This window comes from Drosophila innubila, chromosome X, assembly GCF_004354385.1.
Source record: "Drosophila innubila isolate TH190305 chromosome X, UK_Dinn_1.0, whole genome shotgun sequence".
NCBI classification, from domain to species: Eukaryota; Metazoa; Arthropoda; class Insecta; order Diptera; family Drosophilidae; genus Drosophila; species Drosophila innubila.
In genome coordinates this window covers 36,113,266-36,185,354 of record NC_047626.1, presented here as the reverse complement: position 1 = coordinate 36,185,354, position 72,089 = coordinate 36,113,266, and the positions used below count along the sequence as shown (strand labels likewise).

General features: G+C 35.4%; 1 protein-coding gene and 1 long non-coding RNA gene across 2 annotated transcripts; both read left to right on the top strand.

Moving 5' to 3' along the window:
• The first annotated feature begins 35,820 nt into the window (after positions 1 to 35,820).
• On the top strand, positions 35,821 to 36,182 carry LOC117793757. Its single transcript, XR_004618309.1, has 2 exons — positions 35,821 to 36,026; positions 36,096 to 36,182. It is a non-coding gene; the product is annotated as an uncharacterized LOC117793757 (long non-coding RNA).
• Positions 36,183 to 38,627: 2,445 nt separating this feature from the next.
• LOC117788706 (nose resistant to fluoxetine protein 6) lies at positions 38,628 to 71,300 on the top strand. The gene is made up of 6 exons (XM_034627551.1): positions 38,628 to 39,048; positions 62,718 to 63,120; positions 64,459 to 64,532; positions 64,608 to 65,137; positions 70,322 to 70,978; positions 71,042 to 71,300. Exons 1-6 carry the CDS (start codon positions 38,736 to 38,738, stop codon positions 71,282 to 71,284), a joined length of 2,220 nt encoding a protein of 739 aa, XP_034483442.1. The 5' UTR covers positions 38,628 to 38,735; the 3' UTR covers positions 71,285 to 71,300.
• The last annotated feature ends 789 nt before the right edge of the window (positions 71,301 to 72,089 follow it).

Genomic DNA, 72,089 nt, shown 5'->3' with positions numbered 1-72,089 from the left:
CTGCTTCAGGTTTAAATCAAGTAGAAACTTCTTCAGTTAAAAAAAAAATTCTGAATAGCTTAAAATCATATCAAACCTTTCTGGCTTACAAATTATTGTATGAGATAAATTAGGCAAAAACGAAAATTGTGTCTTTTGTTGGTTTTATTGTCGATATAACATCTCAGCAAAGTACAACAACACTTGCAAAAATGCAGGGAACATGGCATGGTACATCTGATTCAAGAGATGCCAGTCCCTATCATCAGTACTACTTGGGTTGTCTCGACTAGCGATTCAAGCCGAATCCTTGCCTAGTCAGAACCAGTTGAGAATTTGAAGCATTCCAATAAGGTAAAACAATATTAAAAGTATTGCATGTTGTAAGGAGCTTATGTTGCTTTAAGACCTTTGGCACGTTACTACTGCTGTTCTACTTGTCCGATCTTGTTGCGATTTAGTAGGATAATAGATAATAAAACGTACTATCATAAAAATTGAGAGTGTGGTGGTTTTTCGCGATTTGTGGGGGCGGAAGGGGGTATGGCTTAAATTTGAAACAAACTGGATTAGCGTGGGGCTTATAGAAATCTGTGTGCCAAATTTGGTTACTCTATCTCTTATAGTAAACATCGTAAAAAAAACATCGATGATCGAAATATTTTTGGAAACATCGATGTATCGATATTACATCGATGTTGGTTCCAGCACTACGCAGTATTGTGGTATGTTATCAACGGACATAGGCCAGCAAAAGACGCAGATGACTGGGATGTGTGCAACGACAAAACATTAGGCATGATCACATTGAGTGTGAGGCCGTCACGCCAAGCGGACCTGTGAGAAATGTGTCGCTATACAATTAATTGCTTGGACTGCGGATATTACTCTCAAGTTTGCCAAAACTGTATGAGAATTTTGTCATCGCCTCGGAAACTCGTGATAGTCTGCCAACTCTTGAGCAGTTAAAGATCAAGCTGCTGACTGAGCACGCAGAGTTGCGGATGATAATTCTGTGCAAAATGAGCAGCAAGCATTCCAGGCAAGAACTGGTCAGGGAAAACAGATGCAGACCCGCATGAAGAAGGACAAGAAAGATCTAGAATGCTTCAATTGCGGTCACCGCGGGCATTTCAAGAGAGACTTCAAGAACAAAAGCAAAGAAGAGACGCCGAAGGGTCAGCAACAACGTTCGTTTACGGTTCTAGCTGCGTTGTACGCAGAAGACTTAGATTATTCGAACTGGTGTGTGGATTCAGGAGCTACTACGCATATGTGTTGCATGCGCAGCATGTTTGTGAATTATGCTTTACATGAGGAAGATGTTATGTTGGCTGACAGCAACGTTATAAAGGCAATCGGTAGAAGTGACGTTAAGCTTCAAACGGAGTTTGGCGGTTTGACATTAGAGAACGTGCAGCATGTTCCAGATATGAAGGAAACTTTATATCAGTTGCTCGCTATTGACCGTGGGTGCACAGTGATGTTCGATCGGAAAGCTGCAGTTGCAGCAAACGCAATTTGTGCTATGGTGCAGTACAAACAAAATGCAGGCGTATGGCACAACAGGTATGGAAAAGAACAGAATGGTATGCGGCTTGGAGCATGTGAATTTTCTGAGAAGACATCGTGTTTGACCTGTATGAAAATCGGGCTATGTATCAGCTGGAGCTCGTGCATACCGATGTATGTGAACCGTTCAAAAAGCGATCTCTTGGCGGCTCATCATATTTTCAGACGTTTATCGACGATATGTCAAAACGCATGTTTACATATTTTATCAAGTCAAAAGTCAACTTGTTTGATAAATTTGTGGAGTTCAAAAGCATGGCGGAAAGACAGACTGGTCGCGAGTATGTCAACAGGCAATTAGGACTGAGACATTGTAACCAATATGATAGAATATGCATTTAAGTTAACCAAATATTTTTTAATTTTTTTCCATTATTAGTTTTTGCAATAGTAAGTACGGGGTCTCCGACAGTCGAGTATGCTCTACTGTAGCACCGGCCAACTAGTTTTTAGCTAAACCGGATTGAACATTGTTATTATATAAATGTTATGATAAAATTCTATGTAAATTTAATGTTTTATAAATTTACTATGTAAATTTATTGTTTTAATAAATTTATCTGTTAACTTTTTTTGATTCAATTATATTATTTAATTAAATCGTGGGCTTCAATTATGTTACTATATGAATTAAGTGTTAGTTAATTTATTTACATCAACATTTTGCATTTAATCTCTGTTAAGGTTTTACATATGCTTAACATACACAAATATGCATGGACGCATGATTATATATATGAATGTTCAGCTAGAAACTTCTTTTGTTTTGGCGCGTGCTTACATTTGTATGTATGTGTGGCTGCTTTTGGATATTAAGTACGGGGTCTCCGACAGTCGAGTATGCTCGACTGTAGCACCGGCCGACTAGTTTTAAAATCAATTTGACAAAACAAAGACATACATTTATTTAATTAACATACAGCAGTGTTTGGTCAGCTGGCGAGTTCAGTACCTAAGTAAGTAGTGCAGAGGATAGTGTGTTAGACCCAGGAGCAGAGAGGCGCGTGTTCATTTCCCACAACAGGCAGGATTTTTATTTAATTTTTTATTTATTTTTATTTCATTAACATATTTTAAAATTTTAGGATATTTTACTATTTGGTCAAAATCGGGTTACTACATCATATAGCTGCAATAGGAACAATCGGGCTCAGATTCAACTTTGTTTTTCAAGTTATTTCAACCAAACAACCACAACACAGGTTGTTTATTTTTTTACCATATTTAACACCCTGACCAACTTTTTTCAAAATCGGATGACTATATCATATAGCCGTCATAGGTTCAATCAAGCTCAAATTAACCTTTAGTATGAAAAACTTTTTTGGTTCTTAAGACATGTCAACCAAAATCACAGATTGTGTTTTTGAGACTGTCTGTTACACCCTGAACAAATTTGGTGTACATCGGGTAACTATATCATATAGCTGACATTGGAACAATTGGATGGAAATTAACTCTTAGTATGCAAATTATTTTGTTTTTTGAGCTATCTCAACCAAACTCAACATATGTATTTTTTTACTAAATGTTACATCCTGCTCAAATTTGGTCTAAATCGGATGAATATATAATATAGCTGCCATATGAATGTCGGTTTCAAATTAACCTTTAATATGAAAAACTTTTTTAATTTTTGCAATTTCTTAACAAAATTCACAGATTCGCTTGTGCACGCCATATGTCGAAGCCTTCTGCCAAATCTAGCCGCGTGCTAACAATTATTCGTTTCTTTTACAAAGAATGTTATCTATCTATCTATATATATAAATCTCTTTGTCCAACTGACTCACTGACTGACTTAGCATTGTACAGGCCGACAAACGGTTTGACGTACGACCTTGAAACTTGGCCACAATATTCTTAAGATAATTTCATCGGGAGACAAGGCTGCGTTTTTCAAAATTCGAAGTGCAAGTGCCTTAAATTAAAGTTCAAAGCTCCCATGTATTTTCTGTTTGCATGAGTTAACACCCTGCATGTCAAAGTCTCATCACAACAACAACATTACGAGTACATAGGCAACCTGGTCAAAACAACAACATGGCCGCTGAAGTGGAATAATAATATAAAGCTGTCAAACAATAACAACAATATGACAACAAACATTAGCGGCCAAACCAAAACAACAACTTAAGCAAGTACCAAATCACGAGGGCACAGGGTGCGAAAATTAAGTCTAAGTATGAAAAAGTTTCTTGTTTTATTAAATATCTTAACCAAACTGATAGATTATGCATTAAACTTAGACTTGTACATCCTGACTGAAGTTCGTTTAAATCGGTCCACTATCTCATATAGCTGTCTTAGTTTCAAAAAGTTTTTTGTTTTTTGAGATATTATAACCAAACTGATAGAATATGCATTTATGTTGGTTTTCTACATTCTGACCAGATTTGGTTCAAATCGGTTCAGGGTATCCCACTGTCGAGCGTGCTCGACTTTAGCCGCACCTCACCGTGAGCTAAGCGAGCAGGTTGCGGAGGCCCCTTTGCCTCTTTATTATTAAAGAAAACAATTTTTTATAAAATGAAAGAAATTCAACAAATAAATTTAAATATTTGATTATCTGTCTGCATTAATGATAGTTATAATTTAATGTCAAAAAAGGCAATTCCAAAAATTTCTGAAGTCCCAAAAAAAAAAAGCTCTACACGAGGTAAAAGTCTAGTGACGAAAGCATATTCCTTTGCCTGTTTCTCAATTTGGCTCCTCGTCGCGTGCTTTAGTTTGCCACCCAACGGGTACTAGGTGACAATCCAGGAGGAACCACGTGGAGGTAGTGTGTCGACTTGAGAATAGCAGGGACAAGGATCATGCTGGCCTTACCCAAGTTGAGTGCAATAATTTATTGCAGTTATTTTATACCAACCCTCATGTAGCAACTGCTTATCGTTGTAAAAAAATTGTATATAGCTCAACATTTAAACCAACCTCTCTGGTCTTCAAAAAATTGTCTTGAAACCAATGACGAAAAAATTATGCAATTAAATGTTGTTTCAACTTCCTCAGGTTAACAACGGTATTTGGTTACAACTGCTTTAATTTAGCAACTGCTTCAGGTTTAAATCAAGTAGAAACTTCTTCAGTTAAAAAAAAAATTCTGAATAGCTTAAAATCATATCAAACCTTTCTGGCTTACAAATTATTGTATGAGATAAATTAGGCAAAAACGAAAATTGTGTCTTTTGTTGGTTTTATTGTCGATATAACATCTCAGCAAAGTACAACAACACTTGCAAAAATGCAGGGAACATGGCATGGTACATCTGATTCAAGAGATGCCAGTCCCTATCATCAGTACTACTTGGGTTGTCTCGACTAGCGATTCAAGCCGAATCCTTGCCTAGTCAGAACCAGTTGAGAATTTGAAGCATTCCAATAAGGTAAAACAATATTAAAAGTATTGCATGTTGTAAGGAGCTTATGTTGCTTTAAGACCTTTGGCACGTTACTACTGCTGTTCTACTTGTCCGATCTTGTTGCGATTTAGTAGGATAATAGATAATAAAACGTACTATCATAAAAATTGAGAGTGTGGTGGTTTTTCGCGATTTGTGGCGGCGGAAGGGGGTATGGCTTAAATTTAAAACAAACTGGATTAGCGTGGGGCTTATAGAAATCTGTGTGCCAAATTTGGTTACTCTATCTCTTATAGTAAACATCGTAAAAAAAACATCGATGATCGAAATATTTTTGGAAACATCGATGTATCGATATTACATCGATGTTGGTTCCAGCACTACGCAGTATTGTGGTATGTTATCAACGGACATAGGCCAGCAAAAGACGCAGATGACTGGGATGTGTGCAACGACAAAACATTAGGCATGATCACATTGAGTGTGAGGCCGTCACGCCAAGCGGACCTGTGAGAAATGTGTCGCTATACAATTAATTGCTTGGACTGCGGATATTACTCTCAAGTTTGCCAAAACTGTATGAGAATTTTGTCATCGCCTCGGAAACTCGTGATAGTCTGCCAACTCTTGAGCAGTTAAAGATCAAGCTGCTGACTGAGCACGCAGAGTTGCGGATGATAATTCTGTGCAAAATGAGCAGCAAGCATTCCAGGCAAGAACTGGTCAGGGAAAACAGATGCAGACCCGCATGAAGAAGGACAAGAAAGATCTAGAATGCTTTAATTGCGGTCACCGCGGGCATTTCAAGAGAGACTTCAAGAACAAAAGCAAAGAAGAGACGCCGAAGGGTCAGCAACAACGTTCGTTTACGGTTCTAGCTGCGTTGTACGCAGAAGACTTAGATTATTCGAACTGGTGTGTGGATTCAGGAGCTACTACGCATATGTGTTGCATGCGCAGCATGTTTGTGAATTATGCTTTACATGAGGAAGATGTTATGTTGGCTGACAGCAACGTTATAAAGGCAATCGGTAGAAGTGACGTTAAGCTTCAAACGGAGTTTGGCGGTTTGACATTAGAGAACGTGCAGCATGTTCCAGATATGAAGGGGAAACTTTATATCAGTTGCTCAAGCTATTGACCGTGGGTGCACAGTGATGTTCGATCGGAAAGCTGCAGTTGCAGCAAACGCAATTTGTGCTATGGTGCAGTACAAACAAAATGCAGGCGTATGGCACAACAGGTATGGAAAAGAACAGAATGGTATGCGGCTTGGAGCATGTGAATTTTTCTGAGAAGACATCATGTTTGACCTGTATGAAAATCGGGCTATGTATCAGCTGGAGCTCGTGCATACCGATGTATGTGGACCGTTCAAAAAGCGATCTCTTGGCGGCTCATCATATTTTCAGACGTTTATCGACGATATGTCAAAACGCATGTTTACATATTTTATCAAGTCAAAAGTCAACTTGTTTGATAAATTTGTGGAGTTCAAAAGCATGGCGGAAAGACAGACTGGTCGCGAGTATGTCAACAGGCAATTAGGACTGAGACATTGTAACCAATATGATAGAATATGCATTTAAGTTAACCAAATATTTTTTAATTTTTTTCCATTATTAGTTTTTGCAATAGTAAGTACGGGGTCTCCGACAGTCGAGTATGCTCTACTGTAGCACCGGCCAACTAGTTTTTAGCTAAACCGGATTGAACATTGTTATTATATAAATGTTATGATAAAATTCTATGTAAATTTAATGTTTTATAAATTTACTATGTAAATTTATTGTTTTAATAAATTTATCTGTTAACTTTTTTTTTGATTCAATTATATTATTTAATTAAATCGTGGGCTTCAATTATGTTACTATATGAATTAAGTGTTAGTTAATTTATTTACATCAACATTTTGCATTTAATCTCTGTTAAGGTTTTACATATGCTTAACATACACAAATATGCATGGACGCATGATTATATATATGAATGTTCAGCTAGAAACTTCTTTTGTTTTGGCGCGTGCTTACATTTGTATGTATGTGTGGCTGCTTTTGGATATTAAGTACGGGGTCTCCGACAGTCGAGTATGCTCGACTGTAGCACCGGCCGACTAGTTTTAAAATCAATTTGACAAAACAAAGACATACATTTATTTAATTAACATACAGCAGTGTTTGGTCAGCTGGCGAGTTCAGTACCTAAGTAAGTAGTGCAGAGGATAGGATAGATAGCAAGTACCAAATCACGAGGGCACAGGGTGCGAAAATTAAGTCTAAGTATGAAAAAGTTTCTTGTTTTATTAAATATCTTAACCAAACTGATAGATTATGCATTAAACTTAGACTTGTACATCCTGACTGAAGTTCGTTTAAATCGGTCCACTATCTCATATAGCTGTCTTAGTTTCAAAAAGTTTTTTGTTTTTTGAGATATTTTAACCAAACTGATAGAATATGCATTTATGTTGGTTTTCTACATTCTGACCAGATTTGGTTCAAATCGGTTCAGGGTATCCCACTGTCGAGCGTGCTCGACTTTAGCCGCACCTCACCGTGAGCTAAGCGAGCAGGTTGCGGAGGCCCCTTTGCCTCTTTATTATTAAAGAAAACAATTTTTTATAAAATGAAAGAAATTCAACAAATAAATTTAAATATTTGATTATCTGTCTGCATTAATGATAGTTATAATTTAATGTCAAAAAAGGCAATTCCAAAAATTTCTGAAGTCCCAAAAAAAAAAGCTCTACACGAGGTAAAAGTCTAGTGACGAAAGCATATTCCTTTGCCTGTTTCTCAATTTGGCTCCTCGTCGCGTGCTTTAGTTTGCCACCCAACGGGTACTAGGTGACAATCCAGGAGGAACCACGTGGAGGTAGTGTGTCGACTTGAGAATAGCAGGGACAAGGATCATGCTGGCCTTACCCAAGTTGAGTGCAATAATTTATTGCAGTTATTTTATACCAACCCTCATGTAGCAACTGCTTATCGTTGTAAAAAAATTGTATATAGCTCAACATTTAAACCAACCTCTCTGGTCTTCAAAAAATTGTCTTGAAACCAATGACGAAAAAATTATGCAATTAAATGTTGTTTCAACTTCCTCAGGTTAACAACGGTATTTGGTTACAACTGCTTTAATTTAGCAACTGCTTCAGGTTTAAATCAAGTAGAAACTTCTTCAGTTAAAAAAAAAATTCTGAATAGCTTAAAATCATATCAAACCTTTCTGGCTTACAAATTATTGTATGAGATAAATTAGGCAAAAACGAAAATTGTGTCTTTTGTTGGTTTTATTGTCGATATAACATCTCAGCAAAGTACAACAACACTTGCAAAAATGCAGGGAACATGGCATGGTACATCTGATTCAAGAGATGCCAGTCCCTATCATCAGTACTACTTGGGTTGTCTCGACTAGCGATTCAAGCCGAATCCTTGCCTAGTCAGAACCAGTTGAGAATTTGAAGCATTCCAATAAGGTAAAACAATATTAAAAGTATTGCATGTTGTAAGGAGCTTATGTTGCTTTAAGACCTTTGGCACGTTACTACTGCTGTTCTACTTGTCCGATCTTGTTGCGATTTAGTAGGATAATAGATAATAAAACGTACTATCATAAAAATTGAGAGTGTGGTGGTTTTTCGCGATTTGTGGCGGCGGAAGGGGGTATGGCTTAAATTTAAAACAAACTGGATTAGCGTGGGGCTTATAGAAATCTGTGTGCCAAATTTGGTTACTCTATCTCTTATAGTAAACATCGTAAAAAAAACATCGATGATCGAAATATTTTTGGAAACATCGATGTATCGATATTACATCGATGTTGGTTCCAGCACTACGCAGTATTGTGGTATGTTATCAACGGACATAGGCCAGCAAAAGACGCAGATGACTGGGATGTGTGCAACGACAAAACATTAGGCATGATCACATTGAGTGTGAGGCCGTCACGCCAAGCGGACCTGTGAGAAATGTGTCGCTATACAATTAATTGCTTGGACTGCGGATATTACTCTCAAGTTTGCCAAAACTGTATGAGAATTTTGTCATCGCCTCGGAAACTCGTGATAGTCTGCCAACTCTTGAGCAGTTAAAGATCAAGCTGCTGACTGAGCACGCAGAGTTGCGGATGATAATTCTGTGCAAAATGAGCAGCAAGCATTCCAGGCAAGAACTGGTCAGGGAAAACAGATGCAGACCCGCATGAAGAAGGACAAGAAAGATCTAGAATGCTTTAATTGCGGTCACCGCGGGCATTTCAAGAGAGACTTCAAGAACAAAAGCAAAGAAGAGACGCCGAAGGGTCAGCAACAACGTTCGTTTACGGTTCTAGCTGCGTTGTACGCAGAAGACTTAGATTATTCGAACTGGTGTGTGGATTCAGGAGCTACTACGCATATGTGTTGCATGCGCAGCATGTTTGTGAATTATGCTTTACATGAGGAAGATGTTATGTTGGCTGACAGCAACGTTATAAAGGCAATCGGTAGAAGTGACGTTAAGCTTCAAACGGAGTTTGGCGGTTTGACATTAGAGAACGTGCAGCATGTTCCAGATATGAAGGGAAACTTTATATCAGTTGCTCAAGCTATTGACCGTGGGTGCACAGTGATGTTCGATCGGAAAGCTGCAGTTGCAGCAAACGCAATTTGTGCTATGGTGCAGTACAAACAAAATGCAGGCGTATGGCACAACAGGTATGGAAAAGAACAGAATGGTATGCGGCTTGGAGCATGTGAATTTTCTGAGAAGACATCGTGTTTGACCTGTATGAAAATCGGGCTATGTATCAGCTGGAGCTCGTGCATACCGATGTATGTGGACCGTTCAAAAAGCGATCTCTTGGCGGCTCATCATATTTTCAGACGTTTATCGACGATATGTCAAAACGCATGTTTACATATTTTATCAAGTCAAAAGTCAACTTGTTTGATAAATTTGTGGAGTTCAAAAGCATGGCGAAAAGACAGACTGGTCGCGAGTATGTCAACAGGCAATTAGGACTGAGACATTGTAACCAATATGATAGAATATGCATTTAAGTTAACCAAATATTTTTTAATTTTTTCCATTATTAGTTTTTGCAATAGTAAGTACGGGGTCTCCGACAGTCGAGTATGCTCTACTGTAGCACCGGCCAACTAGTTTTTAGCTAAACCGGATTGAACATTGTTATTATATAAATGTTATGATAAAATTCTATGTAAATTTAATGTTTTATAAATTTACTATGTAAATTTATTGTTTTAATAAATTTATCTGTTAACTTTTTTTGATTCAATTATATTATTTAATTAAATCGTGGGCTTCAATTATGTTACTATATGAATTAAGTGTTAGTTAATTTATTTACATCAACATTTTGCATTTAATCTCTGTTAAGGTTTTACATATGCTTAACATACACAAATATGCATGGACGCATGATTATATATATGAATGTTCAGCTAGAAACTTCTTTTGTTTTGGCGCGTGCTTACATTTGTATGTATGTGTGGCTGCTTTTGGATATTAAGTACGGGGTCTCCGACAGTCGAGTATGCTCGACTGTAGCACCGGCCGACTAGTTTTAAAATCAATTTGACAAAACAAAGACATACATTTATTTAATTAACATACAGCAGTGTTTGGTCAGCTGGCGAGTTCAGTACCTAAGTAAGTAGTGCAGAGGATAGTGTGTTAGACCCAGGAGCAGAGAGGCGCGTGTTCATTTCCCACAACAGGCAGGATTTTTATTTAATTTTTTATTTATTTTTATTTCATTAACATATTTTAAAATTTTAGGATATTTTACTATTTGGTCAAAATCGGGTTACTACATCATATAGCTGCAATAGGAACAATCGGGCTCAGATTCAACTTTGTTTTTCAAGTTATTTCAACCAAACAACCACAACACAGGTTGTTTATTTTTTTACCATATTTAACACCCTGACCAACTTTTTTCAAAATCGGATGACTATATCATATAGCCGTCATAGGTTCAATCAAGCTCAAATTAACCTTTAGTATGAAAAACTTTTTTGGTTCTTAAGACATGTCAACCAAAATCACAGATTGTGTTTTTGAGACTGTCTGTTACACCCTGAACAAATTTGGTGTACATCGGGTAACTATATCATATAGCTGACATTGGAACAATTGGATGGAAATTAACTCTTAGTATGCAAATTATTTTTGTTTTTTGAGCTATCTCAACCAAACTCAACATATGTATTTTTTTACTAAATGTTACACCCTGCTCAAATTTGGTCTAAATCGGATGAATATATAATATAGCTGCCATATGAATGTCGGTTTCAAATTAACCTTTAATATGAAAAACTTTTTTAATTTTTGCAATTTCTTAACAAAATTCACAGATTCGCTTGTGCACGCCATATGTCGAAGCCTTCTGCCAAATCTAGCCGCGTGCTAACAATTATTCGTTTCTTTTACAAAGAATGTTATCTATCTATCTATATATATAAATCTCTTTGTCCAACTGACTCACTGACTGACTTAGCATTGTACAGGCCGACAAACGGTTTGACGTACGACCTTGAAACTTGGCCACAATATTCTTAAGATAATTTCATCGGGAGACAAGGCTGCGTTTTTCAAAATTCGAAGTGCAAGTGCCTTAAATTAAAGTTCAAAGCTCCCATGTATTTTCTGTTTGCATGAGTTAACACCCTGCATGTCAAAGTCTCATCACAACAACAACATTACGAGTACATAGGCAACCTGGTCAAAACAACAACATGGCCGCTGAAGTGGAATAATAATATAAAGCTGTCAAACAATAACAACAATATGACAACAAACATTAGCGGCCAAACCAAAACAACAACTTAAGCAAGTACCAAATCACGAGGGCACAGGGTGCGAAAATTAAGTCTAAGTATGAAAAAGTTTCTTGTTTCATTAAATATCTTAACCAAACTGATAGATTATGCATTAAACTTAGACTTGTACATCCTGACTGAAGTTCGTTTAAATCGGTCCACTATCTCATATAGCTGTCTTAGTTTCAAAAAGTTTTTTGTTTTTTGAGATATTTTAACCAAACTGATAGAATATGCATTTATGTTGGTTTTCTACATTCTGACCAGATTTGGTTCAAATCGGTTCAGGGTATCCCACTGTCGAGCGTGCTCGACTTTAGCCGCACCTCACCGTGAGCTAAGCGAGCAGGTTGCGGAGGCCCCTTTGCCTCTTTATTATTAAAGAAAACAATTTTTTATAAAATGAAAGAAATTCAACAAATAAATTTAAATATTTGATTATCTGTCTGCATTAATGATAGTTATAATTTAATGTCAAAAAAGGCAATTCCAAAAATTTCTGAAGTCCCAAAAAAAAAAGCTCTACACGAGGTAAAAGTCTAGTGACGAAAGCATATTCCTTTGCCTGTTTCTCAATTTGGCTCCTCGTCGCGTGCTTTAGTTTGCCACCCAACGGGTACTAGGTGACAATCCAGGAGGAACCACGTGGAGGTAGTGTGTCGACTTGAGAATAGCAGGGACAAGGATCATGCTGGCCTTACCCAAGTTGAGTGCAATAATTTATTGCAGTTATTTTATACCAACCCTCATGTAGCAACTGCTTATCGTTGTAAAAAAATTGTATATAGCTCAACATTTAAACCAACCTCTCTGGTCTTCAAAAAATTGTCTTGAAACCAATGACGAAAAAATTATGCAATTAAATGTTGTTTCAACTTCCTCAGGTTAACAACGGTATTTGGTTACAACTGCTTTAATTTAGCAACTGCTTCAGGTTTAAATCAAGTAGAAACTTCTTCAGTTAAAAAAAAAATTCTGAATAGTTTAAAATCATATCAAACCTTTCTGGCTTACAAATTATTGTATGAGATAAATTAGGCAAAACGAAAATTGTGTCTTTTGTTGGTTTTATTGTCGATATAACATCTCAGCAAAGTACAACAACACTTTGCAGGAACATGGCATGGTACATCTGATTCAAGAGATGCCAGTCCCTATCATCAGTACTACTTGGGTTGTCTCGACTAGCGATTCAAGCCGAATCCTTGCCTAGTCAGAACCAGTTGAGAATTTGAAGCATTCCAATAAGGTAAAACATATTAAAAGTATTGCATGTTGTAAGGAGCTTATGTTGCTTTAAGACCTTTGGCACGTTACTACTGCTGTTCTATTTGTCTTGTTGCGATTTAGTAGGATAATAGATAAATTTCAAAAAACTGGATTAGCGTGGGGCTTATAGAAATCTGTGTGCCAAATTTGGTTACTCTATCTCTTATAGTCTCTGAGATACTGTCCTTATACAGACGAACGAACGGTTATTCGCGATTTGCGTGAGCGGAGGGGGGCTGGGCTTAAATTTGAAACAAACTTGATCTGCGTGGGGTATATAAAAATCTGTACGCCAAATTTGGTTGCTCTATTTCATATAGTCCCTGAGATCCTTTTGTTCGTACGGACGGACGGACTTATTTTTGAAGTGAAATTTGAGATAATAATATAAATTAATAAAAACAAGGGGGCTCCGCCCCCTGCTCGCTTCGCTCGCCTACCCCCGGCTCGCTTCGCTCGCGGTGAGGTGCGGCTACAGTCGAGTATCCTCGACAGTAGGATACTCTGAGCCCATGTACTCTTTTATAAAAGTTGATTGTTGCCCATTTTCAATGGGCTCAGGGTATCAAAAATTACACACGCGAAACTATGAACAACTTTCGGTTTTCTGAAGTCACTGTGCTTATCACTGCAGACTACGTTATTAATGCCTCACTGAACTAATACATCATTGATTACGATTGATTTATTTATCAATTTCTAATTAATTTTAAATAAGTTTAATATAATAAACTTTAATATAATCAACTTATTTAAAATTAATTAGAAATTGATAAATTGGTAAATCGCAAGTCGTAATCGTAATCGTTGCAATCGATGTAGCGTGTGTCAAGAGTAGCCACAAACTACAACTTTGCTCAGCCTGCAATCTGGCAGCACCCATTTTCCTCTCTCACTCTCCCACTTACGCAACAAATTCAAGCCTGCCAAGGCTGCTGCAGTGCGCGAAATTTGAAATAAAAGGCAATGTCTAATTTTATGAGATTCTTAAAGCGGAAAATGCTAAGTTTTTTTTTACAACGATAATAAGCAGATACTTATTATATATATGTGTAAGGAATTGAAAATATTAATAACTAAAATTATTATTTTGCAGCTTTCAGTGCTCGGCAAAGATGCAAGAGTAGTGCTGCATAATGATCGCTATTTCTCTCATGCAATTTCATACATACATAGCTATCAGCTTCTGCTGATTTTTGGCATGCAAAAATACATATTTATATATTAACACAATTATATTTTAATCAAATTGTATATTTGTATATACATAAATTATACATTAACATTTTCATTACATGATATCGATAATATTTTTGCTTATCGCTTAATTCTTATTTGGTACCAAAAAAAAATGGGTACTAATTCGTTCTGTCTTTGTGCGCGCCTTGCATACAAACGTGAACATGCTGTCTCGCTCGCACGTTTGATTTGCCATGCAAATGTAATTATAAATAACTTCTTTATTTATGGGTCAATCGCTTTGAAATTTTCAGGGTCGTTTAATACGCATACTTCTCAACTGATTGTTCAGTTAGGGATTGCTATGTCAAAAATTGCGCCTGTAAATCGTTTTGTGCGATTTGTGGGCGAAGGGGGCGTGGCACCTAAAATTGGAAACAAACTTGACCTGCGTATGGTATCCAGGAACCTACATAACAAATTTGAAGTCTCTAGGTCATATAGTACTTGAAATCGAAGCCCAAAAGAAAATTGGTACTATTTCTTACTGTGTTTGTGCGCCTTGCATACAAACGTGAACATGCTGTCTCGCTCGCACGTTTGATTTGCCATCCAAATGTAATTATTCAACTAAATTTAAATTCGAAATAACTTCTTTATTTATGGGTCAATCGCTTTGAAATTTTCAGGTCGTTTAATACGCATACTTCTCAACTGATTGTTCAGTTAGGAGTGCTATGTCAAAAATTGCGCATGTAAATCGTTTTTTTCAATTTGTGAAGGGGCGTGGCATCAAAATTGGAAACAAACTTGACCTGCGTATGGTATTCACAAACCTGCATTCCAAATTTGAAGTCTCTAGCACTTACAGTCTCTGAGATCGACGCGTTCAAACAGACGGACAGACAGACGGACAGAAGGACAGACGGACAGACGGACAGACAGACGGACAGGGCTAGATCGACTCGGCTGTTGATCCTGATCAAGAATATATATACTTTATGGGGTCTGCCACCCCTCCTTCTGCCTGTTACATACATTCTGCCAAACACATTATACCCTTTTTTGCCCATTTTCAATGGGCTCAGGGTATAAAAACACGAAAATTGACATTTTCCGCACAGTGCAGAATATCCAATTTTGTGACGAAAAAATAAAGTTAATTATAAAAATTTGAAATTCTGCACTGTGCGGAAAATGTCAATTTTCGTGTTTTTTTTTTTATTAATTTATATTATTATTTCAAATTTTTATAATTAACTTAATTTTTTCGTCACAAAATTGGATATCAGGAATTTTGCTGGAATATGCTTTCGTCATTTAGTAAAAAAGACATATTCTGTGAGTTTGGTTGAGATAGCTCAAAAAACAAAAATAATTTTCATACTTAGAGTAATTTCCATCCAATTCTTCCAATAGCAGCTAAATGATATAGTTACTCGATGTTCACCAAATTTAGTCAGGGTGTAACCGGCAGTCTCAAACACAAAATCTGTGAGTTTGGTTGACATGTCTGAAGAAACAAAACAGTTATTCATACTAAAGGTTAATTTTATCTTGATTGTACTTATGACAGCTATGTGATAGAGTCATCCGATTTTGACAAAAGTTGGGTGTAAAATATGGTAAAAAATACACAATCTGTGAGTTTGGTTGACATAACTTGAAAAACAAAAAAGTTCTCCCTACTAAAGTTGAATCTGAACCCGATTTTTCTTGTTGCAGCTTTATGATATAGTAACCCGATTTTGACCAAATTGGTAAATATCCTAAAATTTTAAAATATGTTAATAAAACTAAATTAAAAAATAAAAAAAACTACCTGCTTAGTATGGGAAATGAACCCGCGCCTCCCTGTACCTGGGTCTAACACACCATCCTCTGCACTACTTACTTACTTACCAGCTGACCAAACACTGCTCTATATGTTATGTTAATTAAATAAATATATGTCTTTGTTTTGTCAAATTGATTTTAACCCGGAGCTTCTGCTACTGAATCTAATACACCATCCTCTGCACCACTTTGCCACTGAAAGCCGCGTCTGACCTAAGTCTACTACACTACAATCACATGAATTAAGAATAAGAAATCTTATTGTTTCTTTAAAAAAAAAAATACATTTGTATTTATTGATGTTTGGATTAGAGCTGACACAATTATGTCTTATAAATATCCACTTGACCTATGCTCTGTCGGCGTCGCTGTTTATGCTGCCGCTGCTGTCAATACCGCTGCTGTCGACTTGGGCTGCCATTGGTCGTTGTTATCGCTGCTGTTTTTGGGACTGCGCTCCTTAACAGTTGGGTTTGGTTGGGTCTCGTCTTGCATTCGTTGGTCCCACGGTCGCTGAACTTAAGAGTGCGCACTTAGCGCACGTGGCCTCGTTTCTGTACCCTCTGCCGTTCGCACCTGCAGACCACTGCTGACCGAGGGTGTCCAGTTGCATCCGCCGGTCCCACGGTGAGCTGGTGTTAATATTTCGTCAGCGCTTGGTCAGCTTGGTGTCTCATCAGCCATATTGTTGTTATTGTTTGGCTGCTTTATATTATTATTCCACTTCGGCGGCCATGTTGTTGTTTTGACCAGGTTGCCTATGTACTCGTATTGTTGTTATTGTGTTGACTCGCAGGGTGTTAACTCATCCCCTTTTAAATGGGAGCGTCCTCGGTAGCGACACAAACCCCTACTGGAGTTCTATTGTCTGGTGCATTTTCTTCACCGGTTCTTCTCTTTTCTGCGGCTGCATCTCTTATTCTTCTGGTGTGCTCAATGGCTAGTCCTACTATTACTTGTAATAGGATGCTGAACGAAGAGTAGTTGAGAGTGGCCTGTATAGTTTCTCTGGCTCCGAGTTTCTCCAGTGTCTTGGTGTTGATTATGTTTGGCTCGTTGATCATTTGAAGCGAGGGTACTTCGTCCAGCCTAGTTCTTTCCACTGCTAGTTGGAACACCGGTGGTTCTGGCTCCGCGGGCTGGATCTCTTCTGTTTTGTAGCTTCTGTCGCCGATTCTCACTGAGGAGTTTCGCTATTGGATGATGTACGTTTCCCGGAGCTGCAATGCTTTCTCGTTTAATGTCACGAACCCGTCGAATCCGTTCAGCATTATGGTACCTGGGAGTATCTCCTCGAAGTCCGGAAGGTGTTGGTTGTTGATTATGTTACATTCTGGTTTTTGTAGGCTAAGCAGTGCGTGAAGACAAGTGTCGTTACTTAAATCTATTAATTTATTTCTACTACATATTGTCCTGTCATTATGATTTTCGCAATTTTCTTTTATGTCATATAGTTCATTCTTACACTCTAGCAAATGTTCATATTTTATATCATTAATAATTTGGGCTTCTTTACGGCTTTAACTTTAAGTGTTCTGCATTTGTCTAAGCTAATGGTTGGGAGGCTAATTATGTTAATTAAGTCTTTACCGTTTGTGTTAAAAATAAATTGTTTTTTTTCTTAAAAATTTGTTCTACAATGTCAGTTTCTTTGCTAAGAAAATAAATGAATATTTGTTAATTCTTCTTTTACTAACTATATTTTGTATCTAAAGATATTTGCTTTTTGGTTAACAATTTCCTGTGAGCTTAAATTTACTTTTATGATTGCATTATTTACATTTTTTAATTCATTGATTTTTTCATTTATTATACGATTTATAACAGCTTGTTTGTTGTTATTCTCTGGTTGATCATTTATTTGATTAATTATGACCTCATGATCGTGGTGGTATGGAGCTCCTGCCAACCATTTCCATGCTGTGCCTAAGGCTTCAATTGCTCTTTTGTTTTTAGTTGAGGGTTTAAGTCTTTTTAAGTAATTTACGACTTGCGACAGCTCAAAGGAGAGGTAAGGGTATAATGAGTTTTGCAATGATGAATATATAATTTCATATTTTTCCAAATCAAAAAGGTGCCGACCTCTTTTGCTGCTAGTAGGGTGTCGAGTAAAATAACTTGTGAGTTCGAGTAGTCGAGGACTGTCGATATTCCCAAGTATGTTGGTAAAAGAATCCTATAAATTAAGTTCTAATATTATTTTTGTGTACTATTCTCCCCTACCGTGCTTTGATGGTTGAGTTTCTATTTTCTGCTACTATTTCTTTTTTATACCTGTGTGTCAGTTTTGAACCCAATCTTTTGTCAATTTTGACTAATTACCTCCCCTTGCTCGTAATTCTTTACCTTGTTTTTCTCTTCGTTGTGGTATTCTAAGTCAGCTTTTTGTTTTCCTGTAAGTTTTTCGACTATTTGTTTCCTATTCTCTTCTGTTTTGTCCGGGTCGTTACGGACTGCCGTACCGAAGAATATGTCTCTTGGTCTCTTCCCAACTACGGAGTGAATAGACGAGTTATATTCTTGAACTGCCTTAAAAAGAATAGCTGTGAAGTTCATTTCGCTGTTGTCTTTTCTGAGGCATGCCATTATTTCTGATAGGGTGGAATGAACCCTTTCCATCTGGCCATTGCTAGTTGAACTGCAAGGGGGTGTAGTAAAGACTTGAATCCCAAATTGGTCTTTTAGAAGGAATTTGATCGATGCTGAGTTCAGAGCCCTTTCATTGTCAATGGCTTTTATTATTGGAATACCGAATGCTATTAAGATTTCTCTCAATGGAATATTTATATCTTCTGCGGCTCTTGACTTCAAAACTTTCACTTGAGCATATTTTGAAAATTTATCGATGCTTGTTAATATAGTGTGTCTCTCGGTAATGTAGATGCCGACATGGATGATTTCACCTGGAGATTGAGGAATCGGTGTTGGCTGAATTTCAGAGTTTGGCGAATGTCTGTCATATTTGGATTCATTGCATGTCAAGCACGACTTCGCAATTTCCTTAATTTTTTTAAATAACTGTGGGAAAAAATATTTTTCTAAGATTTGAGCTTTATTTTCTGCAACATTTCTTTGTGCTTGTCTGTGTTCTTAGGCTATGTCGCTCTGTCTGTTAATGTCGGTAATGTCCTCTACTTGTCTTTGGATATATCATATTTTATAAGATGAAAAATGGACTGGGTAGAATTCTTGGATTCGTCCCATGATGTGTTCTGGGGTGTACAAACCGTTAACCAACCTTGGGTCGAGTCTTTCTTATAAAACTTGAATTAGTTCATTTTCTGTGTAGCTTGGTCGAGTTACTATGTGTCTGTGGTATGTTGGGAATGGTATTTCGAACTTGTAGTTGGTTAGTTTTGAAAACATAATTGGGTACTTCCATTGAAGGGATTAAACTATGTGACGAACTTTCGTCGCTCATAACTGGCCTCTGTACTGTTTAACTCGATAAATAAGTTTCTGGATAAAGCATCTGCACTACGTTGGAAGTACCTGGTTTGTATTTTAGTTTGTGATTAAATTCTTGTATATAATTTTTCCAACGTTTTAATTTAAAGCTATCATTTTTGTAGCTTAGGGCGAATGTAAGGGGTTGGTGGTCTGTAAAGATTACGACCTTGGCTCTACCGTATAGGTATGTTGGAAGGCTTTGCAAAACCCAAACGATTGCAAGCATCTCCTTCTAGTTTGTCGTGTAGCCCCGTTCTGTTTTTGACAGAGTGCGCGATATGAAAATAATTGGTTTGCCCTCTTGCTCGAGAACGCCTCCGATTGCGAAGTTTGAAGCGTCTGTTGTTAAGTGAAACTCTTTACTAAAGTTGGGGTATTTAAGAATAACGTCTGTTGAGCTGAGCGTTTGTTTGATTTTGTCAAAAGTCTCAATTGCCTGTTTATTCATGTTTATTGGGACTTTGTCTGATATTCTGGTTGAAATTCGACCGCCTTCGCCTCTCAAAAGAGTGGTGAGCGGTTTCGCCAATTTTGCGTAATCTCTTATGACCCTACGGTAGTAACCTGAGAGGCCTAAAAATTATCTCAGCTCTTTGAGAGATTTGGGAATAGGAAACTTAAAAATCTCATGAACTTTTTGTGGATTGGTTTTTACGCCTTGATCTGAGATAGTGAAGCTTAAAAAGTTGACTTCTTTTTTGAAAAATTCGCACTTATCCATCTGTACTCTAATATTTGCATTTTGTAACGTTGTGAAGACTTGTTTCAAGTGATGAGCATGTTCTTTTTCTGTTTTGCTAAAAACGATAATGTCATCGATGTAAACATAGCAAATTTTTCCAACATGTTCATGCTCTTTGGAAAATTGAGGGAGAGTTCTTGATACCGAATGGTAGTCTAGTGAATTCATATTTCCCACCATTGACTGCGAATGACGTTTTTTCTATATCATTTTCTTTTAAAGTGATTTGAGGGAAACCGCTTTTTAGGTCGATTTCGGCTTTGAGCTTTCTGTAGTCGATAACTAGTCTATATTTCTTTTTTCCTGAAGCATCGGTTTTCTTTGGTACTACCCATACTGGTGCAATATATTGCGACCTCGAAGGTCGTATTATTCCATCGTCTAACATTTCAACGATTTGGTTCTCTACTTCTTGTTTGAGGGCGATAGGATACGGATAATGTTAAGTGTAAACTGGGGTGTCTAAGGATGTTCGGATCTCGCCCACTACATTTGTAGCGTATGTCAATTTTTGCTCTGGGTCTGCGAAAAGATCCCTTAAGGTGTTCGTTAGGGTGTCTATTGTGTTCAGTTCGTACCTTGATATTGTTAATAGCCTGTGCGGGTAACTGTTTGATTTGGAATCGTCTGTTTCCATTTACTACGAGGATGTCGTTTTAAACATCGATTATTACGTTAAGTTGTTTCATAGTATTATTACCCAAGATAATCGGGGTGTCGTAGAGACTGAAAAGGCTTAGGAAAACGTGGGGGGTAATTGCTATTTTTCCGCCAATTGAATAAGCGTAGTAATCTTACCTTGGGGCTTTCTACTAGTGAAGGTTGTATATAATTTTGGTTGAAACTAGTGTCAATGAGGAAATTTAATACCTTGCCGTCCCTCGTTCTACATTGGAAATAAGGCAACGAGGAACGATTCAGACTAAAAAATTAAGTTCGGCCATGTCTGTTGTCTCGGCTGGGATGTCGTCGTTCGGTGATTTTTCGGTGTCGTATGGAAGTTCCATTGCAGTGAAGTAATTCTGTTCGTCCCCGTAGTGTGCATAGGCGTCAGCGTAAGAGTTAGCATATGCTTCAGCTTAAGCGCTACCTTCAACATTAGCTTAATCGTCCGCGACCTGCCCTAATTGTTCTCCCGTATTAATGTGAAATTGTCTCTGGCATTTGTTTGGAATTTGATCTGCCCTTCAAGATAAGGGTATTTTTCCAGCGAACTGGTTGTTGTCCGGTCTGTTCATATAGTTAATATTTCTTGTCCGGATGGATGAATCCACTTCCATTGGTTGTGGAGGCGGTTGTGGTTTAGGAGCTGATGGTCTTGGTGGTGCGTTAAAAAAGTGTTGCGGTTGTTGATACGTTTGTCTTGGAGTGAAGTTGGGTGGTTGCGACAAAACAGTAGGATTTGGCTAGTAATATGAATTTGGAATAAAATTGTTTCTATTTACAGCTTGAGAAAAATTAGATCGGAACGGATATTGGTTATTGAATTTATTGAATTTTTGATGGGATTAACGGCGTATCTGATGGACTGATTTTTGATTAATCGACACAAGTGAAGGGCATGTTTCAAATCCTTTGGTTCTTTAAAGCTAACAATCTAGGCAAATCTCCTTTAAGGCCTCTTTGTTGGGGCTACGTTCCTTAACAGTTGGGTTTGGTTGGGTCTCGTCTTGCATCCGTTGGTCCCGTTGGCTGAACTAAAGAGTGCGCACTCAGCGTACGTGGCTTCGTTTCTGTACCCTCTGCCGTTCACCCCAGCAGACCATTGCTAAGCCAGGGTGTCTAGTGCCGGTCCCACGGTGAGCTGCTGATAAACTTTGGTCAGCGCTCGTGGCTTCTTGCGCAACCTGTGCCCGCGTGATTTGTTACTTGCTTAAGTTGTTGTTTTGGTTTGGCCGCTAATGTTTGTTGTCATATTGTTGTTATTGTTTGACAGCTTTATATTATTATTCCACTTCAGCGGCCATGTTGTTGTTTTGACCAGGTTGCCTATGTACTCGTAATGTTGTTGTTGTGATGAGACTTTGACATGCAGGGTGTTAACTCATGCAAACAGAAAATACATGGGAGCTTTGAACTTTAATTTAAGGCACTTGCACTTCGAATTTTGAAAAACGCAGCCTTGTCTCCCGATGAAATTATCTTAAGAATATTGTGGCCAAGTTTCAAGGTCGTACGTCAAACCGTTTGTCGGCCTGTGCAATGCTAAGTCAGTCAGTGAGTCAGTTGGACAAAGAGATTTATATATATAGATAGATAGATAACATTCTTTGTAAAAGAAACGAATAATTGTTAGCACGCGGCTAGATTTGGCAGAAGGCTTCGACATATGGCGTGCACAAGCGAATCTGTGAATTTTGTTAAGAAATTGCAAAAATTAAAAGAGTTTTTCATATTAAAGGTTAATTTGAAACCGACATTCATATGGCAGCTATATTATATATTCATCCGATTTAGACCAAATTTGAGCAGGGTGTAACATTTAGTAAAAAAAATACATATGTTGAGTTTGGTTGAGATAACTCAAAAAACAAAAATAATTTGCATTTTAAGAGTTAATTTCCATCCAATTGTTCCAATGTCAGCTATATGATATAGTTACCCGATGCTCACCAAATTTGTTCAGGGTGTAACAGACAGTCTCAAAAACACAATCTGTGATTTTGGTTGACATGTCTTAAGAACGAAAAAAGTTTTTCATACTAAGGGTTAATTTGAGCTTGATTGAACCTATGACGGCTATATGATATAGTCATCCGATTTTGAAAAAAGTTGGTCAGGGTGTTAAATATGGTAAAAAAAATAAACACAACCTGTGAGTTTGGTTGAAATAACTTGAAAAACAAAGTTGAATCTGAGCCCGATTGTTCCTATTGCAGCTATATGATATAGTAACCCGATTTTGACCAAATAGAAAAATATCCTAAAATTTAAAAATATGTTAATAAAATAGAATTAAAAAATTAAATAAAAATCCTGCCTGTTGTGGGAAATGAACACGCGCCTCTCTGCTCCTGGGTCTAACACACTATCCTCTGCACTACTTACTTAGGTACTGAACTCGCCAGCTGACCAAACACTGCTATATGTAAATTAAATAAATGTATGTCTTTGTTTTGTCAAATTGATTTTAAAACTAGTCGGCCGGTGCTACAGTCGAGCATACTCGATTGTCGGCGACCCCGTTCTTACTATTGCAAAAACCAATAATGGAAAAATTTAAAAATATTTTGTTAACTTAAATGCATGTTTTATCATATTGGTTACAATGTCTCATAAAACAAAAAAGATTTTCATACTAAGACTTGATTTTCGCCGGTCCTATGACAGCTATATGATATAGTGGTCCGATTTGAATTAACTTTAAACAGGATATATAAAACCAATTGTTATGCATATTTAATCAGTTTGGTTACGATATCTCATAAAACTAAAAAGTTTTTCATACAAAGACTTGATGTTCGCCCGATCGGTCCTATGACAGCTATATGATATAGTGCTCCGATTTAAACCAACTTTGGACAGGATATATAAAACCAATTGTTATGCATATTTAATCACTTTGGTTACGATATCTCAAAAAACAAAAAAGTTGTTTATATGACAGCTATATGATATAGTAGTCCGATTTGAACCAACTTTGGACAGGATATATAAAACCAAGTCATATGCTTATTTATTGTATCAGTTTGCTTAAGATATCTCATAAAACAAAAAAGTTTTTCATACTAAAACTTGATTTTTGACCGATTGTTCCTATGGGCGCTATATGGTATAGTGGTCCGATTCAAAAAAGAAACAAACTTGACCTGCCTGCAAGATAGAGGAATCTACATACCAAGTTTGGTCTCTATCTCTTATGGTCTCTGAGATCTAGGCGCTTATACAGACGGACATTGCTATATCGACTCGGCTGTTGATGCTGATCAAGAATATATATACTTTATAGGGTCTGCCACGTCTCCTTCAGCCTGTTACGCACATAAGTATTCGTTAAAACAAACCCAATAGACCCCTGTACTTTTTTTAAGTACGGGGCCTAAAATTAAACTTTATTTATAATACGGAAAAGGCGAACATTCGAGTTAGAGAATAAATCTAGACTAATCTTAAAGTGTGTTGGCGACGCTTAGCAAACCTCGGCTGTGGGATCTTGGAGATAAATCTAGACTAATCTTAAAGAGTGTTGGCGACGCTTAGCAAACCTCGGCTGTGGGATCTTGGAGATGGAATCTGCTCTTAAGTAAACAGAGATCTTAGGGATCGCTCTCTTAAGATGACGAACATTTGGGGTTCTAAGCAACAGCTTGGATTTGTGCCGCGTTGACAATACTGACCCTTTGTGAGCTAGCGGATGTTTTTGTTAACATTAGGTTTGTGGGAGAACTTGAAATGTTATTTTCACTGGCCCTCTATACTTATCGATAACTTATTACTTGATACAAGAATGTGCTTAGGCATACATAAGTGAGATGTCGTATTAAATAAAATAAGTGGGTATGTGTAGTGGATATATCACTTCCCCATCCATAAAAAGTTAGCCTGTCCTCAGGCATTGATCGTAGGGTATAAAGTTGGGATAGATTCGAGTACAATATTTGGATTTTCGTTAACGTTTGAAATTTGATTTAAGTTTACAATATTTGTTTGTGGGTTTGTTTCTGTTTGTTTTTTATAATTAACAATTATTTTGTGTGGTGTGTTTTTATACTTATAGGTAAAATATAGTACAAGAGTGATTATAATAATTAGTGTCGTTAATGTAATAATTTGAAATGTATTATAATGCTTTGTTTGTTGTTGTACAATTTCTTTTGCTTGAATATAGGAAAGTGGTTCTAATTTAGTTACGTTATTGTTTACATAAACTGTTTGTGTGTAATCTATCATTGTGCTTGTAATTAATATTTCTTCTAATTGAAGTGAACAGTTAAATGCTTTTATTATATTGTCACCTTCTATTGTTATTTCTCTATTCAGACAATTTTGATTTAAAATAGTTTTAGGTAAGTTCCATGTCAACATTATATTATGCTCTACGTATTTTATTTCAAAAGTTTTGTGTGTCTTTGAATATCTACATTCGGTTGATGCTTGATATAATATTCCTGTAATGCATTTGTTCATAACTAGATCTTTGGTTTTATCTGTGTAAGCTTGGCTGTTTTGTAAGTAATATTTGTCATGGATAATTTCAGTTAAATGTTTTGTTTTTGTCTGGATATGGAATAATTTCGAAAACTGGCGTATTAATAATTTCGTATGGGAAATTATCAAAATTTCATTGTAGTTGTTCTAAGCCATGTTGAAGTCTTAATGTTCTAAAATCTTAATGCTTAAAATCTCAGAATTCACGTGTGATAATGGACTATGTTTTAGTAATTAAGGGTTAAAAATACCTAATCTTGTCAGTTGCATTCCTAGCTCTATATCTTCTATGTATTCTGTCAATTCTTGTAGGTTAAATGTTATTATTGATAATTTTTTTTCTCCCTCATTAATTAAACTTAAAGTGTTTATAACTTCTATTTCTTTATCTACTGCATCTATTACTTGGCTTAATTAGGTTATTTATTTTAGTTTTTAATTCTACTTTATCTTCTTGATGTGCCAAATAGATATTTGTAAAATGTTCCTACAAAATTAATAAGACCTCTTTTATTGCGTTCATTTCTCTATCTAATTTCTCTGTTAAATATTGAATTTGTGTTAATGTTTCGAATTCTTTTGATTGTTTTATGTTCTTGATAACGCATCTGCGACATAGTTTACTTTTCCTGGGACATACTCAATGTGATAATCAAATTCATTAAGTCTTATTTTCCATCGTTGTTATTTCATATTTGGTTCTTTAACATTGTTTAACCAAACTAAAGGCTTGTGGTCACTGAGAATTTAGAATTTTCTCCCGAATAGATATGACCTGAAATATTTGGTGGTCCAAACAATTGCTAAAACTTCTTTTTCAATTGCTGAGTAGTTTATTTCATGTTCGTTTAGTGTTCGGCTTGCTTAGCATATAGGTTTATGGTCTTGAGATAGTACTGCTCCTATAGCAATATTGCTTGCATCTGTAGTTAATGAGAACGGCTTTTCAAAGTTGGTGTAAATTAATATTGGCCCTGAAGTTATAAGTATTTTTAATTTTTCAAAAGCTGAAATGTAATCTTTATTCTTTACGTCAATAACTGCGTTTTTCTTTAATTTCAAAGTCATGGGTTTTACAATGTTTGCAAAGTTTGGAATAAATTTTCTATAGTAACCGCAAAGTCCTAAGAGTGATTTGATTTCCTTTGTTGTTTTTGGTATTGGATATTTTTGAATAGCATTAACTTTTATTGGGTTCGGTTTTATACCTTCAGTTGTTACAATATGCCCCAGAAATTCGGTTTCCTTTCATTTGTCACAGTTTGGAATAAATTTTCTATAGTAACCGCAAAGTCCTAAGAATGATTTGATTTCCTTTGTTGTTTTTGGTATTGGATATTTTTGAATAGCATTAACTTTTATTGGGTTCGGTTTTATACCTTCAGTTGTTACAATATGCCCCAGAAATTCGGTTTCCTTTTTCATTTGTCACATTTGTCTAGCTGTAATTTTAAATTGGTTTCTCTGAGCTTTTTGAAAACTCTTTTCAATGACAATATGTGTTCTTCCAATGAAGTGGAATACACTATAATATCGTCCATATAAGCCAAACAATTTTATAGATTTAATCTTCTAAAAGATTATTCATGCAACTTTGAAAAGTTGCAGCAGCATTTTTAAGTCCGAAAGGCATACGAGTATACTCATAATGACCGTTTTTTGTTGAAAACGCGGTCTTTGAAATTGAATCAGAATCCATTTGAATCTGATGGAAGCCTTTTGCTAGATCAATGGTAGTGAAATATTGACATCTTCCAAGTTTGTCTAATATATCATCCATTATCGGGATAGGGTATTTATCATCGATTGTGATTTCATTAAGGTTTCGATAGTCAATGACTATTCTAAACTTTTGTTTTTTGATGCATCACTTTTCTTTGGTACAATCCAAATTGGTGAGCAGTAAGGAGAATTTGACTTGCGAATTATTCCCTGATCTATCATTTCTTTAATTTGTTTTTCTACCTCTTCGTCATATGCTTGAGGGTATTTGTATGGTCGTTTGTAAATGGAATCTTCGTGTTTAGTTTGAATGACATGCTTAATTGTACTGGTGAAAGTCAATTTTTCACTTTCTTTGTACTGTATGTCTCTAAACTCGAATAAGATTTTAGTTAATTTATTTTTTTCTTCTTCATTGAGATGTTCTAACCTGTACTGATTACTTTCTTTAAGTTCATTTTCAATTGCGAAATTAAAAGGCCTATCTTCTGTAAGAGGTGGATCAAGGCAATCAATTGCGGTGTCTTTTGTAAATGGTGGATCACGACTATTAAATGCTGTATTGTCCTTTAGAAAGTTTTCATGATTATATCTCATGATAAATTGATACCCGCTCAAAATAACGACTTCTTCCTTGTAATTAATTGTTGCTTGACAGGCTTCGAGGTATTCTCTGCCTATTAGTACATCGTAATTTTCTGAAAATTCGTGTATATAAAATTTTTGGTGTGACGGACAGAGTTTGTTACTTTGGTTTAAGTTGATATTTCCATTTATTGTATGAACTTCTAGTTTGCAAGTGGTAATTGGGAATTCTAAAAAATTTTTTCTCATTAAATAAATAGAAGATCCTGTATCTATTACACACCTGAGATGTTGGTTATTCATAATTAATCGAATGAATTTGTGTATAAAATTGTATTTGAAGGTATTCCTTCTAGCATTAACTTGTTTGATATTACAAATGACTTATATTCTAGGTCTTCGATAAACTTACGGACACTGTCATTATAATTTGTATTGTACAATCTACCTAAAAGTTTTTCATAGGGCATCTGTGTTTTGAATTCATCGATAAGGCCATTCCTTAATCCTGTCCAGTTTGTTGCTGCCGACAATTGGGATACACGTTGAGCTGCTCCAGTCGTCTGCATCTCAATGGCTCCATATAGAACACTAGGTTGTCGTATGTCTTGGGTTGGGTATAGTTGTAGAACATAATCGAATATTCTTATGAAGGCTGCCAGCTCTTCAGTTGTTCCATCGAAAATTTGAATTTTGTGGATTTGTCCAAGGGCTTGCTTCAGGCTTGCTTCTGATAGCTCCATTACTGGTGGTGGTACCATTTTCACTTTGGTTTTATTTTCTTTTAGATTCGAAAAACTCAAAGTTAATTTTACGTTTAAATAAGCACAATCACTTTTGTTTTAGACTAGAATATTCGTTATCCTTTAGTGGTTAAACTTGATTTACTGTAACTTATTTACGCACATAAGTTCTTTAGCGGATGTGTATTAAATTAGTTTAACTTTACTGAAGCTCAACGTTATTTGACTTGGGATATCGCGAATCCTTTAATAGTCTATTCAGATGATCAATTTTGGATAAACACTTAACACATCCTACCGGCTGCACCAATAACGATGTTCAATCCGGTTTAGTTATAAAAAAAATAAACTTTATTTATAATACGGAAAAGGGGAATATTCGAGTTAGAGAATAAATCTAGACTAATCATAAAGTGTGTTGGCGACGCTTAGCAAACCTCGGCTGTGGGATCTTGGAGATGGAATCTGTTCTTAAGTAAACAGAGATCTTAGGGATCGCTTTCTTGAGATGACGAACGTTTGGGGTGCTAAGCAACAGTTTGGATTTGTGCCGCGTTGACAATACTGACCCTTTAGTGAGCTAGCGGATGTTTATGTTAACATTAGGTTTGTGGGAGAACTTGAAATGTTATTTTCACTGGCCCTCTATTCTTATTGATATCTTATTACTTGATACGAGAATTTGCTAAGGCATACATAAGTTAGGTGTCGTATTAAATAATATAAGTGGGTATGTGTAGTGGATATGTCACTATATATATGTAAATATAAAATAATTTAAATAATACGATTAAGGACGTATTCAATATAATATGTCAATATAAAATTCACAAATAATAATTTAAACAAATTTTGAAATTTAATAATAATTTTAAAATACTTTTAAAATAGCTTAAGAATCAGCTGAAAAAAAGTTATCCCCGGCGGGAATCAAACCCGCAACAAAACCCTAAAAAAATGTAAATGACAGAGGCTTTACTTATTGAGCCACACCTTCACATATCAGTTAAGCCTCCCAAATTGTCATATTACTCGATTACAAAATTAAAAAATTTTATTTTAGCCTTTAATCATCTTAAGAATACATTTATAAATAAACACTGAATTTTAAATGAAAAAGAATAAAAATTGAATGTCTTTCGCCCAAGGTAGGACTCGAACTGACGAACATTGCCTGACTTCCCGCCTCTTAGCACACTACGCCACAGAAGCCCATGACTGATCGGACGCCAATTTGTTAGATTATATGTTAACTCAATTTTTATGTTATCGAGTAATTCAAGATTTAATTACTTGCCAACGCTCCCTTATCAAATCAAACAGTAAAATTTATTATTTGAATATCTTGACTATTTACTCTCCGATCGAAGTGAAATTTTCATCAAAAATCTAGGATACTCTTCGTCTATGCAAAATCTTAAATCTCCAGCTTTTAAATTGTTCTTATAATTTGGATATGAAATTTTCTATGTCGATTTTTTGGCGGTAAAGGAGGCGTGGCCAAATTCAGAAACAAACTTGATCTGCTTGCAATATAGAGGACCCTTCTTACCAAGTTTGTTGTCTCTAGCTCTTTGTAGTCTCCGAGATCTAGGTGTTCATACAGACGGACGGACACACAGACAGACGGACAGACAAACATTGCTATATCGACTCGGCTATTGATGGTGATCAAGAATATATATACTTTATAGGGTCTGCCACGCCTCCTTCTGCCTGTTACGCACATATTCGTTAAAACAAGCCCAATAGACCCCTGTACTTTTTTTAAGTACGGGGTCTTAAAAGTTATATAAAATTGTTGAATATAAATAAATTATATTCAATTAAAGTTAGGTAATTATCCAACTTTATTGTTCATTATTATAATATTATGGTGCACCATAATGGAGTTGTAGTAAATGGTTTGAAATTAGTTCGATTTGTCGTATGACAGAAGTGATCGAGAGAGGCAAGTCCGTGAATTTAAGTAATTTAGTTCGATCATTTGATTTTTCTGCTCGCTTGTTCAGATGGATATGTATGGAGTTTTAGGAGATTTTCGGGCTGTTTTGCTTTCTGTGTCACCCCTGATTATAGTGCATTTAACATACTGTCGAGCTCTAAAAGAATTTTTGGTACAGGATCAATCGAAATTATTAAAGGCGACAGAAATATTAACTAAAAATACCAAAATTATTAAGAAATATATAATTTTATATAAATATAAGTTATATCTAACGTGTAAATTAATAAAATATAAATATTATAGACAATTGCAATTGGGTGACACATTGCATTTAGTTTTTTGTTTTTAATTTTTTTTAGCAAGGGTTTCAGGACATTTAAAAAAAAGATAACAACAGCAAAAATCAATCAACAGCATAGCAAAACCTATGAAGGATACTATTGTAGACATTGTTTATGCATTGTTGGCATTGTTAACGGATTGCTTACATTGTTTACCGATTGTCTACATTGTTTATTCATTGTCGTCACCAAATTGTGTAGACATTCAAAAATTACGCGTAATGGCACAACACTGGTTCTCTCATTTTGATTTTAATATAAAGCTAGGTATGGACATAAGATAAAAGCTGTGCGCTAAATGTCAAATCCATATAAAAAACAGTTGCTAAATTAGTTAGACAGAAATTTAGCCAGCGTTTTAGCTGGTTTGTTCGGAGAACGGATAACACGGAGCTGCCAGACCAAGAAAATGTCGTTTTTCAACACTGCTAGCTGTTAGCTCGGGTGACTGCGAAAATATGGAATTGTTCAAACATTTTACGCCTGACAAGCTTAAAATTGCCGTTATTCATTTGAAAACAAAACAAAGACGTCTTGTTTTTTCAACCAGGACAAAATTTTAAGAATATTTGCTAAAACTGATACAATTAGTCAGCCCAAAAAATATTAATTTTTAATTTTTATTAATAAAATTAAGAAATACGCACATAACTTAAATGTGTCTTTGCATACTCGTCCTACTTGAATTAAATGTCTAAATATCCTACACTTTCGTCATTTTCCCTCCTCAATGTAATCTAATCAGCTGTGCGTTTTTAAAAATTTAAACAAAGCACAACTGTCGCAACTGAGTTACAATCATAATTTTTGTTATTTTTGGGTGTTGCGTTGGAAACACTGACATTCGCTCGCCGACAGCTAAATATTGAGCACTTTTCCTTCGCTTGTGTCAAATCTTATGTCCATACCCAGCTTTACCGTCTAGACAAATTGGCTTGCAAGGGAACTTTGATATCTTGTAAAAAATTTAGTTGCAGGCAGGTTATAAGTTAAAGGCAGGTCATCCAAACTTTAAGTGCTTAACACTCGCCAACTACGATTATTTCGGTATTGCTAAGGGCAACGCCATACAGTGTATCAATTATTGCATACCTTTAGGAGCCTGAATTTTTTATCATCATTTATCCTAAGTTATTACCGCGATTTTTATCTGATATTAATGAGAATAAGCAAAATAACAGCTAAAAATAACACGAAACGTTATTTAATAACAAAAGAGTTCTATATTCAAAAATGTGGGTGTAATATATTGTTTTTGCGATTTGCATTGGACAACGGTGGCGTGGAAAAAATTTTAAAGACTTTTGAATTACTCCACCATTATGGTAGTCTGTCTGCCAAATTTCTTTGCTCTAGCTCTCAAAGCGGTTGAGATATAGGAAGAAGAATTCATACAAAAATTTCAGGATTTACAATTTTGCGCCAAACTTTACGACAAGTGTTGCTCATTTTTAAAAAGTGTGACCCTTTTTGTGGAACCGAGCTGCCAACTTAGTCACAATTTTTAGTAACGCTCTTTTTGCTTCAGGCCAATCTCTACCGTTTACTTCGATAAGGGATGCGAATTTAGAATATATACTAGACGAGAATTGTTTGTAGTCCACCATATAAAAATCTATAACATATTTTTCTCTAGGGTGGAAAGTTTCTGGAGCTAGTTCAAATGCTAGCTTTGTGTCTCTATGTTACGGTTTAGCAATGTTACAAGTTTGAAATTAATAATGTTTTGTATTAAATTCTGATAATCTGGATAGTAGTATTTTTCTTTGAAAAGTCCGGTTCATTTTTCTATACCTGGGTGCAATAATTCCTTATGTGTTTTAACGATAAATTCTTTAAATTCTGCATATGTTTGAATGTCTGCTAAAATTTTATTTGATCTCATTAATTTTGCTAAATTATTTGGACTTATTATTTCTATGAAAGCGGTTTGAAATGTTGGGAAATCTACTTCGTTATGAAAGTATATAACGCTTTTCTTTGTACATTTATATTCTTTAATTAATTCCTTAGCGTGGGCGTTTGTCATTTCTTTGTACATAATTTGTGCTCTAGTCCTTTAAAAATAGTGCAATACATTTATTTCGTTATTGTTACTTTCACTGCGGACGGCAGTTCGCGTTAGTGACGAAAGCATCACGAATGGTGCGAAAGGCGACTAACAATATATACAGCTAAGTTGGAAAATTTGCTACGACTGTCCGATCAGATCGAGTTATATACCGATCGAAAGGTTTAGTCATAACTTACAAAATGGCATACTAAAACTTTTTCTAACCAACCTGGGTCATGAGATAGGGGGGTGTGGGAGGGGAAAAATGTAGATGATTGCAGGTAATGGGGCTATTGGGGCCTTTTGGTTTCTTTAAAACTTATACTTAAAAATTATACTTAAAAATACGCGTCGATTGATACCTCCATTACCCAAATCCAAAAACTGGTTCAAAAGATAAATAAATTTGAAAATTTTAGTGGACTTCTCAAAATGAAATGAAAAGTTAGTTTGTTTGTCTGTTTGCATCAAAGCGCTAAAGAAGCTTAAGTGTAATGATGGAGATTAATTCCTTTTCGAAAATCTTGAAATGCTTGCTCTACGACTTTTTGAAAAAACCGCTAGTTTAGCAGGAAAACGCTAAATCCCGCTAAAAATCGACAGCTTCTAAACCATAAAAGCTACCGATGTGTTCTATATATCATTGGCAAGGTGTGATTTGGTTGAGGGGTTTTCAAGATGTTACCTGTTAAGTGAATAAATACATTTTTCTATCGGTCGAAAATCATCGTTTTATGAGATATCTCAACCAAACTGATACAATATGCATTTAACTTGGTTTTATATATACTGACCAAAGTTGGTTTCAATCGCACCACTATATCATATAGCTGTCATAGGACCGATCGGGTTAAAATTAGGTTTTTGTATGAAAAACTTTTAAGTTTAGTGAGATATATTACTAAAATTGATAGCATATGCATTTAGGTTAGTTTTAAAAATCCTGACCGAAGTTAGTTCTTATCGGACCACTATATCATATAGCTGTCATAGGACCAATCGAGCGAAAATCAGGTTCTACTGTGAAAAACTTTTTTGTTTTATGAGAAATCTTTACTCAACTAATACAATATGCATTTAACTTGGCGTTATATCCTGACCAAAGTTGGTTCAAATCGTTATAGGACCGATCGGGCGAAGTCCAAGTCTTAGTATGAAAAACTTTTTCTTTCATGGTAAGTACGGGGCCTTCGACAGTAATTTAACTTGGTTTTATATATGCAGACCAAAGCTGGTTCAAATCGGACCACTATATCATATAGCTGTCACAGGACCGATCGGTCCAATATTAAGTCTTAGTATGAAGAACTTTTTGTTTTACGAGGTATCGTAACCAAACTAATGGAATATGCATTTAAGTTAGACTTATATATCCTGACCAAAGTTGGTTCTAATCGAACCACTAAATCATATAGCTGTCATAGGACCGATCGGGTGAAATCCAAGTCTTAGTATGAAAAACTTTATTTTTGATAGTAAGTACGGGGTCTCCGACAGTAGAGTATGCTCGGCTGTAGCAACGCGAGCTAAGCGAGCAGGGGGCGGAGCCCCCTAGGTTTTCTTTATAATTAAAGAAAAAGTTTTTTTTAAATATGATATACATTCAACTACTATATTTATATATTTTACTATTTGCCTGCATTAATGATAAAGTTACAATGTCAAAAGCAAAAGCAATTGCAAAAATTTCTGATATTCCACAAAAAAACCTCTACACGAGGTAAAAGTCTAGTGACGAAAGCAATTTCTAGCCCCAAAATTTCTAATATCCAATTTTCTGACGAACAAAATACAGTTTAATCTAAAAATTTTAAATAAAAATATGAATTAATAAAAAAAAGCAAAAATTGGCGTTCGGCACTGCGCAAAAAGTAATTTTTATGTTTAAAGAAGCTCACCCTTTACAATACACGGATTTTTCATTTTTAATAAATTATTACTAAATAGAAGGAAATAATTTGGTTAATTTATAAAAAAATTCTTGTTTTAATAACACTGACTCATATTGCTATATAAATAAGTCTCTTTGTCCAACTGACTGACTCACTGACTGACTGATTTAGCATTGTACAGGCCAAACGGTTAGACGTACGACCTTCAAGCTTGGCAACAATATTCTTAAGATAATTTCATCGGGATATAAGGCGGCGTTTTGGAAAATTTGACATGCAAGTTTTTCAAAATCGAGGGCAAAGTTCGCGTTTATTTTGATTTTTATATAGCAGCGTTTGGTCAGCCAGCGGGCTTAGTACTTAGGTAGTGCAGAGGATGGTGTCGTAGACTCACCGGCACGAAGTCGCGAGTTCGAACCCAGACCGGGGAAGATTTTATTTTTTATTTCATTTAATTCACATTTTTATAAATATTACGATATTTAACAATTTGGTCCAAATCGGGTTACTATAACATATAGCTGTCAGGGGAACAATCGGGATCATATTAAGCTTTAGTGAAAAGCTTTTCTGTTTTTTAAGTTATCTAAGCCAAACTCACAGATTCGCTTTTGCACTCCAAGTCTCAAATTTTCTGCCAAATCTGGAATTTTCCCGCCAAAATCCGGCTTTTTCCCGCCAAATCTGGCGATTTTCCCAAAGTCCAGTTGCAGGGGCAGCTGGCAGCGTAAATATAAATTTTATTTTCTCTTTCAAAAAACGTTTTATTAAATAAAATTGTTGCTACTTGTTGATTCAGAAGGAAAATTTCAACAACAAAAAATTTTAAATTCTTCTCAAATAACTGATAATTATTGCTTCGTACGAACGGTGAAAAAACGTAGTTGTCTGATTTGAATAAGAAGGTATCATGTCATTTAGCAGGCTCGGATTTCAGAACCAATAATTTTGTGTGGAGCCCGTGTAACAGAATATTTTATAGATACAAATTGAAAGTCCGAAACACCAATTTGTCCTAATTAACAAATGTTCCAATTATTGAATTAGAACAGTAATTGTGCATTTACACTAGTTAATGCAGCGTCAATTCTAGCTATATCAACAATTGATATCCAACGTCAACGCATTTGTTGTGTTTACATTAGTTGATAGAACTGACAAAAAAACCGGGTTGCCAACTAATTTTCGAGTTGAGCAACGCGCAAGATGCCAACGCGTTGATATTGAAGTTGAGAGTAATTTACACCAGTTGATATCCACATTCGTTGACATTCACGTTGCTTAGCATTTTTCGTTGACGTCGAACTTGTGAATGTATCGAAACTGATTTTAATCGATATTGTGTTGTTTTAATAATTGAGAAAAGTAAAAAAGTGGTAAGTACTTATGCATATGTATTTTACAACTAATTCATATGCAATTTGTTTACCTTACGATAAAATCAGAACAATGGCAACAGCGAAGAAGAGCAAAATAGCGGCAGCAGTGATTTTGGTTTTAGCTCTTGAGGACGAGGAAGAGCAAGAGCTAAACAAACGCAAGCGAGCAATGTGGGTTCAAGAACTCTATTTGGATCGAGACGAAAGTGGTTTTTTCCGATCATTTGAGACAATATTTCAATCGAATAGTCCTGATCGTTTTAAGGACTTTGTCCGAATGAGCCCAGACGATTTTGATTTTTTGCTTGAACGTGTGAAGCCTTTCATTCAAAAAGCGGGCACAAGTCTCCGAAAATCTATATCTGCCGCAGAGCGGCTCACTGTGACTCTTCGTTATTTGGCCACTGGGGATAGCATCACAGCTTAAGCTTCTTGTTTAAAATGTCGGTACCCTCCATTTAATTAATTATACAAGATAGCTGCGATGCCATTTACAAAACATTGAAGGGTGATTTTCTTAAGGTAACAAAAACTTTTAATTATTTCATTTTATTATTAGTTATTGTTTTTTATAGACTGCACACTTGAAATAACAGACAACATTAAATAAATCGGATGGCGAGCGAAGTGTTGCTACCTCCAATCTGTACATAAAGTTTGTCAACACAAAGCAAAAGAATGAACACGAGCTCAACCTAATTTTTTGTTGTCAACGCGCCGATTGTGTCTTCAACCTCCTCTTTATCACGTTGCAATTTCGCGAGCGACGCGAGCAGGTGGCATTTTTTATTTAAAACTTTTATATTAAACTGAATTTTGTTCGTCACAATTTATCGCTTTGATGCAAACAGACAAACAAACAAACAGACAAAAAATTTGTTCATCTCATTTTGAGAAGTCCACTAAAAATTTCAAATTTATTTATTTTTTGAACCAGTTATCGTATTTGGGTAATCGAGGTATCAATCGACGCGTATTTTCAATTAAAATTTTTAAAAAATAAACAAATCTACCAAAAGACCCCAATCATTTAAATTTTTCCCCTCCCACTTACACCCCCGTATCTCATAATGCAGGTAAGTAAGTAAGGACTAAACCTTTCGATCGGTATATAACTTGATCTAATCGGACAGTCGTAGCAAATTTTTCAACTTAGCTGTATATATTGCTAGTCGCCTTCGCACCCTTCGTGCTGCTTTCGTCACTTATTTTAATATATATTAAAGTACTTTATAGAAATAACTACCTAATACAAATTTTTGCATACTTTTGAGTGATTGTATTGAATTAATTATTAACAACTTTGGTTAGCTATTACTGCCGTTCTACTTGTCCGATCTTTCTGCGGTTAAGTGAGCTAATAGGTAATATACAAATTTTTAAAAAAAAAACGTATTTTCCTAAAAGCAGTGGGTGTGGTGGTTTTTCGCAATTTGCGGGGCAGAGGGTGGCGTGGCTTAACTTTGAAACAAGCTGCGTGGGATATATTGAAATCTGTGTGCCAAATTTGGTTACTCCATCTCTTTTATTCTCTGAGATCCTTTTGTTTTTACAGACGAACAGACAATTTGCGGGGCCGGAAGGGGGCGTGTCAAGCATTGAAAGCAAACGACCTGCGCAGGGTCTATAGAAATCTGTGTGTGAAAGTTTATCTCTTATAGCCTCTGAGATCTAGGAGCTCACACGGCCTGACAGACAGACACACATGGCTATACCGACTCGGCTGTTGATGCTGATCATGAATATATATACTTTATAGGGTCTGTTACATACATTCCATACATTCTTTCTGTTACATACATTCCAACAAACACAATATACCCTTTTACTTATTTTTTAAGTAACGGGTATAATTAGGAAAAACTGGATTTATTCATAGATGCAGTCGGTATGCTCTTCCTGAATAATTTAATGTGTAAATTGTTTAAGTAAATAAAATGTAAAAATGTTTCTGGAAGGAAATTTTGCAAGATGACACTCTTTTGTAAAAAATTTAAGGATTTGGCTGCGGTTGACATTGCTGCGGAAATGCCCATATGCATGACAGCCATACAATGCGTTATGTTTAAAGCATTGATATGGATACAACTTCACTTATGCCTTGGTTAAATGTGTTTACTATATTTTGATAAAATAAAACTGTTATCAAACTGATTTATCCACACTCTTAACAAAACTGTGAATGAGTTACTCACCTTAACTGCAGTATTCGAAGTTCAAAAATATTAATTTTGGATTTTCCCATAGTTTGATTAATAGAGCGTTTAGTTATAAATCGTAATGGCTTATCAGTACATTTTTAAAGCACAGTTGACTTTGATATAATTTACAACAGCTGCGCTCTAAATCCCAGGCAATCCGATCTAGAGTCCAACCCAAACGACTAGGCTGCCAAAAAAAATTAGATAAGAAGTTGATTATAAAGTTTGTTATCAGCTATCAACGCTAACCAGGGCCATTATCTATATGTATGTGTAAAAAATTTATAAATAATCGGGCGTCCAGCGGTGGGTCATCGGCGGCAAGAGAGCAACGTCAGCGTCGATGCTGTCGCCACCTCAAGTGGCCACTTTAGCCTATAAAAGCTATTGTGTCCATTGATTTTACAGTTAGTTAGCAATTGAAGCAGTTAATCCGTCGAACGTGTTTCAACCTACTCAGTGATTATTACTACATTCAGAAGCAATCAAAAATCTTACAAGGATTATGGCGCAGCCTAATCAGCTTGCGTTGCCACTGGCTGCGTTGCTCCTACTCCTTGCAACTGCACACTCGAATAACGCTAAGGACCTGCTAACCGGTCACTCGAAATCAATGCAAAGTAGTTTGGCCCATCAGTTCTTTGCCCTGGCTGCGGAACATATAGCCATAACAAATAGCACCGCCACTCAACTGATGAGCAGTACCCAAAGATCTAAAGATTCTTATAATAACCGAGCCTATGACCCAGAGCTTTGCGATAGAGATCTGCAACGCATTCGTGGCGCAATCGACAACATGGAGGAGTGGGCTTTAGAATGTAAGCGACAGTTTTATTCCTTCCTAGTGTTCTAGAATACTAATATAACCTCCTTATAAGGGAAAAGTCTAATGACGAAAGCATTTCCATGCCCCAAAATTTTTTATATCCAATTCTGCCGAACAAAATTTAACATAGTACATGAATTATTCTTAAAAAAAAATACTATTAAAAAAATCAAAGTTTGGCATTCGACACATATGCTAAGTGCCGAATGCCAAACTTGTTTTCCTTGGGATGATTATTTTTTAAGAATAATTATTTAATTGGGTGCATGCATCCAATAATGGTGTGCTAACGAGGGCCTATCTCAGAAAAATCCAAAAAGAGGGCGATTTATGATGAATTTAGAGCAGTGGTGTCCAAAGTAGGCTAAACAATTATTTTCTATCACATGTGCTACGAAAAAGTATTTTATAGTCTACTTCATCATACTTTTGGACACCACTGATTTGGAGATACAGATAAGTTGGGGGTCTTACAACTTTTCTGTTATCTGTCCATTTTATGGCTTCTTTACCAAATCGAAATCTAATGAATTTATTATATTTATTGCAATAAATATCACGATCAATATATTGGATATTTAGCAAAGTTCCAAATTCAAGCTAAAATAAGTTCGAGGACCACAGGAAAGGTTTCATAAAAATTGGCTTGTGGGATACGAGAAATCTACAACAGACTAACTAACACCAGAGAGAAAATTAGTGTTGGCAAACGGGTCATAATAGTAATATGTTGCGCAACGGAACAATAAAATATTTTTATACCCTTAGCCCAGTGAAAATGGGCAAAAAGGGGTATATTGCATTTGGCAGAATGTATGTAACAGGCAGAAGGAGGCGTGGAAGATGTATAATTTATGTATATACAAATATACAATTAGATTAAAATATAATTGTTTAAATTAAATTTTTAGATTAAACTGAATTTTGTTCTTCACAAAATTGGATATCAGAAATTTTGGGGCTAGAAATTGCTTTCGTCACTAGACTTTTACCTCGTGTAGAGTTTTTTTTTTTGTATTCAGTAAACAGGTTATATCTTGCAAACCCCTCAGCCAAAATTTATGTGTCATTTACCAAAAACGTATTTAAAAAAAATCGCTAGAGCCGTTTTGTCAGAAATCGCCAAAATGTAAGCTAAGAAACCTTACCTAATGTTCCCTGAGTACTTAAGAAAAAAAAGGGGGCTCCGCCCCTGTTCGCTTCGCTCGCGGTGAGGTGCGGCTACAGTCGAGCACAGAACAACTTTCGGTTTTCTTAAATCACTGTGTTTATCACTGCAGACTACGTTATTAATGCCCCACTGAACTAATACATCACTCGGTATTATATTAAACTTATTTAAAATTAACTAGAAATTGATAAATTGGTAAATCGCAAGTCGTAATCGTAATCGCTTGCAATCGATGTAGAGTGTGTCAAGAGTAGCCACAAAGTACAACTTCGCTCAGCCTGCAATCTGGCAGCACCCATTTTCCTCTCTCACTCTCTCCCTCTTACGAAACAGATTCGAGCCTGCCAAAGGCTGCTGCAGTGCGCGCGAAACTTAAAATAAAAGACAATGTCTAATTTTATGAGATTCTTAAAGCGGAAATGCTAAGTTTTTTTTACAACGATAATAAGCAGATACTTATTATATATATGTGTAAGGAATCGGAAATATAAATAATTAAAATAATTATTTTGCAGCTTTCAGTGCTTGGCAAAGATGCAAAAGTAGTGCTGCAAAATTATCGCTATATCTCTCTCATGCAATTTCATGAATAGCTATCAGTTTCTGCTGATTTTTGCCATGCAAAAATACATATTTATATATATTTACACAATTATATTTTAATCAAATTGTATATTTGTATATACATAAATTATACATAAACATTTTCATTACATGATATCGATAATATTTTTGCTTATTGCTCGATTCGTATTTCACACACAACCGATTTAGTTTTTTAATTGAATTTTTTAACCCAAATACTTAATATTGCCTACGTATCAGTGCTTCCATTACTTTGTTTCCCCCATGTAACGTTTCCTTGTGCACTTTGCTTATAATGATATTCGTTAAGTGCGACTTGATTAAAATAATTGGATGCTTCTGGTTATAGCTTATGTCGGCATATTTTAGTCTACCTCCTACTCTTAGAATACCCTTGTCATCTAGGTATAGTGAAGATATAGATATAGTGAAGCTAACTTGCTTTTTGCGCTTACATTTCGGTCGTTCTGCAAGTCGCAGATCTCCTGGGCAAACTCAGACCGTTAATGTATTTTAAAAATAATATTCACTGCTTCGTCTATTTCTTCTTTTCCTAATTTTCTTGATGTAAGTTTTCTTTGACAATATTTTGTAAATAATAAAATATATTCAATTATTCGCGTTAGTTACCCAAAAGAGCTACTTTTTTCCTCTCACCTCTCACAAATCTATCCTTACTTTTGTTGTTCTTAATCCAACATAAAGTTATTGTTGAATCACTCCACGCATGTATTGATGTGCTTTTTTCTATTGTTGTTCTAATTTTTTCTAAGAGACTTGCTAACAAATGAGCTGCAGAAAGTTCTAGTTTTGGAAGTGTTTTTCTGTTCTTTATTGGATTTACTTTAGTTTTGCTCGCTAATATTATTACTCCTTTCGATGTTTTTGCGTACACTACTGGTGCGTAAGCTAATTCTGATGCGTCAGCAAACCCATGAATTTCTGGCGGTTCGTCTTCAGTTGCATTGACACATCTGGGAATTTATATCTCTTGAAGATCGGGTAATTTTCCGAGAAACCCGTTCCACTCACACACCAATTGTGCACTAAGATTTTCGTCCCATTTGTATTCCAAATGCCAAATTCTCTAATTTTAATTACTTATATTTCCGATTTCTCACAAATATATATAATAAGTATCTGCTTATTATCATTGTAAAAAAAAACTTAACATTTTCCGCTTTAAAAATCTCATAAAATTAGTTTTTGTCTTTTATTTCATTATGAAAACATAATAATTGCCATTATTCCTCAACGAACAAAATCTTGCTGAAAGTGAAAACCGGAACAGGCTTGATAGATTTTAGACCCTTGTCTTCTTGGGCAATTCTTCTTAGAAGTTATCGTAGATCACGATTTTTATAACCGCTATTTTTTTTTTACGCCATACAAATTGACTCACTCTATACTTGTATATTATTGGTCAATGTCTGTGTGGATTAACTTACGTAATCGTAAATATCAAGATATTCAAGTTCATTTATATATGAAATATAAAACAAGAGGATCAGTCGAGCGCACTCGACCGTATGATACCCTGTCCCTAGGATCTTACATTCCGTTCGGGACTTTAAGATGAAATGAAAACATAATAATTGCCATTTTTCCTCAACAAACAAACAGCTGTTTGTTATGGTTATGTTATTCGTGTATACAGAATATTAGTATTATTCCTATCGATATACATACGTATTTAAGCGACCCTGAGCTGTTGTTGTGCCCTTTTAAACCAATTCTATAGATTTTCATGCATATTGTATATATTTAATTTATATCAAATTTATCATTAAAAAGAACTTTTATTGTTGCAAACCTGGCTTCTTCCTTTTAATGGGTTAATCCATATCTGCGCTCTTCATTTAATCTTTCCATTTTTGCAAAATCATCAAGACAACCCTTTTTTGTTGTGCACTTATTTGGCTCGCTTTTTTTTTTTTTGTTCTCTTTCTCCTCCATTTTTGTTCATTATTAAAAACGCAGATAGGATTAAAGCCTAATATCAATACGTCAGCTCGAAGTGTTGAAATATTAATATTTATAACGCAACGCAATGCCAAAACGCTGCGGAACGGAGCGAGAAGCTTGAACAAAATTTGAAACAACAAATTAAACAAATTTTTCAATGTTTTCCTATATATACTTACTTGGCACTTGTTTTCGCTAAGTACCGAATTTTAAATTAGAACAAAAAAACACAAACGCATTTAAGTGCAGATAAGTTTTTATTCAGAGTGTTCTTCGTGAGCTTAAGAATAAATTAAGACTCGATCCTCGATCGTAATGAATAAAGAAACCTCAAAAGTTATGTTTGCAATTGATTTTCGGCTGCGGCCTACGTGACCATTGTCGCGAGGCGCATATGTTGGGAAAATTATGCTGTCGATGCAAATTATTTGTTTATAAGTTGAATCGGCTGCTGCGGCTCTTATCAAGATATTTTTTGTTTACATTTGGCTTATATGATCTGCGTGTGAACCGTTCTGTCTCTTAATTGTTGTGTTTTGAATTTGAGCTTCCTGAGAAGTGTTTATGTTATGAATTGTATCTGGCTGTGGTTCCGGTTGTTGAGTTATGTTTGTATTGGTACGTGCGTCTAGCTCTATAACTACGTTACTATATGAAGTTTTTCATTTTACTGTCGTTTCGCTTACAGTCTAGGCAGGCACTTACTTGAAAATTAACTGATACATTCGGACCATGATTCAATTATATTAGGTAGCGACAGCACAGAAAGCGCTCTCATTTTTGCTATCATATATTGTTCAGTATGTAAGCAGACTACTTAGCAGGCTCTGAAATGTTTTGTCTCGCTCTCACGCACACAATTTCTTATTGTCGTATTTTGCTTGCGCTCTAATACATTTACTGCTGTCGCTACCCTATATAATTGTATCATGATTCGGACAAATTAAAATAGTTGAACCAAATTATACATTTAATTTTTTATTCGGTTTCTTGTGTCACTGCCAAAAACTCAACAACAAACCTTCGGACCGTGCAGACGTCTTTCTTTTAAGCGCTCCGAATTTATTAAAATTAATCGATTATTAAAAACAATTTTTTTTATATATAATTATGTGTAATAATGGTCTAAAATTTGTATTTCATTTTTTTTAATTGTTTTTTTACTGTTTAAATTTTGTCCATGTTTGATTTTTAAAAACGTTTTATAAAGTAATTGATTATAAAAAAAAAATATCTATATATATATATATTTATATATATATATATATATAACATTTTTTTTGAAATAATTAATTTTTAGATTTTTATTATTATTTTTATTTTATTATGAGGTGATCACCTTTTCCATGAAATTTTTCAATTATTAAAAATTAAAATTAAAAAATTTTTAACCTACCCTTATGTACGTTTTGTGTCTTATTTTTGTCATTTTAAATTAAAATATTTTCCTTAGCTTCTATTGCTTCTACTGTATATGGGCCTTAATATACTGGTTCTAGCTTATGGCCTGTTTCATTTCTTAACAGAACCTTATCTCCTATTTTTAATTCAAAATTTATTTCTTTCCTATCATAATATTTTTTATTCTTAGTTATGTTGTTCTAACATTATTCTGGCTCTTTTGTAAGCCTGTTCTAATGGATTAATGTTATCTATTGTATTAAAATATGCTGGCAAATTGCTTTGTTTGCCGAAGACTAACTCATATGGACAATAATCATGTGCCATAGAGGGGGTCGTGTTGAAACAGTAAACAAAATATTGAAGTCATACATCCCAATCTGTTTTATCAAAAGTTATATATGAACCTATGACTTCTTTCGACTGTTCCAACTGTTTGGTGGTGGTGTGCTGTAGACGTTATATTGTCTATTTTTAGGTTTTTGCACAAATCGATAATTATGGAATTTTTATATTCAGTTCCCATGTCCGAAATGAACGTCTTCATTGGACCAAACTTCAGTATAAAAGATTCGAATATTGCTTTCGAAACAGTATTAGCATTTTTGTTTGGTATTGGAATAGCTACAAGATATTTCGTTAAATCGCATATCAATGTAATTGCGTATTCGTTGTTATTTTCAGATTTAGGTAGCGGACCTATAGTATCCACTATCACGCTGTCAAAGGCACTTATTGGTGTTTCAGTAATGGTCATTGGGGTCTTTGTATGGATCAACGCTTTTGATGTTAGTCATTTATGGCATGGTCATTTATGGTTTTTCCAATAGTAGTGTCTTTTGATTTTTGCTAGGGTTTTAGTTATACCTGTATGACCACCTTGTATGGGATCGTCATGAAATGTAGACAGTATTGCTTCTTGCCTTTTTTCATTATTAATTAGGGTCGCCGGCTTGAGTAGCGCTACTGCGCTAATGATTTTAATATCTTATTGCCCATTTTTGTTAAAGTATCTTTTGAAACTAATTCAAAAATCTTTTCGCTCGGTGCCACTTTGAGTTGGCGGATTTCATGATACCGGCTTGCATTTCAAGCCTTTGGAAGAACTGACCTAAGCAGAGCTCGCAAATAACCGTTAACCGATGTGAGCTACGCAGTCTGTACAATGACAAAACAGAAACAAAAACAGCACACACGATCTCTCTCTGAGCGAAACACTTTTTTTATTTTGATTGCGCTCCTCGGTCCGAGTGTTCGGCTCAACCGAACAAACGAATCGGTCTCTGCATAACAACTCAGTGGGGACACTTTTAAGTGAGCGTTCAATGCAAAACTGTTTTTAAAAGACCACTGCGCGATAAGTGTCTCCAAAAAGTGTTTTTTCTTGCTGTATGCCAGAAAGAGAAAAGAAGATGCCTGATCCATTCATGTGCATAATTGTTTTGTAGGAAAGGAAGAAAATACAAGCATTGCATGAAACATAGATTTTTTTATACCCGTTACTTAAAAAATAAGTAAAAGGGTATATTGTGTTCGTTGGAATGTATGTAATTTATTTTGTATTCAGCTTAACCATTAACAAAGAATTTAAATTTTCTGCACTTAAACAGCCGCGCGTTTCATTTAAAATGAAGTGCAGGGCGGAGAATGCCCTTTCCACGGACACTTGAGTGGCCGGGGTAGCAAGTATCACATGTGCAAGATCTGCCATAAGCGGAGATTTAAATTTTAAATTTTTATTAATTCCAATATATTGACATTTAACGGCAAACGGCCATTTGCAACATCAAAGTTTTCAATGTCAGTATATAATTTTGACAACTTGTATTTAATTGGCTCAGCTTGGGCTTGGGACACCGATTGAACTCCATCCAAATATGCAGCGAAGAGCGATTGTCCCTCAGAGCCACAGATGTTTGATCTTCTGAGCGACTTGTCTCTTCTTCTCCAGATTGCGATGCCAAATTCTATTATTACGAAGGATTTTTAGAATTGTTATAAACATTATTTATGATCTAAGGATTGACGTTTATGAATTTTATTAGGTTTTGACAGACACAAATTAATATCCAAAATACACTTACTAAAAACAACACACAACAATAGTAGACGGGACTCTTCAACCAAACTGACTTAGTTATTGCTTACTTACTTGCTTTAGTTGGTAAATGCGGAATGCAGTTTGTTTTAAATTTTGTTTTGCCAACTGTTTTTGGTTGTTGGTTAAAAGGCTTCATTTTCTAATAGCTTACCTTCCCTCTCCTTAAGCTGAGCGAACAACATTTGTGCTATCTCATTTTGGCTGTTTTCGCACTTAAGTCTAAGTTCCATCCACAAAATGAAAATGTCGCTATAAACCAGTTGCTCATGCTGTAACCTTACAGTTGCCTCGAATGTGTCCTTAAATGCATCAACATAAAGTTTGATCCAGTTCCAGTCGATGGTCGTTGTTGGAATCGATTCCGCAGCAAGGAACTCTCTCAGCTCCAACAAATTGTTCAACATGATATAGGTTGATTTCCATCTTGTGGCCACATCAAGTGTTGGAATAAGCTTATTGTGCTCCATTAGTAATCGTCTGTGCAAGTTGAAATGAATAGTAAAATGGTATTGATTTTTTATATATTCTTGAAAACTTATTTATATTTTCTTATTTAATATTTTTACTCACCTATTGGTTCCTGAACGCAATGTTTTGCACATTTTACGGCAAGAACTAATATTTTCGCTTACTTCACTGTTCTTGTTTACATCGTAAACGCATAATTGAAGTGTATGTACAGCGCATCGCACAATATGTACATTTGATACTTTTATGGAATCTAGCTTTTCCATGAGATCGTCGCTGCTGCTATCACCTTCAAAAAGGGATTGCTCTGACGCTTCATCATTCATGATTTCAATGGCTTTGATCATGTTTTTGCCATTGTCTGAAGTTATGCTGATAAAAATATTAAATTTTGATATTTATTATTATTATTATTGACCAGAACAATAATTCGGTGCTGGGAAAGTAGTACATAACTAAATACGTTTTTTTTTATCTGTTTCGTATTCTTGTAAAATTTCTGCTATACGTTCCAAAATATAACGGCCGGTATGCGATTCATATAATTGAATCATACCAAGTGTTTTGATGATTATTTCGCTTTTTTCCATAGAGGAATTAATCTTCTGAAGGTTGAAAAGTAGGTACACTTTTTTATTTTCTTCACGACCCATTGCTTATCTATGCATTTGCATCTTTCGCCAAATCATATGAAAATACGACTGAAGCGAAACTTAAGCACAAGCAAGTCACACAGACAAAAAAAGTGTCGTTTCTGAGAGAAACAGTTGTTGAGCGAAACACTTTTGAGTGTGTTTGCTCAGTCCCCATTCTCATAGTGTTCGTAGACGAACGGTTGTTTACGGACACTTTGAAATAGTTGACTGTTATTTGCGAGCTCTGGACCTTAGTCAAGAGTTCCATTGGTGTGCGGATCGCTAACATATATTCTTGCAATAACTTTATTTCCATGTTTTAGCAAACATATTATATTAGTTATGTGTAAGGCCACTACTTTTCGTACATCGTCATTCTTGATGACTTCATATAAGTTGGGCTTTGAAGCATTATTAGGATCTTGCCAAACAAGGTTTCCTTTTTTGTTCCTGCGCAGGAATTGTTCTGTATACTTTGTTGTCTTGTAGTGACTTTTAAGACATGTTTATTCATTGTTGTTAATTCATCAATGGTTATTCTTGATAACGCATCGGCTACAAAATTATCTTTTCCCTGAAGAAATTCAACTGTGAATTCGTATTCTTCTAGGTCCAGTCTCATACGAGTTAATTTTGAACTTGGGTTTGCCATTGAGAACAAATATGTCAATGGTCTATGATCTGTTTTAATTGTAAAATGTTGGCCATATATATATGGTCGAAAATATGTTATTGCCCAGTGAATTGCTGCTAACTCTTGTTCGGTTGTATTTTTATTGCTTTCTCCTTTTGTAAATGAACGGGAGGCATATGCTACGGGCAATTGTTTATCTCCATAGGTTTGTGTTAGAACTGCTCCGCAGGCTTGTTTACTGGCATCTGTTATAACGCAAAATTCCTTATTAAAATCTGGATATTTTAATAGAGTAGGCTTTATAAGAGCTTTTTTTAAATAATCGAATGCTTTTTGACACTCATTGGACCATTCAAACTTTACATTCTTTTTACATAATCTTGTTATGTGACGTGAATAATCTGCAAAGTTTTTTATAAAACGTCTGCTATAATTGCAAAATGCAACGAATCTCCTATCGCTATCGGCGTCCGTAGGGACAGAGTATTTATTAATGACATCATATTTTTTATAGTCTGGGAAAATACCTTGATCTGTACATTTGTGACCTAGAAAAGTCACTTCATGCATGAAAAATGTGCATTTTTCTGGATGTAGTTTAAGGTTGTGTTTCCTACACAAATCAAAGACGTTTGTTAAGTTTTTGACCATGTGATTTTCGGAACAGCCGATGACTATTAAGTCATCCATATACAAGAATGCTTGTGAAGGGTCTAATCCAGAGAAAGCTATTATCATCATTCTTTGAAAAGAATTTAGCGCTATTTTAAACCATATGGCAATCGCGTGAAGCGATAAGAGTCATTGCTCGCTGAAAAAGACGTGATATTTCTAGAGTGTTCTTTTAGCTCTATTTGGTGAAAACCGGACATTAAGTCCAAACATGAAAAATATTTTGCTCGACCTAATTGGTCAAGAATGTCGTCTATCCTTGGTAACGGAAATATATCGGAAAGTAATTTTTTATTTATTTAACGATAGTCTATAACCAATCGCCATCTTTTGGTATTTGAGCCTGGTAGTCCTTTTTTTGGAACAAGTAGTATTGGGCTGTTATATTCTGATACGGACGGTTCAACTATTTTGTCTGAAATGAGTTTTTCGACTTGTTTATTAACTTCTTCTTTATATGTAAGAGGAATTCTTTATGTAAACTGGCTCAGTATATTTTAGTCTTAGTTCTTGCCTATAAAAAATACTTGTCGTAATTGATTCGGTCTCTAGTCCAAATATGCCTGTGTACTTGGTGCAGAGATCTTTTAATTGGTTTTTAAATAGTTCTGGAAAGCTCTTTGTTAATTTTTTCATCACCGTTTCTTGGCGATCTTTGCTAATGTCATTCACCATTTCTTAGCCACTGAGCTTTTCAATTTTAATATCATTAAGGTTTATAATTTTTACTGAATTTGTGATATTCAGTATTCGGACAAACGTTTGTTGATTATCGGAAATTGTATTTGCTACAAAGGTTCCTTTATCCATTTCTTGATTAGGAATTAGAATATTGTTTTCCAGTGTGGAAATTTTAATTTGACGGACTACTTCGGAACGTGATGGAAGTATTGTGGCATTATTGTCACAAGTGTGAATTATTGGAAAAAGTATTGGATAATTTAGATTATTAGACCGAAGAGAATCACATGTTTGTGTGCAATCTAATTGGCAATTATACTTTTTGAAGAAATCCATACCAATAATACCATCGCTAGGTATTGGAACTATGTGAAAGTCGTGAGGAATGACCTATTTTCCAGTAGATAATTCTATGAATGTTAAACCTTTAGAGAAAATAGAACCTTTACCAATACCTGATATCTGTGTTGATATGTTGGAATGAATATTGTGAAATGTATCAACATTTTCTTTTAATATAGATATATATTTGCACCAGTATCTAACAGTAATGTAAATGTTTAGCCAGTTTTTTCATTTTTTATTTTAATAAAGATACTGAGGCTTAAGATTATGGTTTGTACTTTGGCTTTTCTTGGTGCATATCTTAAGGGTTCCGCTGGTTTTCCGTGTTAGTCTGAGTAACTCGAACATAAGTTCCTTGGCCGTTTTGGTTATTGTTATTTCCGTTATTTCAGCAGTTTTGTCTACCTCGATAGCTATTTCCACCGCGATAGCTGTTACTACCCCTGACTCTTCGAGTGCCGCGGAAACGTCCGTTTCCATTACCACGGTTGTTACCATAGTTACTTCCACGATAATTGTTTGCTTGTCGATTTTTGCAATACAAAATTGCAGCGGTTCGGCCAGTTGCATCTGTGCAGCTGTTTACAAACTTTGCTACGGCTTCATTCATATTGGGAAATTGGCCAGTTTCCATTATAAGTTTTACCTTATCAATGGAGCAATTCTTTATCATTGCATTAACAGCGTGTTGGGTGCTGTAGTTTGAAGCTAGTTTTAATGGATGTCCATCAGTTATGTATGCACCTTCTAAAGCTTTTGTCAGCTTTTCAGCCTCTTGGGTATACTGATTTACTGTTTTGCTCTTTTTTTGAAGATTAAGCAGTTTAGCTGTAATGACTTCAACAGATTCGCCTCGTACAGTATTGGATAATTTGCTAATAATTTGTGCAATTGAATTCTCATTGCTAATCAAGTTAAGTCCGTTTCCTTTAAGCTTTGTTTTAATCCAGCGGTGGGCACAAAATTTGCAATCGGCAGCACTACAACAACATCTACAACAAACACATCTTCTGAAGTCATAAATTAAAGCAAAATGAACACATTTATGACTGTGTGCGTCGCGACGAAAAATCTGTGTGGTTGTTGTTGGCTTTGACAAATCAAAACAATTATACACTAAAAGATGTTCTAATTAATTTTATTTGCAAGTCGAACGCTTATTATGTGGTAAAAATCAAAACGCATCAAAACCAACTTTACTTTTTTACACAGTGTACAAGACGCTGCTGAAGTCATAAATCATAGCAAAATGAACACTTTTATGACCGTACGCGTCGCAGCCGAAGCTTGAGCATTTGCTGTGTGTTTGTTGTTTAGTTTTATTGGGGGCATAAATGATTTGCACGCAGCGTCAAAAGTTGTTATTTTGTTGGACTGTTCGTTGTTATAAAAGAATTTATTTAGTTTTTTTTAATAATTCCTATATTTTATCAAGATCATAACCTCGGCTTAAGAATTGCTTCTTTAATGATCTTTTGTGCAAAAGATAAAGTTTAAGTGCGAGATTTATCGCAGAAATGGTTTTTAAAATAATCATAACATAATAGAGCGAATCTATTTGGGAAGTGTGATCAACAACCTCTACGTTATTAATAACATTTGGTGGGCTATCAGCCACGTTAGATTTTTGGCCGCCCATTTTTATTTGTTGGGTTAGGAACAACAACAAAAAAAAAATTTTTTTTTTTTAATATTTGAAAATTTTCATGTAGATTTTGTTATCTTTTATGATATTTTGTGTTTTTTTAGACCCCGTACTTAAAACAAGTACAGGGGTCTATTGTTTTAATTGTTTAACAAATATGTTTTAACAAATATGTGCGTAACAGACAGAAGGAGGCGTGGCAGACCCTATAAAGTATGTATATTCTTAATCAGCATCAACAGACGAGTTGATATAGCAATGTCCGTCTGTCTGTCTGTCTGTCCGTCTGTATGAGCGCCTAGATCTCAGAGACTATAAGAGATAGTGACACCAAATTTGGTATGCAGATTCCTCTATCTTGCAGGCAGGTCAATTTTGTTACTTTTTTGAATCGGACCACTATATCTTATAGCGCCCATAGGTCGAAAATCAAGTTTTAGTATGAAAAACTTTTTTGTGTTATGAGCTATCTAAAGCAAACTGATACAATAAGCATACGACTTGGTTTTATATACTCTTCAAAGTTGGTTCAAATCGGACCACTATATCATATAGCTGGCATAGGACCGATCGAGTGAAAATCAAGTCTTAGTATAAAAAACTTTATAGTTTTATGAGATATCGTAACCAAACTTATAGAATATTCATTTAAGTTAGCCTTATACATCCTTACCGAAGTTGGTTCAAATCGGTCAACTATATAATATAGCTGTCATAGGACCGATCAGGTGAAAATTAAGTCTTAGTATGAAAATTTTTTTTTGTTTTATGAGATATCGTAACCAAACTGATGAAATATGCATAACAATTGGTTTTATATATCCTGTCCAAAGTTGGTTCAAATCGGAGCACTATATCATATAGCTGTCATAGGGCCGATCGGGCGAAAATCAAGTCTTAGTATGAAAATCTTTTATGTTTTATGAGAAATTGTAACCAATATGATAGAATATGCATTTAAGTTAACTAAATATTTTTTAATTTTTTCCATTACTAGTTTACTAGTTTTTGCCATAGTAAGTACGGGGTCTCCGTCAGTCGAGTATGTTCGACTGTAGCACCGGCCGACTAGTTTTGTTAATATTTGTTATATATATATATATTTTTTTTTTTTTCCTTTTTAATCATACATTTTTCTTTAATTACAGATTTTTATTCATTTTTGCATTTTTTTTTTTTTTTGTCAAATCGTGTGTCTAAACTCACGAGCCTAATACACCCTGTGGGTGGCGAGAAGTGTTTAATGGTACGTGACGGAGTATATTTACTACCTATATTTTGTATGGCTTTATGGGCCTTATGATACCAGGCTGGTTTAAGCTTGGTTTTTACAAATTTTACGATTTTTAACTTATTTTAATATCTATATTAAATTTTTTTTTTAAATTTATGTTGGGCGCTCTATGTAGCGCTGCCGGTCCGTGTTGGGCGCTCTTTGTAGCGCTGCCGGTCCTTGATTTCCAACGTTTCAACGCGTTGGTGCAAAAGGCGGTCTGTTGCCTTTCGCACTTGGTTCCTTCGTTGGTGCAAGTGGCGGTCCTATGCCTCTCGTGCTTGATGACATGTGTACTTCCAGTATATGCTTTCGAATGGTCCTCGGCAGTCAGCTGGGCACATCACTCGTTGAACTGGAATGTTAATCTTTGAAGGGGGCTGATTAATTGTGCCGATAACTTTTATGAAATTATTTGAGTTAGTGTATTGTGATTTCTTTTTGGTCAGTGTATTTGTTACGAATGACTCTAAATGGTCGATTCGGTTTTGAATTTTTGTAGCTCTATCCCAACTTGAGGGATTTTCGGCATTAAGCAGTTCTTTAAGCTGAGCAATTTCTTGCTTAGCGCGGAATATGACGCCACCGCGTTTGGCTTTTGGCATATTTAGCTACATACACTGACCTTATTTTCTTTTGTGTATCACAATCACACTACTCACTTAGTATTATCGCGTTCCAGATTATTTATTTAAAGGTTGCCGTTGTTGTTGCTGTTGTTGTTGTTGCTGTTGTTTTTGTTGCTGCTGCTGCCGTTTTTGATGTTGTTGTTGTTGTTGCACTATTTAACATACAAATTACACATGTCATGGTCGCCATGTAGTAATAAAAAACCGACGTTTCATGTTTGATGATCTTTTATTTATTGAATTAGTTTTACATTAAATGTCTTAAGCAAGCTAAGGGCTGCGCAGCTGCGCCGCCAGGTACGCTGGCAGTGGAACAACCGCTTTGGGTTTTATATATAATAGAGAGAATGTTATGTGAACACAAAGAGAGCGCCATGCGCGCCAGGCTAGACGCCGACTTGGCACTTATGCTGTCCATTGCATTCTTGTGCGATCATATTACTTTGCACTTTGAATATCTTTGGGACTTATGTTTATGTAATCACTGCAACAAAGTGTTACAGTGTGTATTCGATATGTGTGCATACTACAATATATTAAGAATTGATTTTCTAGCGTTTAAAAAAATATATGTTTTGTTAAACATTGAAATTGTGGAAAATACCAAATTTAATTATGACCAAATTAATTGCAATTTCAATCACCAAAAAAATCTATTGACTAAGTCTATCGACTTGTGAATTAGACTGCTACTAGGTAACATTACAAAAATAAATATATTTTAAGACATCTAACTTAAAAAATACCTGTAAATACGGATTTTCCACATATTACATAGTAACGGTCAACTCAAGCAATTGTTCACTTAAAACTGATTAATATTTTTTATAATAATTATTCAAATTTAAATAAATGGCATATTATTATAATGATGTTAGTGATTACTAACTCCAAAAAAACTTTAGAAGCAATAAATGGCAAAAGTTATTGCCAAAAGTCGCGTGCGATATTCCCTTGTGATGCAAGCAAACGGCCATATTTTTTTTCCGCTCAAACCGACAAGGCCGTCTACAGACGGTCTTCAGTATTTTGCACCTAACGGTGGTTCCAACCAACGGAAATTCCAAACTTAAGATTATTTAACCTATATCTACTTATAAAATAAATATCAACTTGATTAAAGGGTTAATAGATTTCGCTGTGACAAAGAACATACCACGCAATCTGAAAAGAGTCGAAGCACTTTTGGGTCTTTCATCTGACCACTCCACTGTCTTAGTTAATCTACTTTAATCCCCGAAATGTGTAGAATATCCTAATACACGTACAACACACAGAACCAACTGGCTTAAATACAAGAAATAAGTTAGTTCTAACCTCGATCTTACCCCGCAATTCAACATCGAAGCGGACATCGACTGCTCTGCTGATTTATTAGAATCTGTACTTGTTGCAGCAGCTAAGATCTCCACAAGACGCTCATGTGCAGACCAATCAACGCAAAACTAATCGTCAAATAGAGCAACTTGTTCTGGCAAAGTGACGAATGCATAGAGCAACTATCGCCAACCAGTACCAAGCATCCTTTGTGGAGGGCTCACCCAACGCTAAGCGCGCCGATCGAAACAGTAATGCCTTTAAGAAACTCCTCAGGCTTCTGTACCCGTAGCGACAAAGATAGAGTTTACGAATTTGTTGCTCACCAACGTAATGTATTCCAACCGAATCCTGCAACAAATTCATTTGTACCATCATCCTGTACATCTCATAGTTCGGGAGAACCTGAACCATCTGAGTTTCGTCCAAATGAAATTGCAAAAGTTATAAAAGAACAGATGAAACAAAAACTAGTTGGAAAGGCTATAGTCGAGATCCCGACCATAGGATACCCGTTACTTATTTCAATATATATTAAAGTACTTTAAAGAAATTACTACCCAACAAAAACTACTGCATAATTTTAGGTGATTGTATTGAAATAATAACTTTATTATTAATTTTGGTTAGCTAATACTCCTCTTCTACTTGTCCGATCTTTCTGCGGTTAAGTGAGTTTATAGATTATATTAATAGATAACGTTACTTACCATAAAAACTGTATTATCTTAAAAACTGTGGGTGTGGTGGTTTTTCGCGATTTCCGGGGTCGGAGGCGGGCGTGGCTCAAAATTGAAACAATCTTCATCTGCGTGGGGTATATAGAAATCTGTATGCCAAATTTGGTTACTCTATCTTATTGTCTCTGAGAGTCCGTTGTTCATACAGATGAACGAACAGTTTTTCGCGATTCACGGGGGTGGAGGGGGGCGTGGCTTAAATTTCAAACAAACTTGATCTGCGTGGAGTATATTGAAATCTGAGTGCCAAATTTGGTTGCTCTACCTCTTATAGTCTCTGAGATCCTTTTGTTCATACAGACAGACAGACGGACATGGCTATTTCGACTCGACACCTTGAAGCAAAGAAAACGCAGATAAAACTGAAAGCCAATAACTTTTATTGGTTTTTTCACCCCCGATCTCTTCTCAGCTTGGACTACAAGGTCTTACTGTACAATTCCACCATAAAGCCAGTGTGGACCTACGGCTCGCAGCTATGGGGAAACCCGTGCAGTAGCAATTTCGATATCATCCAGCGAGCACAATCAACAATCTTGAGGACCATGACTGGGGCTCTATGGTATGCTCGAAACGAAAACATTCATAGAGACTTGAACGTTATATACGTTAAAGATAAGATTGCACGACAAAAGACAAAGTACAATATCAAGCTATCCTCGCTCAGCCTGCAATCTGGCAGCACCCATTTTCCTCTCTCACTCTCTCCCTCTTACGAAACAGATTCGAGCCTGCCAAAGGCTGCAGCAGTGCGCGCGAAATTAGCAATAAAAGACAATGTCTAATTTTATGAGATTCTTAAAGCGGAAAATGCTAAGTTTTTTTTACAACGATATTAAGCAGATACTTATTATATATATGTGTAAGGAATCGGAAATATTAATAATTAAAATTATTATTTTGCAGTTTTCAGTGCTTGGCAAAGATGCAAAAGATGCAAAATGATCGCTTTTTCTCTCATGCAATTTCATGCATAGCTATCAGCTTCTGCTGATTTTTGCCATGCAAAAATACATATTTATATATAAACACCACAATTATATTTTAATCAAATTGTATATTTTTATATACATAAATTATACATAAACATTTTCATTACATGATATCGATAAGATTTTTGCTTATCACTTGATTCTTATTTGGCACCCAAAATAAAAATGGGTACTAATTCGTACTTTCTTTGTGCGCGCCCTGCATACAAACGTGAACATGCGGTCTCGCTCGCACGTTTGATTTGCCATGCAAATGTTATTATTGAATTAAATGTAAATTCCCAAATAACTTCTCTATTTATGGGTCGATCGCTTTGATATTTTCAGGGTCGTTTAATACGCATACTTCTCAACTGATTGTTCAGTAAGGGAGTGCTATGTCAAAAATTGCGCCTCTAAATCGCTCTGTGCAATTTGTGGGCGAAGGGGGCGTGGCACCTAAAATTGGAAACAAACTTGACCTGCGTATGGTATCCAGGAACCTACATAACAAATTTGAAGTCTCTAGCACTTATAGTATCTGAGATCGACGCGTTCAAACAGACAGACAGACAGACAGACGGACAGAAGGACAGACGGACAGGGTTAGATCGACTCGGCTGTTGATCCTGATCAAGAATATAAATACTTTATGGGGTCTGCCACCCCTCCTTCTGCCTGTTACATACATTCTGCCAAACACATTATACCCTTTTGCCCATTTTCAACGGGCTCAGGGTATAAAAATTCATACAAAGTTTTGGGGCATCGTCAAACACATTCTGGAACATCTTAAGAGAAATCGATTTTAAAATTTGAACGTCTAGGGGCATGCAAGAGATGTTTGGTTTTCGTCCAACCAGCTCAAGTGAAAATATTGGATTATTGGGCCGGTGGTGACATAGAACCATGTTTTTTAAAAATGATTTTTTCAGTCTCAAACTGTTTATATGGATGGGAAAACTGGTGAAAAATTGCTCGATGTTGTGATTTCTCGAAATAAGTGCTTCAATTTGCCCCGAAGCTCGTGCGGTGTAACACTATAAGACTGTGCAGGTATATTGAGTTTGTCCAAAGTATGTAACAGGTAAAAGGAGACATGACAGACCCCATATAGTATATATATTCGGCATCAACAGCCGAGTCGATACAGCCATGTCCGTCTGTCTTAGACTCCTTGTCATTTCAAGCAGACCAAGTTAAATAACAAAATTTGCCTTATACCTACAACACCTTATAGTCTTATTACTATAAGAGATAAAAACGTCAAATTTGATATGTAGATTCTACGATAGCACACGCAGAAAAAGTTTGTTTTTATTTTTGGATCGGACTACTATAGCATATAGCTGCAATAGGAACGATTGCTCTCAAGTTATAGTACTAAAAGCTTTTGTTTTTTGAAATATCTCTTATACATCGCAACCTAATTTGGTTCAAATCGGTCCACTATATCATTTAGCTTTCATCGAAAAATTCAGTATAAAATTTAATAAACAGTTTTGCAATTGTATTAAATTTTTGACGTCCCAAATGGCATTCAAAAGCCAAGGCACAGGGTATTTGACTGTCGAGTACGCTCGACTAATCAGTTAGTTTCATTAAGGCTAGTTACTTCAAAAAAAATTATAAATAAGTTCCCTAGAAACAATTCCAGACTACATCCGACGTGTTATCCCAAAAAAATTCCGGCATTATTTGAAATTAAGTGAAATATTATATTAGCATTTAGCACATTTTTCAATAAGTTACCAATGACATGATACCTTTTTATACAAAATAGCATACTACTATTTAATAAATCAGCCTATTATTTTAAAATATTCTGAAAAATCTTTTTTAAGCATTCGTAAAAAAACAATCTTAATTAGCTATCATACTATAAGAAACAAGGGCACTGGCAGGGTGGCCGGGGGACGCCATCACATCACATCAAATACACAACATTTCAAAGTCTGGATCTTTCATTGCTTGAAAGGTGTTGAGTATGAGTACCAACTGTGGTACGAGACCTAACCAAAATTAATTGGTACGGCAAGTGTTTTTTTTTTTTTTTGATAACACAACTTCCCTCCAGTACTGGGCACTAGTTCGTGGCTGGTGAAATAACTACTTACTAGGAAACCTCCTCTACTTATTTTGACAACTCTAAGCAATGCGTTTCATCACATCGTTTTTTGTATGAAATATCCACAAATTGGGTCAATTGCCATCACATCGTTTACCGCGAACTAGTGAAATGGTTACCCATACTTAGTACTTACTTAGGCGCCGATGCAAGGGGTGGTGATATGAGTACCCATGGAAAGAGTTCTTACATAGGTACTCATGCTAGGTAGTGAAATGGGTCCCCAGAGTTAAAAGTGCTTTAATTTAAAATCCATATTTTATTTTTATTTTAAATTTAATTTTTGTTGTCTTCAATGACCAAAAATTCAAATAAATAAAACTATTTACTATTGCAAAAATTTATCTTATCACTGCGAACGGCAGATCGCGCTAGTGACGAAAGCAGGACGAAGGTTGCGAAAGGCGACTAGCAATATATACAGCTAACTTGGAACTTTGCTATGACTGTCCGATAAGATCGAGTTATATACCGATCGAAAGATTTAGTCCTAATTTACAAAATGGCATACTAAAACTGGGTCATGAGATACGGGGGTGTAAGTGGGAGGAGAAAAATTTCAATGATTGCAGCTAATGGGGCTATTGGGTCCTTTTGGTAAAATTTTTTATTTTTGAAAAATTCTAATTAAAAATACGCGTTGATTGATTTCTCGATAACCCAATTCCGATAACTGGTTCAAAAAATAAATAAATTTTAAATTTTTAGTGGACTTCTCAAAATGAAATGAAAAGTCAGTTTGTTTCTTTGTCTGTTTGTATCAATACGCTAAAAAAGCTAAGATGCCATGATGGGATTTATTCCATTTCGAAAATCTAGAAATTTTTGTTCTACGACTCTTTGAAAAAAACCGCTAGTTTAGCGGGAAAACGCTAAATCCCGCTAAAATGGAAACCCCAACAGTTTCCAAGCCATAGAAGCTACAGATACGTCCTATATATCATTGGAAAGGTGTGTGAGGGCTTTTATGCGTACCTTTAAACTTTTTTTCTAAAGTACTCAGGTAACATTTTACAGGTGATATAATGTTTTTAAGCTTACATTTTAGCGATTTCTGACAAAACGGCTCTAACGATGTTTATTAAATTTGAGTATGTTGTATTACGTATTCTGCGTTTTTTGGCATATGAAGCATACATTATGGTTGAGGGGCTTGGAAGATATTACCTGTTAACTGAATATATACATTTTTCGATCGGTTGAAAATCACGTTTTAGTACGAAAAACTTTTTGGTCTTATGAGATATCTCAACCAAACTGATTTTATATATCCTGACAAAAGTTGGTTCAAATCGTACCCCTATAACAAATGGCTGTCATAGGACCGATCGGGTCAAAATTAGGTTTTAGTATAAACAACTTTTTTTTTAATGAACTTATTCATGCCTAACTCCTATAACAATGAATTTAATAATACCTACCAAGAAAACTCTATAAAAGCTGCTTTCATTTTTTAAGGCAGCTTTGCCTTGAACGCCGTCAACATTATGGACGATTACAACCGTATTAGCTATTATATTTTTCAAGTTCTTTCAAATTTCACCTGGCATTATGTGGATCTCAATTGCATCAATCTGTAGAAAAAAAATAGGAATTAGACTTAAAGGAAAAATGTTAAATGTATTCATTCTAACATTAAGCTCTCGGTTTGTTTCGTTGATTTCCATATTTATCTGGCTTATATCCTTCACGGTCTGAATAGAAAATTTTCTGGGTACTGTTTGTGTTGCTTCGTTATCCCTTTAATAGTGGCAGTTTGCTCCTAGGCTGCTTTAACAAGGACTAAATATAAATATATGTATTTGATTAAGGGCTTAATAATCATACTTACTTCTTTTCTGTATATGTCTTTCACTATACATATTTATTGTTAATTTGAGTGTTTTATTATTTTCGTACCTTTTTTGTTAATTAATTTTAAGAACTTTTTCACTTTTTTATGTTTATTTAATACTATTTTCCGTTACTCTTTGCGCTTGACTTTTGCTACTCTCCTCTTAATTGCAATGCTCTCACAAAATTGGTCAACCGGCAAACGCAGCAGCGTTCGATCATTGCGAAAGAGCAGCAAACGAAACGAAAACAAACGGTACTAGCATCATCATTGTTTTTGTAAATTCATAAACAAACAGCGACGTAAAGCATAACACTAGTCAACAGCCCAGATCTGAATTGAACCAAACCGACTTTTTTGGATAGATATGGGGCCCCAAACGACGAAAAACAATTTGTTTTTTTTTCTATGGCAGAGCTTTTTTTTAGAATTATTTAAAATTTGGCTATTTTTTTTTTTGCCGTTTTTTAGAGGTAAGCCGACTTTTGTCATCATGAAACGAATGAATATATCTGTAATTCATTCATACACAGTCTAACAATTAAGCCAGTAGTTTAAGAGCTATTAATTTTTGAATTAAGAAAATTTTGTTTTTTTTAAGCTTTTTTTTTTATCTATTTTTACTTTAAAATTCAAGGAAAACTCGAAAAAAAAATCTTAACTTCGGTGTTTTATTTTTTGCAAAGCTGCATTAATTGAGCGTCGTTTAAGATATGATTCATTAAAATTTATGGAGAAAACGGCGATATAATAAAATGTTATATCTATGCATGTTATTCTTGATTTTTATGACTTCCTTGCAGAGCGGCATGACCTTTAGTACAAAAATTTGTTATGTGCTTTGAGATATCCTAACCAAGCTCACAGGAAATCAATTTGCTGTTGTCTTACACATTTTGACCACATTTGGTTAAAATCGGATTACTATATCATATAGCTGTCATAGGAACGAAAAGTTGTGTTATTTCTTGAGGTATATCATCCAATCGCACATGTTGTATATCTGGTAATGTGTTTTGTTTTTTAAGATATCTTAACTAAACTGATAGAACATGCATATAAGTTGGTTTTATGCATCCTTTCCTGGTAATGTGTTTTGTTTTTTAAAATATCTTAACTAAACTGATAAAATATGCATATCAGTTGGTTTTATGCATCCTTTCCGAAGTTGGTTCAAATTGGTCAACTATATTATATAGCTGCCATAGAACCGATCGGTACAAAATCAAGCTTAAGTATAAAATTTTTTTTTATTTTTGCAGATATCTCAATCAAACTCATTAATTGGGTATTTTTAATTAATACGAAAATCTTTTTTATTTTTTAAGTTATCTGTACCAAACTCACAAATTAAAAATCTCGTATTGTCTTAAACAAACTGTCCAAATTTGGTTGGAATCGGACCACTATAACATATTGCTGCCATAGGAACGATCGTAAGAACGGTCGATAAGCTAGCTTCAATTCGAAAAACTTTTTTATATTTTAAGTTATCTGTACAAAACATTCAAATTAAGAAACTCGTATTGTCTTATACTACGTGTCCAAATTTGGTTCAAATCGGACAACTATATCATATAGCTGTCATAGGACTGATCGGGTGAAAACCAAACCAAAACCATAAAACCAAGTTATATGCTTATTGTATCAGTTTGGAAAACATATCTCATTAAACAAAAGTTTTTCATACTAAAACTTGATTTTCGACCGATTCTTCCTATGGGCGCCATATGATATATTGGTCCGATTCAAAAAACAAACCATCTCGATCTGCCTGCAATATAGAGGAATATACATACCACATTTGGTGTCACTAGCTTTTAAATTGTTTTTATAATTTATATATAAATTTTCTTTTTGTTTTGTGGGCGATAAAGGTGGCGTGGCCGAAATTTGAAACAAACTTGATCTGCTTTGAATACAGAGGAACCTACATACCAAGTTTGGTATCTTTAGCTCTTATAGTCTCTGAGATCTAGGTGTTTATACAGACAGACAAACATACAGACATACGGGCATTGCTATGTCGACTCGGATATTGATGCTGATCAAGAATATATATGCTTTATAGGGTCTGCCACGCCTCCTTCTGCCTGTTACTCACATATTCTTTAAAACAAACTTAAGTACGGGGTCGAAAATTGATTTGCTACCCCACTTTGCACAAAGATGCCTTGCTCTTGGTATTGGTTTGATATATTTCATTGTTGGAAATTCTAAAATGTGGGAATCAGGTAATCAAGTAACTTGCTGAGTGTCGCCATTATTAACCTCAAAGCTTGTACTTTGTATTCATTTAAAAGTATCCCAACTTTTAACAAAATTACTGCTTTTTTTACATCTTATTATGAATCTTCATACTGATATCGATATACTTAAGCACATAACATTGTTACCATTGCTTTTTTCGTACATTTTATAGTAGGACTACAGATTTAACTTAGTATTTGACTTCAATTCTTGCAGTTCCGGATACATGGGGACGTCTACCTGTCGGCTTCTTCTGGGGCCATCTCATAAGCATGGGCCAGTATGAGGAGTGCGTTGCGGCATCCGCTACATACGGGACTGAGATCCGCGGCCAGTATTGTCTAGTACGGCTTAACATCACACAGTTCTATAGCAAAGTAAAGCGTCGTCATGAGGAAACCGCCCGCATTAGCTACAAGCAAACTGATCCGCAGATTTTTGAACTGGGTATATGTGTGCCAAGCACGTGCAGTGCACAAAAAACTGACGAGCTTCTCAAGTACGCGATTGCACATTTTTACGGAAATGATGTCGTAGATCTCGATAAACAGCTTGTGCAAGAAAAATGGTGTAAATATGATGCTCCTATAGAGTTTCGTGCTATCGATATATTTGCCATGTACGTAAAATTTGATTATAGTTATAATAATAAGGAAACGTTATCTTCGTCTCACGAAAAATTTTATACTCTTGCGGACACATGAATTTAAGAATTTTAGGTTGATAAATTTAATAATTTGGTTGTGAAATCGTTGTGAAATGACCTGTCATAGCATTGTGAAACACAAGTACCTGTCAAATAGTAAAGGGGGACCTAACAACTATGTCGATCAGTAAAAAAAGCTTAGTGTGATAACCATAGATTTATAATCGCATTTGCCAGCACATTAAGAATGAACCTTCCAAAATCTAATGTCAGGCACCTGTATACCAAGGAAATGTAAGTCAAGTAGAATTTTTGGATTTTCAGAAGTATTTTAGAAACTGATCAGTGTTTAAGATTACATTTATGTAAACTTTATTGAATTTAAGGTCCCACCATTTATTTTTTCAACAGGCACGTGAATTAAACATTTTTTTAGTGATATACTTTTAAAAGGCAAAAAGTTAGGGCTAATTAACAAAAATGATTATTATTTTTTAGATTATTATCTTTTCGTGCTAAATCATAAATTTGTCGGATTTTTTGAGTTTTGCCTGCTTTTTCAAAATAGATCGTCGACCTCAGTATGATGAACAAAAATTTAAAAGTCTCTTAACAAAAAAATGTCTTACAAAATACTGAAATGCAAAGAAAAACTTGCATATTGTAAAAATGTTTATTTTTTTAATTAAAAAATTTTTCTGTTACCTTAAATGGCAACTTTAACCTCGCTAGTGTCGTAAGCAGCACGAAGGGTTCGAAAGGCGACAAGCAATATATGCAAAAAGATACTGTCCGATACTGATCAGTGATATACCGATCAAAAGGTAATGACTACACTAACAAAATTGCATACTAAGACTGTTTTCTAACTAAATGATTGCAGCGAAAGGGACCGTTGGAGCGTTTTGGTTTAATTATACATTTTTTATTATTGTTATCTTAACTTCGCGTCGAATAATACCTCGACAATCCGATTTATAAAACTACATAGTTGAAAAGATAATTTAATTTACAATTTTTATTGACCTTCCCAAAATGAAATTAAAGGTTTTTCTGATTGTTTGTTTGTTTTTTGCATAAAAAAGCATTGAAAAAGCTGATATTTGATGATAAAGAATTATTCCTTTTCGGAAATCTAGATTGTTCTATGACTTATTAAAAAAAAAAGAAAACAGAAAGTTCGGCAGAAAATCGCTAAAATTGACACCCGCATATTTTCCAAACCACAGAAGCTACACATAGCCTTTCCCGCTTGTTTAAATCTGTGTAGTAATGTTTATAATTCTTATTAACTTTTAATTTCGTAATTAGCGTCTTTTTTTCGCTAATTATTTTCTTCTTAATAGCTAGCAGCATCTATGACTTTGTTCAGACTCGGAAAGGCGGTGAGTTTAATATATTTATTAGCACATTACAACTATTGTTGGGTATTGACCATTACACATGTTAATTTTCTGTAGCACAAAAAAAACCGCTGTATTTAGCATTCTCGGTGCTTCACAATGCACCCAAGATTTTCACGGTAAAAAAAGTTAACAGCCCGAATGTTATACATTGCTTGAACGGTCTGCGTTGCTTCAGTATGATGTGGGTTGTCTTTGGACATGGCTACATGACCTTTTACGATTTGCCGCATATTAATCGCAACAAATATTATACGTGGCTGCAGACCCCGTACTCCATGCTCGTTCAGAATGGCTCACTCTGCGTGGATACATTCTTCTTTATGTCCGGCTTACTGATGTGTTGGGGTGCTTTCCGAGAGATGGAACGGACCAAAGGCAAACTTAACATTCCAATGATGTACTTTCATCGCTATATTCGCCTAACACCTGTTGTTGCCGTCGTGGTGCTTTATATCATGTCGCTATACCGATACTCTGGTGCAGGCCCCATGTGGTTTAAGCTAGGCACACAAGATCAGCGCTGTGCGGACACATGGTGGGCCACGCTTCTGTATGTACAGAACTACGCCTTCCCATACAGCATCGTAAGTAAAACTAGTCGGAAAGGCTATAGTCGAGATCCCGACCATAGGATACCTGTTACTTATTTTAATATATATAAAAGTACTTTAAAGAAATTACTTCTATTAAATGCTAATGAATATTTCTATATTTCATTCATGCACAGTCTTAGATGTCAACCAGGTGTTTTAGAGCTATCAATTTTTGAATTAAGAAAATAAGGATTTTTTGCTTAGCTTTTTTTCAGCTTTTTTTCCAAAAAGTTCAAATTTGTTGCCTAGTGTAATAGATAATACTAAAATATATACATAAAATATAAAATTTCTTATAGTCTCTGAGATCCTTTTGTTCATATAGACGGACGGACAGACGGACATGGCAATATCGACTCGGCTATTGAATCTGATCAAGAATATATATACTTTATGCACTTTGAAGATTCAGTGCAAAAGAAATATATTATCTAATAGGGTGTTCACTTGACAGTGGCAGCATGGCAGTGGGCATATGTGCATTACTGGAAACGTGAGCGTCACTTTACGTTTCAGTTCTACCCAGGGTTTTGTATTTCAATTTTATAATTTTGTTAAAATCTGTTTGAGGTTCATGTTAGTCCAGATGCTAGAATTAAAAATCTTTGTGTAAAAGTTGCCCGTTCAAACCTGGAAGCTCTTTGCGCCAATTTTTTATGATTTATATATTTTTATAATATGAAAATAACGTTAATTATTTTTTGTTCCGACTTACAAAATAATTTGTGGGTTGCATTGTTAAATATTCCTACAATCAAACAAATGCTTTTGTGTCGTGACGTCACTAACCAAGTGTTGTCAAAACTTTCACACTAAAATAAGCAAAAACAAGTGGGAAAGGTTATAGTCGAGATCCCGACTATAGGATACCCGTTTCTTAACTTAAATATGTATAAAAGTATTTTTTTAAGAATTTTTTTTTTAAGAAAAAAGGATTTTGTTATTATTAATTTTTGTTATTTTATATTGCCTGAATCCAGTTGAGAATTCTTAGGCACAAGAATGACAGAAAAGTTTGCTTGGCATATTGTGTTGCTGTTGTTACTTAGTTGTCGATTCAAAAAAATTTTAAATTAGCAACTTCTTCAGGTTTATAATTTTGCTAAATGTCAATCCCCTTGGTTAGCGACCTCTCTATATGGTAACCGGTGACTTGACACGCTCAACAACATACTACACTTGCATAAATGCAAGTAGTATGCTCAATACGATTCGATAGATGCCAGTTCCATCATCATTGAAGATTCATCGGTACCATTTGGGTTGAGTCGAGTAGCGATTCAAGCCGAATATCATATTTGCGTCGTCAGAACCAGTTGAGAATTATTTGATGCATTTTTGTTAAGTCTAATAATATTAAAACTATTGCATACTCTAAGGAGCTAATTTTGCTTCAAGAGCTTCGGCATGTTAATACTGCTGTTCTACTTGTCCGATCTTGCTGCGATTTTATAGGATAATAGATAATAGCAACTTGCAACTCTAATACCCACAAAAACGTATTATCTTAAATACTGTAGGTGTGGTGGTTTTTCGCGATTTGCGAGGGCGGAGGGGGGCGTGATAAAAATGTAAGACAAACTTGACCTGCGTGGTGTGTAGAGAAAACTGCGAGCCAAATCTGGTTATTCTATCTCTTTTAGACTCTGAGAACCCTTTGTTTAAAGAAATTACTTTGAAAACATTAAATCGCCATAACTGCCGTTCTACTTGTCCGATCTTGATGCAATTCAGTGGGATAATAGATAATACTAATAGATAACGTTTATTTTCACAAAAAACGTATTATCATAAAAACTGTGGGTGTGGTGTTTTTTCGCGATTTTCGGGTGCGGAGGGGGGCGTGGCTTAAATTTGAAACAAACTTGATCTGCGTAAGGTATATAGAAATCTGTCTGTCAAATTTGGTTACGCTATCTCTTATAGTCTCTGAGATCCCTTTGTTCAAACAGACGAGCAAAAGGTTTTTCGCTATTTACGGGGGCGGAGGGGGGCGTAGCTTCAATTTGAAGCAAACTTGATCTGCATGGGGTATATAGAAGTCTGTGAGTGAAAGTTTGGTATCTCTATCTCTTATAGTCTCTGAGATCCTTTTGTTCATACGGACGGACGGACGGACAGACGGACAGACACACATGGCTACATCGACTCGGCTATTGATGCTGATCAAGAATATATATACTTTATAGTGTCGGAGATGCCTCCTTCTCCCTGTTACATACATTCCAACGAACACAATATACCCTTTTGCTTATTTTTTAAGTAACGGGTATAAATACTATTAACGTTATTTTCATATTTTAAAAATATAAAAATCATAAATAATGGGCGCATCGAATAAAAATAAATAACAAACATTGAAAGAGTTTCCAGATTTAAGCCATCAACTTTTTAGCATCTAGACAACAAGAAAAACCAATCATATGAAACGAAATTATAAAACTTAAATATACATATCTGGGCAGGACTGAAACGTAAAGGGATTCTCACGATTTCAGTAATGCACATGTGCCCACTGCCATGATGCTACTGTCAAATGAAAATCTTATAAGTTTCATTTTCGAAAATCCGTAAAACGTATAGCACTTTTAAAGCTAAAATGAAGCCAATACTGCATTTGATGCTGCCCAACTGTTCACATTTATTTAATTTTAATAAAATAAAAGAAAATTTAATTGCGGACGATTGGTTGAAGGCCATAAAGTCTGATCATAAAGTCGTTCAATGGCCCTGAATACTTCATGGATACGATCCTTGTGATCAAGGACGTACACAGATAGGGGCTGGGGGCAGCTGATCCAGCAAAATAAAGAAATTATAAAGAAAATTTTTATGTATTGTATTCCAAAAGGGAAAAATTAAAATAATGTACTTTTAAAGATGCAAACACAGCTCAAAATCGTTGCAATAATACAATCAGTTGAAAATATTAAATATTAAAAATATTAAGGCACGAATTTTTAAACAATGGATGCAAACAATGAAAAGAGTTTGCTTATGCTTGCGTAGACTCAAATGTTCCAGGAGCCCAAGTTGTCACCACCATTTAACAATTTTTTCTGCAATCAAACTTTATTTAATTTTTAAAATCTAGCATTTTTTAAAAGCTTATCTCTAGATGTGAGCGTGCGTTATTCAACATTACTTATATATCACCCAGCCTATCTTAAAGAGCTTTATACTTTCACAGATTTATATAAATTTTTAAAATTAGAAAATTAATAATGTTTTTTCTCCTGCCTGTATTAAATAATTGGATTAATTAAGCTTCCGATAAGATATTAGACATTAAAATCTGTGGTGGAGAATCGGCTGTGCATATTTGCAAACCTGTCCAACGTGAATTGAGAGATTAGTTTGTAATTATTTCAATAAGGTTTCATTTAAAATTAAAAATTATTTCGAGGACGGCAAAATGCATCTTGCTATTAGTCTTAATAAAAAGACTGCAGTTTGAGTGATGTTTTGTGAATATAATTTTAAGTGATCGATTTTAATATTTGCTGGATTTGCCTGAAATTATAGGGAGGCTACATTCCAAATGTACTCCTAACTCTTACAATCTCTAAAATCTTTTAGTTCATACGAACAGTCGGACATACTAGATCATTCAAAAAGTCCCCGGACTGACACATAGGGTACGCCACTAAAATTTTGAAATTATTTTTATTTTTTTTTTTTGACAGACTAATTCATTTCTTGGCTGCTGTCAAAATTTGAGCGCAATCTGACGTTTCGCTATCGAGCTAGAATTTTTATTGTGGTGCAACTTAATGACTTTCTTCCGACCATTACAAAAAAGGGATTGAAATGTTAAAAGACCGTTTGACTAAAAGTATTAAGCTAGACGGAGACTATATTGAATAAATACATTGATTTAAAAAAAAAAAAAATGTTTTTTTCATTTATTCTATCAGTTTGGTTCTGATATCTCAACAAACAAAAGCTTTTTCATAATAAAACTTCTTATTTGATGTATCGTTCCTATGGTAGATATATGATATAGTTAACCGATTTTAACCAAATTTTGTCAGGATGTATAATACCAGCCCAGATGCATATTCTATTAGTTTGGTTCTGATATCTCAGCAAACAAAAAACTTTATTACACTAAAACTTCATTTTCGATGTATCGTTACTATGGCAGCTATATGATATAGTAGTCCGATTCAAAAATAAAAACAAACTTGATCTGCCTATGGTATTCAGGAACCTACATACAAAGTTTGAAGTCTCTAGCTCTTATGGTCTCTGAAATCTACGCGTTCAAACAGACGGACATGGGTCAATCGACTCGGCTGTTGATCCTGATCAAGAATAAATATACTTTGGGGGCCTGCCCCGAGCTCTTCTGTCTGTTACAAACATTCTGCCAAACACAATATATGCTTTTTTGCCAATTTTCAATGGGCTCAGGGTATAAAAAGCTAATGAGCGGAAAGAAGTATTTATATGATAATTTATATCAATTCGCGGTCCATCGGGAATTTTTTTCGTTGGTTTTTGTGAGGTCGAGAATTTTTTTTTGCAAATTTAGGACAAGTTGTGCACCGAATAGACATTAACCTAAAAACAAACAAATCCAACCAAAACACTCCCAAAAAGAAATGGAGTTTTGGGAGATTTTCGAGTGGTTTTACTTTCTATGGCACCCCTGAATGTTATATTTTGTAACATTTTTTCTTAAATCTCCCAAAATAGTCAGTGATTTTAGGTCCGTGTATTTTTTTAAGAGACACGCGGGACACGAAGCCCTTCGTGTCCATCTATAAAATCAATACATTTTATTATAATTTTTGAGTATTTTAGCTGAAACACAAAACGCATGCATAAATGTAAAAATTTTTCGAGAGGCGCTAGTTTAAGGTCACCTTTCAAAACACCACACCCACCAGTTTTAAATAATACAGTTTTTATGGTAACTAACGCTATTTCGTAATATTATCTATTATCCAACTGAATCACATCAAGATCGGGCATGTAGATCGGCATTTATGGCGATTTAATGTTTTCAAAGTAATAAAAGTAATTTCATTAAAGTATTTTTGTATATATTAAAATAAGTAACGGGTATCCTATGGTCGGAATGTCAACTATAGCCTTTCCCACTTGTTTTTAAATGTATTTTATATTTGGATATGTTTGAATTAAAATTTTTGTATCTTATTTCCATAGTGCGTTTCACAGTCCTGGTATCTGGCTGTAGATACACAATTGTACTTTTTGTCGCCGTTGTTCCTGATACCCCTCTATAAGTGGGGTAAGAAGGCGCTCATACCTATTGTCATATTTGCACTGCTTTGCTTGGGTTGCACTGTTGCCACATTTCTACATAACGACTTTACGCTGTTTCGTGTCCAGGACGATCATGTTGATCTCCGCCAGCGATTGACCTATTATCCAACACACACGCGCATACCCACTTGGTTGATTGGCGTGATCTTTGGCTACTTTTTATTCACACGCAATCGCGGACGTCAAATTCCATTGGCCAAACATTGGGTTATCACTGGCTGGATAGTGGCTTTCGGCACCATGTTGGCGGACCTTTGGGGTCCCTTCTGGCGAATCTTGCCGGACACACCGGACTCCCCACTGATTGAAGGTGCTCTCTTTGAGCCACTTAGCCGCAGCTCCTGGGCCTTTGCTATTGGCTGGATTGTTTGGGCCTGCTATAATGGACATGGTGGCCTAATAAATGACTTTCTTTCCTGGGGTTTCTTCACGGGCTTCAGCCGTCTCTGCTACTGCATGTACGTTATCCACCGAATCGTTCAACTGGTAAACGCAGCGCGTCTCCAGACGGACACGCATTTCTCTGATTATGATGCGGTAAGATAGAACACATTATGTATTGTTGTCCTCAATTAATTTTTTTTTTTTTGTTGCATTTAGATTCTGCGATGGTGGCATGACTTCGGCATTACACTTACATTATCTATATTTGCAACGTTGGCCTTCGAGTCACCCATTCTGGGTATTGAGAAAGCTATTTTTGGACGCGGAGACATAAAACCGTCACCCAAAAAGCAGACACCCGAACCTGTTGCTGAGCAAGTTCCTGTAAATTCCGATGCTGAAAAAGCTTCACAAATTGAGCCCTCAGTTGGCGGAGCTGAGGATCCATCAAAAGCCTAACCAATTTTTCAAAAAATGAATGGTATCAAAAAAAAATTTTTTTTTTTAAAATAGTTTTATAAAATAAATATTAAGATTATTTAAAATTTTAGATCTGTACTTAATTATTCACATCTATCTGCCGAAAAAAGCAGGTGTGAAGCTCCTGTCCTGTCTTTGTCCTGTCTCACTGACTGATCATTATGGAGACTAAGAAGCTGAACTTTTCACACAGCCTACCTGAGGCGATTTGCTCTTGCAATAGGGCGGTGATGAGGAATAAACCAAGTGTGTTAGCATTTATTTCCTTTATTGAATTTGACAGACCACCACGGGTGCGTCCAAATGAATCTGCCGTCAATTTAAAACTAAAGCGTGTACATACAGAAACTTCATCAGATGTACAATGTGCGAAAGGAACAAACATAGTGTTTGACTAAATTTCACAATTTTGCAGAGATATTTTTGCAAATAATAGTTTTGTTGAATTATCAACTGCGTAGTATGCAACACGAAATGAATGACAACAATTAAGAGGAAGAAAATGTGCTTTAAAATTCAAATGTTTAAATGCATTCCTCAACATCCCGCCCGGCTCTGAAACATGGTTTCGGATCGCAAGACTGCGATCTTCGTGATTGGACGCGTAGTCTCTCTTGTGGGGGTTTTGAGTTTGACAGCATGAACCAACCCGTCAGGTCCAGGGAAAGTCTCGATGATCTTTGCTAGCCTCCATGCAGCGGGGGGTGTGTGTGATTCTCTCTCCTTGGGAGATTTTGTATTCCATTTCTGATGATGTGTTAACGTGGTCAACTACTCCAAGTGC

What these genes read in the sequence shown, in the direction of transcription:
- LOC117788706 (XM_034627551.1), top strand. Translation starts at nt 38,736, where the DNA reads ATGGCGCAGCCTAATCAGCTTGCGTTGCCACTGGCTGCGTTGCTCCTA. An exon ending in TGTTCAGACTCGGAAAGGCG is followed by an intron (nt 64,533 to 64,607) that starts GTGAGTTTAATA and finishes AATTTTCTGTAG; the next exon opens with CACAAAAAAAACCGCTGTAT. An exon ending in ATTTCTCTGATTATGATGCG is followed by an intron (nt 70,979 to 71,041) that starts GTAAGATAGAAC and finishes TGTTGCATTTAG; the next exon opens with ATTCTGCGATGGTGGCATGA.